We start from the raw sequence: 72,089 nt of genomic DNA on the forward strand, positions 1-72,089 counted from the left end.
CTTTTGCTAACTTTCAGTTTATCCTATTTTATTTTTCTAGTTCCTTGAGATGTAATATTAGGTCATTGATCTGAGATTTTTTTTTTAATGTAGGCGTTTACCACAAAAACTTCTTTTTCATTAATGCTTTTATTGTGACCCATAAATTTTGGTATCCTGTGGTTTCATTTACATTTATATTAAGACATTTTCTAATTTCTCTAATAGTTTCTTCTTTGACTCATCAATTGTTTAAGGATATTCCATTTAAGTTTCACATATTTGTAAATTTTCCAGCTTACTTCTTGTTATTTATTTCTAGTTTTATTTCATTGTAGTTGGAAAAAAATAGTTGGTATGAATTCAGTTTTCTTAAATGTATTAGAACTTGTTTGTGCCCTAGTATGTGATTTATCCTGGATAATGTTGCATGTGCATTAAGAACAATATGTACTCTGTGGCTCTTGGATGGAGTGTTCTGTTTATATCTGTTAGGTCTAATTATTTGATAGTATATTGTCCAAGTCCTTTATTTTCTTATTGGTCTTCTGTGTTATTGATTAATCCATTATTAAAAGGGTGGTATTGAAATCTATTGTTTTGCATTATTTTCTATTATTCTCTTCAATTCTGTCAATGTTGGCTTCATATATTAAGATGCTCTGCTTTTAGATGTATATTTATTTATAATTATTATATGTTCATGGTGAACATTTTATCATTATATAATGTCCTCCTTTATGTATTATAACTATTATTAAGGTATATTTTGTTTGATAAAAGTATGGCTATCCCTGCACTTTTTGTGATTTGCATTTGCTTGGAATATTTTTTGCCATCCTTTTTCTTTCAGTCTACATATGTCCTTACGGCTAAAATGAGTCGTAAGGTCAATATTTTCCAGTATTGCTGATCTAAAAACACCTTTTTAAAAAACTTTTATTCTGATTTATTTTGCCTACTATAAAATGCTACAATGGAAATAAATTTTATGGAGAATTTTGAAGGCATTTCTCCATTATCTTCTTGTTTCTAGTTTGTGGTTAACAAATGCAAATTCATTGTGATATCTGATATTTTATATGACCTCTCTTTCATGCTCTAACTTATAATAGGAACTTTTATATGTCCCCAGCTTATGAATTTCAAGGTAGCATGCACCCTACAGAATTCTTTATTCATTGTTTTGCTTACTTAGCAGGCTATTGAAATCTATAAACTTCTTTCTTTCAACCTAGGCTAGTCCTTTGATTTTTAATTTGATTTCTTTATGTATTTTCTCTATTGTTACCTTCTGGAATTCTTATTATTCAGAATTTGAACTTTCCAGGCAAATTCTTTTATTTTTCACCTTTTTGTTTGCTCTACTTTTTTGGGAGCTTTCCTCAATTTTGTTTCCTAGCATTTCTTTAATATTCTTAATTGTGTATCCATGGTTAATTTCTAATACTTTATTTAATTTATGTTCTTTGAATTTTCCTTTGAATGCAACAAAGGGCTTACTAATGGTCATGCATAAATCTAGAACAAACTTGTCTTGTGAATACTGACTCCAGATTTAAAATAAATCTCCATACCAACACCAGACACTTCAGCCTCGCTGGAAGGGACCTTACATCGTGATCCTCACCACTCCCACCACTCTCAATCTCAATCTCAATCTCGTCGGGACTATTCCCTGGGTCCACTACACCCAGGATGGGTCATCTGACCCACACGCCGTTCTCAAGGACTTTGTTCCAGAATGGAAAAGCCAACCGGACAAGGACAATCCCCTAAAGCTAAGACTGCACCCTTCTCACTTATTTCCCACCTCCAAGACTCCCTAGTCTGAGGTTGTCCTTCAAAATACAAAGGGATTAGATTTAGTCTTCTTACAACAAAGGGTGGGGGGCGGGTATGTGCTGCCTTAACGTAGGATGTTGCTCCTTCGCTGGAATGTAAATGGGAGTGAGAACAGCAACAAGGTTGGTTAGAATCCTGGTTTAATCATTCCCCCTGGCTCACTCTGAGAGCAACCTGGACCCATGATTGGGTCCTTCTTTAGATTCCTCTGAGAGGGGGAAATGTGGAGGCCGAGAAAATTAAGGCCATTCCACTTTAAGTTCAGCGTTATCACAAGTACAGCCATCCCAGGCCCCTGTGAATAAGAGCTTAACTTTACCTTACTTCAGTTACTGGAAGAAAACAGTTTACAGCTTAATGCCCTAGAAAGCCCCATATTAGAATAAAAACAGAGCCCAAGCCAAGGGCAGGAAGCCCCTATTAGAATAAGAACAGAGCTCAATGCCCTTGAAGTCCCCATATCAAAATATAAACAGAACTTGAGGAATTGCTCCACCCCTTCTGGAGGTCCCCTAGACCAGCCCTTAAAACTAAGCTGAAACCCACCTCAGGGTCCAAGTCCCTGCTCCGCTGTGTCGGGTATACTTGGACCCAAGCTCGAACTTGTAAATAAACCCTCGTGTGTTTGCAATAAATAAATAAATTAAAAAATAAATAAATCCCCCCAAAAATAAAATAAAATAAAATAAAATAAAATAAAATAAAATAAAATAAATCTTAAATAAATTCTACCTCATCATTAATCCAGGCTTTTCTCCCATTTGCATCATAAATAAATTATTTTTGAAACTCTGATGGATCCTAATTTTGTTGAATAAAGGGTGGCCACCTTTGCTCCAAAATTGCTAAATATTTTAGTCTGTTTCCTTCTTTCCTTCCTTCTTTCCTTCCTTCCTTCCTTCCTTCCTTCCTTCCTTCCTTCCTTCCTTTTCTTTCTTAGATAGAGCACAAGTAGTGGGGAGAGGCAGAGGGAGAGGGAGAGAATCCTAAGGAGGCTCCATGCTGAGCAGAGCCAAAATCAAGAGTCAGACACTTAACAGATGGAGCCACCCAGGCACCCCAAGCATAAATCTTGAATTGGCCAAGTTCCTGAAATAGTCAATAATCAGAGGATAAATGGAACCTCACAAATGGGTCTCAGATGCTAAACAGAAACTTTCTGGACTCTGACTCACCCAGGATAGAAAGACTCAGGACATAGGTAATAGCAAATATACACAAAATCAAGCCAAAGACAAGGCCAGTACTTTGGTTCATAATTTCCTATAGTCTGAATAGCTGCCTGGAGAAACTAGAATAATTGGAAATAAATTTGACAGGGAGCTTGTGAGACAAGCCTTTTTAGTCAGGTGTGTTAAAGAATCCCTTGCGAGAAGAAACTACCTCTATACTTAGTGGATTTCAGAATTTAACCGACACCTCTGACAGGTTCTGTGACATGCAAAATCCATCTGGGCCCAGAAAAGTTGCTGGACTTTTTCCTTAATTATACATTTTTATATTTTACTCTTTTTAAAGGATAGTAAAAGTTTTATGAAATCCAACCAAATATCCTAGAACTCTAGAAAAATTATAAAAAAAAACAAAAAAGATCATCTCTTAAAATATAAAAATACTATTAATTATTATTTGTCCAGAACAATACAATTTACAAAGCACTTTACATACTTGGAATCTATTTCTTGGAAAGTATAAAATAGCCCCATTAAGTAAGTGTCATTATTATAAGTGAGGAGACTTAGAGAAACTGAGAAAATTGCCAAACTCATAAGTGATAGGACTAGGATTCAAATAAAATCTAATTCAGACTTTGTGCTCTTTTATCTGTCTATTGATTCAAGAAATATTCATTGAGATTCTACTATGCACCAGATTCAGTGCTGGGTGCTTGGTAAATAAAAATCAAAACAACGTAGTCCTAGTTTTCAAGGAACTCATATTTTAATATGAAGTTAGAACTGTAAAGAAGTAATTCTAATAATACATGATAAATAAGAGATTAGATCATTGAGAAATGAGATGAACTAAAAGAAAGAAAATGATCAACTTTTCTTGGAATATCAGCCAAAACCAATAATGATCATGTAATAGATGTTTTATTTTGGTGTTGAATCTCTTTTAGGCATTTTCTCATGTACTCCTAAATATATCTTATAAATTAGGGCTTTTCTCCCATTTTTCTAAATGATTTAACTAAGGTACAGAGCAGCAATAGCAAGCTCATATTTGAACAACTAGGAAGTAATGGAAATCATATTTTATTACCTCCAAAGATCCAGCACAAACCGTTATATACATTATCTCTGAAATAGTCTCCCAGGAAGAGATGTTTCATCTTGGTGCTGAAGACTATAGGTGTTCATCCATTAGGTAGTTTGGAGAAAGTATTTCAGGAGAAGAAAGTAGCAAGTCCAAAAACCCAGAGATAGATCAGATAGTGGGCCCAGGGAACTGTAGGTAGTTCAGTCTTAGTAGTACAGTGTCGCCTCTGGAAAATACTAAGCTGTGAGGTGAAGAAAAAGTCCACAGAGAAGATCACAGGCTGTCCTGGAGACCATGCAAGGAGAATGGGAGTGATTCATACTCACTAAAGAAGTTTTAGCCACAGAATTGCATGATTCTCATGTAATCATTGTATCAGTTTGGAGAAATGAAACTATAACTCTGTGATATATTTTACCGCTCTGTAGCTAACCAGCAATTCATCTAATTAAATAAACATTCCTATGTTTCTTAAAACATGTCCTTGGGCAGTAGAGTGATGAGCAGAACAAAACTTTAGTGTAAGGAGAACAAGCCAGGCTTGGGTTTCACATAGGCAGGCCTTTTTACCTCCTCTAATCGGTTTTCTCCAATGTGCAGTGTGGGTGATGAATACAACCTGTACTGCTTACAAGCATCTGTGAGGATGACGCGTAGCTTCCTGTCAAACTGTGTAGTATAGTATGAAATGCAAAACATGTGCAAGTTATTATTACTAGTAGGCCCCCCCAAGCATTCCTTGAGACCTTATGGTGTATTGGCACAGGGCTAGTGGTTGTTTTTGCAGCTCAGACTTCAGTCTGACATTGATTTGTTTTCCACAGTAATTTAGGAGGCCTAGGACTAGACCTGATCACCGCAAACAGGACAGGCACTGGGGTATCTGACTGACCTGCACTTCTTGAATGTCATGAAGTAAAGCTAAATCTGACTAAGGGTTATGATCATAGCAAGGTGTGGTCCAGGCAAACACTGTGTATTGAAGATGAAATGGCAACCAGTTACCACAGGTAAAGGAACACAGAGGCCTGAGGAGAAAAGAAAACAGTAGGTATCCAAGTGTTCAAGTAGTCAACCAGAAAAAGGCGAGTCACATCAGGGCTAAACTTTCCTTCCTTAATATTGCTCTCTGCCTCCACCCTAATTTCTGATATTTTTGATGATAGGAAGTAATCATTTTCCACTTGCAGTGAGAAGGTAGTTATTCTAATAAAATAAGGCCTTTTGTTTATTTATATGCCTGAATAAAAAAGGTCTCACATAAGATCTACATTGTTCTTTAATTTTTTCTCCAATCCAGGTTTCCCATATGCCTTTGCTACATTAATTTTCCTAAAGAAGTTCTAAGCATCACTCCTCTGCTCAAAATCTTCCCTAGTATTCACTGCCCTCTACAGTATTGATGCAATTTTAGACTAATCTCCATTTTTTTTTTTTGCCACAAAAAATCAAATAGCCTGGTATTGTATCATCAAAACTTATTTTCCCCCATCATGTTTGTCTCAAGTCCTATTCTTCCTGTGATTTTGCTCACATTTTCTCTATTTCTGGATGTGCAAATTATACCTAGTCATTCTTCAAAGTTCTCTTCTTCATGAAGCATCTTCTAATCTGTCTCTAGTTGATCATGTCTTATTTTCAACTTTTAAAATTTGCACTTGCTATCTTCTGCAGAACCAAAATTTCTCATAGCAGTAATCAAGAAAAGTTTAAGGAAGAAAAAAAATGAGTAAAGGTTCTTTGTTGAATGAAAGACATTTTGTTTTTGATATTATCTAAAGATTTAATACTTTAAGATGATTTGGTAGAGAAAACACAGTCTATTTTTTTTAACACAGTTTATTTTTTAACCAACTATTTTTAGAGCAACTTAAAGTATACAGTAAAAGTGACAGGAATGTACAGAGATTATAGATATGCTCTCTGCATACAGTAGTAGAGGGTTGAGAGGACTGACTGAACTGTTATTATTATTATTACTATTATTATTTCTGAGTGAATTATTCAAAAGGAAGGGTGGCTTTTCTTGGATTTAAATTAAAATAATTCAGGGCTCAAAACTTTTTGTGCTGTTATTCCATTGCTTTCCAAGTAACTGGCTAAAAAAGAGTTCCAACTCAATAATTCTGTTATTTTTTTTTTTAGTTTGATGCCAGTATAGTTAACTATTCTTAGCCACTTTCAAATATACAATGCAGTATTGTTAATTACAGTCACCATGCTATTCATTAGATTCCCTATAACATTCATTTTATATTTGGAAGTTTATATCATTTGACCATCTCCCAATTTCTCCCAACCTCTGCCCTGGCAATCATCAATCTACTCTGTGTTTCTATGAGTTGAACTTTTTCAGATTCTACACATAAGTGACATCATACAGTTATTTGTTTTCTCTGATTTATTTCACTTAGCATAGTACCCTCCAGATTCATTCATATTATCACAAGTGGCAGGATTTCCTTCTTTCTTAAGACTGAATAATATTCCACTGTGTGTGGGGTGGGTGTGACGTTTTCTTTATTCATTCATCTGTCAAAGGACACTTTGTTGCTATGCCTTCCTTGGCTAATGTAAATAGTACTGCAATGAATTGCAGATAACTCTTCTAGGTAATGTTCTATATATGTCTGTTTGGTTCATTTGGTCTATAGTGTTGCTCAAATCCAGTTTCCTTATCAATTTTCTGTCTAGATATTTATCCATTCTTGAGAGAAGGATATAAAGTCCTCTACTAGTATTGCTACTTAATTCTCATTTTAGTTCTGAGAGTATTTGCTTTATATATTTAGGTATTCTAGTACTCGGTTCACAATTATATATGACCCCTATATTTCCTTGATGATAATGACTCTCCTTATCACTAGTGACCATTTTTATCTTAATGTGTATTATTTTAAATATAAGCAGAGCTAACCTACACTCGTTTAGTTACCATTTGTTTGGAATATTCTTTCCTTGCCATCTCTTTCAGCTCACATGTACCCTTAAAGCTAAAGTGGGTTTCTTCTAAGCCACATATTTTTGGATCTGTTTTTATCCATTCAGCCACTCTATATGTCTTTTGATTGGAAACATTAATCCATTTATGCATAATTGCTGATAGGTAAGGATTTATTACTGCCATTTTGTTCATTGTTTTCTGACTGTTTTGTAGTTTCTTATTCCCTTCATCCTCTCTTGCTGCCTTCCATTGTGATTTGATGACTTTTGTTGTGGTATACTTTAATTCCTTTCTCTTAATCTTTTGTATATTTACTACAGGTTTTTCTTTTGTGGTTACCATGAAACTTACATAAAATAGCTTGACGATCTCTATTCATAATTCATTCTCTGATAATGGGGAAAATTGAATCACCTCTTTTCTGAGTCTGTAGAATGAAAAAGTTCCATCCAATGATTTCTAAAATACTTTCTTCTAGCTATAAACATGATTTGAGGTCCCCTTCCTAATTAGTGTGTTCAGTGACAGATCTACTGACAATCATTGTTTGTTTCTAAATGTCAGACCATTTATTGGACTGTCATTGTCTGAACAGATCAAAAGCATTGCAAATCTCAATAATCTCAATTGCAGTATATATCACCTCTTATAAAGGACTATAAAATGTCAATACTGTATTTCTATTAGTAGGGGTGATTATGTGAGAAAGTCCATTATTCTCAGAGTCAGAAACACACACACACACACACACACACTTGCAATTTAATTGCTTATGAGAGATGACTTGATATAAACTATGTCAACCCCAAATTTTTCAAACAGATTGGCAAGACCAAAAACATTATGATTTAGAGGCAACAACATTAGACTAGTATTTCAGGCTTATTATTTGAAAAGTATTATAATAGTCATGATAAGAGACTTAAAGGAGAAGACTGATTCCCAAAAGCTAACAGTCTAATTAAACAGACATTAAAATTTTATGAAATACTATTCACTAAAAAAAAAAAAAAAAAAATCACAAAAATACTGTATTTCAAGTATTGTATAAGCCTTTCAAGATACTGTAGTAAAGGAGGTAAATGTTGTTTCTTCACTCAAGCAGAATAGAAGTATAAAGGTCATTAAAAAACAATAATTTAAAATTTTAAAAATGAAAAAAATGAAATGCAGAAAGATTTGATGACCTTCCTAAGATCAAAATGGTAGTTAAGCTACAGAGTCAAGTTGATAAATTATGTCAAAATTTCTTGTCTAGTGCTTTCTCTATGGTCCTCATGGTAACATGATTATTTTATTTAAATTGAAATATATCCTATGTACAGTAAAATGTATAGATCATAGTGTGATATTTACGGAGTTTTTAAAAATGTATATGCTAGTATAGCTAGCAACCCAGTCATTTCATCACTTTAGAAGGTTTCCTCATGTCCTTTTTTCAGTCAATCTCCAACCTTCCCAAAGGCAACCACCATTCTGATTTGTATCACTAATAGATTATCTTTGCTGCTTTATGAACTTCTTATAAATGGGATCATATACAAGTAAATATATCTATCACAATTTACTTATGGATTCTTCTATGGACATTTGGATAACTCAGGTTTTTTGTTATTGTTGTTTTTTGATAATAGATATAAAGCTGCTTTAAACTTTTTTAATACTGTTGTTTTATGGACACATATTTTCATTTCTCCTTGGCAAATAATTAGTGGTGCAATTTGGGTGAGTGAAATATGCTTATGCTTAACTTTATAAAAACAGGCAAAAAAATTCCCAAGTGTCTATTCATTTTTTTTAAAGATCTTATTTATTTATTCATGAGAGACACAGAGAGAGAGAGAGGCAGAGGCAGAAGTAGGCTCCATGCAGGGAGCCTGGTGCAAGACTCGATCCTGGGACTCCAGGATCAAGCTCTAGGTGGAAGGCAGGCGCTAAACCACTGAGCCACCCAGGGATCACCCAAGTGTCTATTCATTTTTGACATTCCTATCATCAGTATATGAGATTTACAGTTGTTCTTACCAATGTTTGTTTCCAGTCAAATCTTAGGGCACATGCTTTGGGGTATGGGTTCAAACATGGAATGTCAAAAAGGGCCAGTACTTAATATGAAATCTGCCTCATAGGATGGGAGAAACATGGCTAGAATTGACATGGCTCAAAGCAGATTGCTATGGAAAATACAGTGAGTGAAGCAGTAATCTAAAGACATTTTGCAAAATATAGATAAAGATCTCATTGGGAATTCAAGATGGTGACCCATGCTCCCAATCACACCATCTACTAGCTGATTTCTCAACCATGGAGTAGAGAATTCTTATACTCTTCTATTAATAAAAGAAAATTGATAGGGGTAAAACAGGAAACCAAACATCCTAGAGAGAGGCAGTGGCATTTAAGGTAGAGACTTTATTCTTCAGGTTTGTTGACATATCAAACATAGTCAATGAAGACATAATCTGAATTCAGTGTTTTCAAAGAATGGAAAGAGAGCTCTTCAGCCCTGAGGCAGTATGATAACCTGGACCATACCTGAAGGCAACATCATCTACAGAGTGGTATCACTTAAAATCAAACAAGAAATCAGCAACTACACTAGTAGGTATTTACTCAAAGAATATAAAAATACTAATTTGAAGGGATACAAGCACCCTGATATTTATAGCAACATTATCAACCACAGCCAAATTATGGAAAGAGCCCAGATGTCCATTAACTGATGAGGAAATAAAGAAGATGTAGAAGATGTAGTAGATAGGTAGGTAGATAGGCAGGTAGGCAGGTAGGTAGATGATAGATAGATAGATAGATGATAGATAGATAGATAGATAGATAGATAGATAGATAGATAGATTCGATAGATGATAGATAATAGATACACATACACAGTGGAGTATTATTCAGTCATAAAAAGAATGAAATCTTGCCATTTACACAATGGCATGGATGGAGCTAGATAGTATTATGCTAAGCAAAATAAGTCAGTCAGAGAAAGACAAATATCGTACGATTTTACCCATATGTGGAGTTTAAGAAACAAAACAAATGAACATGGGTGGGGGAAAGGATAACCAAGAAACAGACTTTTAACAATAGAGTACAAACTGAAGGTTACCAGAGGGGAGAATGGGTTAAGTAGATAAGTAGATGATGAGGATTAAGAAGGACAGATTTTTTAAAAAAGATTTTATGTATTTATATGACAGAGAACAAGCATAAGCAGGGGGAGCAGCAGAGAGAGAGGGAGAAGCGGCCTTCCCCCAGAGCAGGGAGCCCAACGTGGGGCTTGATCCTAGGACCTTGGGATCATGACCTGAGCCAAAGGCAGATGCTTAATCTTAACAACTGAGCCTCTTAGGTGCCCCATAAGGAAGATACTTGTGATGAGCACCAGTGTTGTATGAAGTGTTAATCACAATATTGGATATCTAAAACTAATATTACACTGCATGTTAGCTAACTGGAATTTAAATAAAGACTTGAAAAAAAAAAAGAAATTCAAAGACATAGCTACAATTGTGTCACTCTTAGAATCTGGGAATTGCTAGGGTTCTCTAGCACCATGGATTGGCCAGTAAGAATTGGATCAGAAGCTCAGAAGCAAACTGGAGCATTCATGGGACAGTTTCTTTTTCTTCTTTCTTCTCTTTCTTTTTCTTTCTTTCTTTCTTTTTTTCTTTCTTTCTTTCTTTCTCTCTGCTATGAGGTGTTGAGCTAAAAAGAGAAAGGAAAATAAGTCAGACTAACCTATTATCATAGAGAAAATAAGTTTTCACAGAGCAAATGTGTGCTCAAGAACTTTAGAAGAGAAAGAGAACTTTTGGAAGTAGGAACTATCCAGAAACGAATCAGATGGTTTGGGTATAATTGATGGATACTATTTGTTCAGTCTTGGACATAGTAGAGCCTTAATAAGTAAATACATGTGGAAGGGTGATAGGCAGAAAGCACATTTTATTCTAATCTACTTCCTTCTTACTACCTCTCAGAAAGATAAGCTAACAAAGACAGACATAAGTAGAATATTAAATTATTTCAATTAAGTGAGATCTGCTTTTGTTTGCTCAACTATTGTGTGCTTGTTTTGTTTTTATATAATGTCAAATGAGTGGACTGTTTTAATTTTTTAGTTTATCTTATTTTTTATATCAACCTTATTGAAATACAGTTCACATACCATATAATCTGCCCATTTAAAATATATAACTCAGTGGTGTTTAATATATTTACAGAGTTGTGCAACCATCACTACAATCAGTTTTAGAACATTTCCATCACCTCAAAAAGAAATGCCATACCAGTTTAGCTATCACTCTCCATTCCCTCTTCCCCAATCCACCCCTGACAACCACTAATCTATTTTCTGTCTCTGTAGTTTTGTCTATTCTAGAAACTTCATATATTTGGAATACACCATACGCAGTCTTTGGGACTTAGCCTATTTTATTAAATGAAATTGACCATTACCTGTTTGAACCACTACCTGGCCATTTGGCAATATAGATAGCATCACTAATCAACATAAAAAATAATATCTACAGTAAATCTTTTCAATGACAGAAGATACTGAGCAAACTTTGTGTCCTCAGAGTTTAGCCCTATTCTGGAAATATACTAATTAGTCACTCCTTTGTTGACTGATGAATTAATAAAAATAATGATCATACATTTGCAAAATGCTCTAAGTTTCCAAAACTTTTTATTTATTTTTTAATTTTTTATATTTTATTTTTTTAATAAATTAATTTTTTAATGGTGTTCAATTTACCAACATACAGAATAACACCCAGTGCCCATCCCGTCAAGTGCCCCCCTCAGTGCCCATCACACATTCACCCCCACCCCCGGCCCTCCTCCCCTTCCACCACCCCTAGTTTGTTTCCCAGAGTTAGGAGTCTTTATGTTCTGTCTCCCTTTCTGATATTTCCCACACATTTCTTCTCCCTTCCCTTATATTCCCTTTCACTATTATTTATATTCCCCAAATGAATGAGAACATACACTGTTTGTCCTTCTCCGATTGACTTACTTCACTCAGCATAATACTCTCCAGTTCCATCCACGTTGAAGCAAATGGTGGGTATTTGTCGTTTCTAATGGCTGAGTAATATTCCATTGTATACATAAACCACATCTTCTTTATCCATTCATCTTTCGATGGACACCAAGGCTCCTTCCACAGTTTGGCTATTGTGGACATTGCTGCTAGAAACATCGAGGTGCAGGTGTCCCGGCGTTTCATTGCATCTGAATCTTTGAGGTAAATCCCCAACAGTGCAATTGCTGGGTCGTAGGGCAGGTCTATTTTTAACTCTTTGAGGAACCTCCACACAGTTTTCCAGAGTGGCTGTACCAGTTCACATTCCCACCAACAGTGTAAAAGGGTTCCCTTTTCTCCGCATCCTCTCCAACATTTGTGGTTTCCTGCCTTGTTAATTTGCCCCATTCTCACTGGTGTGAGGTGGTATCTCATTGTGGTTTTGATTTGTATTTCCCTGATGGCAAGTGATGCAGAGCATTTTCTCATGTGCATGTTGGCCATGTCTATGTCTTCCTCTGTGAGATTTTTGTTCATGTCTTTTGCCCATTTCATGATTGGATTGTTTGTTTCTTTGGTGTTGAGTTTAAGAAGTTCTTTATAGATCTTGGAAACTAGCCCTTTATCTGATACGTCATTTGCAAATATCTTCTCCCATTCTGTAGGTTGTCTTTTAGTTTTGTTGACTGTATCCTTTGCTGTGCAAAAGCTTCTTATCTTGATGAAGTCCCAATAGTTCATTTTTGCTTTTGTTTCTTTTGCCTTCCTGGATGTATCTTGCAAGAAGTTACTGTGGCCAAGTTCAAAAAGGGTGTTGCCTGTGTTCTCCTCTAGGATTTTGATGGAATCTTGTCTCACATTTAGATCTTTCATCCATTTTGAGTTTATCTTTGTGTATGGTGAAAGAGAGTGGTCTTCCAAAACTTTTTTTATTTGACCTCACAAAATACTACAGAATGACTATTATTATTATAATTATTATTTTACCAAGCAAGCAGAGTTCAAAAAGGTTAAGTGATTTACATAAGAACAGAAGCTACTCAGTAGCAGAGCCAGAACTTAATTACAGTCATCATGTCTCAAAGCTTTGTCTTGTGGACCAAAAATTCTGAATGTGATTGACTTGGGGACTCACAAGAGGGAAATTACCTTAAGATCTTGCCCAGACTATTTTTCAAAGGGATATACTATTTATACTATTTATAACGACTCATAATGGCATATCCATTTTATCACACATAGAGATCTTATTGACTGGTGGTGAATCACTAAGTTCTGGGCTGTGATGGAGTCAGTGGCTATATATGGTTTTGGTGGAAATGAGTATCTGACTTAGTGATGGTGTTTGTGGCTATGAGAGTAAAAAGTGAGTGTGGATTCTGCTGTACTTTCCATTACTATGATAAGGTGGTGTCCTTTGAAGAAGACACATATAAAGGATAGTCTAGTTTTAAGTTAGCTATGTAGTACATTATTACCTATGCCCATGTGAGTGTGGTATTTGTTGGAGGATTAAAAGATCATAGCATAATAGTTGTTGGTTTTTTAGGAAGACAAAACACTATAAACAATTCTCAAGGAGGAACTTCTATGTTATAAAACCTACTCATTCAAAAATGTTGATTGACCACAGATTCTCCAATAATGTTACATTTCCAGCTTTAATGATAATTAATAGCATTTTATTGAACACTTTTGTATATAAAACTTTGTTGGCATTTTAGAATTTTCCTTTTGGTTAGATTATTTTGTAAAAGCAACTAGATATATATAATAAAATACTTTTCGAAAGCCTTTAATGTTAAAGTACAATATCATTAGAAGATGATGATATAATTAAAAAGAACTAAATTAACAGAATAAGCTAAAAATATAAAGCTTGTTTGTGGCAAATATATGAAAACATATTTGTATAGAGAGGGCTGTTCACTGTGGGAAGCAGTAAAATATGTCTTGAATGGAGGAGGTTTATGCTGTGCATGTGTTTTGCATAACTCAAAATTCATATGTTGAAACCTAACCACAAGCTCATGTTATCTGGGTGTGGGGCCTTTGGTAAATCTATAAAAAAGACTCCAGAGGGCTCCCTTGCCCTCCCTACCATTTGGGGATCTTGAAATTACAGGCATCTATGAACCAGAAAATGAGTTCTCATCAGACACAGAATTTGCTGATTCCTTGAAATGGACTTCCCAGCCTCCAGAACTGTGAGAAATAAATTTCTGTCATTTATAGGCCACCCAGTATGTGGTATTTTTGTTACAGCAGCCTGAATGTACTGTATGTCTGTCTACCTAAAGATTCAGCCACGAATGAGAAGCTCAGATCCACTTTCTCAGATTTCTCTCTGCTCAGCTGTTTTGGATTGCCTATGAACCTGCTATACTGCTTACAGGGTTTAAGTAAGGGGTGCAGATTCCTGAATTATCTGTGAGAATGGGTGAATTAAAGTTCACCCAAGATCCATTTCTAAACTACACTTGTGCTACTTTAAAGCTATGACATAACACACACATACAAATCACTTTTAAATGATACACGGTTAGTTGTTTGATGACTTGCAGTTGCACTTGATTCAAATAGACAAGTGCAACAGATACAGAAGGGCAAGTCAGAGAGAGGCTTAATTCTAGAATGTTACAACTGGATAATTCATTGTAACAAAGATGGGAACAATAGAAGTAAAATCCATTTAAATACAGAAAACTATAAGATCTAGAATAACTGTTTCTAAATCTCAAAAGCCTACAAAGGGCAAACATAGGAATAGGAATAGTAAAGTGGTGGTGGTACTAGGACTTAGCACCAGATGATCTGAGAAATTTTCATGGGTTAGAAAAATTTTAACTATATAAAGTTGAGTACCTCTCCTGAAATTGAGCAACAATTGCTTCACCTAACAGATAAAACGATTCTCTATCTTTCCCTAAGCCTGGGAGTTCTGTTAGAAGTTTAAGGTTGGTGGGGATCCCTGGGTGGCTCGGCGGTTTGGCGCCTGCCTTTGGCCCAGGGCGCGATCCTGGAGTCCCGGGATCGAGCTCCGCATTGAGCCTGCTTCTCCCTCCTTCTCTCTCTCTCTCTCTCCCCCTCTGTGTGTATCATAAAAAAATAAAAATAAAAATAAATAAATAAATAAATAAATAAATAAATAAATAAATAGATAAAATCTATAAAAAAAAGTTTAAGGTTGGTGAAATTGCTCTATCAACTATGAATTGAACGCTGCAAATATTTAGGACTGTCATATGGTTTTACAGTCTATATCACTGGAAAATTTTGAAATTCGGATGACTTTAAACCATTAGTGGACTTTGTTAGGCCTCCAAGCCCCTATCCCTATCTTCCGCTCCAGCTTTGTCTCCATATCATTTCTATACACACAGAATTGCCCACCCATATCACATGACTTATATACACTCAACATTACCCTAGTTGTTTCATCTCTGGAATTCTCTTCCCTTTTTGCCATACCAGCTAACTTCTAATTTTCTTTGAAGATACAATTCAAATATCTAATACTCTGTGAAATCTCTGACTCATTGAACAAATCATAATGACTCCTTGTTTGTGCCTCTATCCTCTTATATATGCATATATCTATTATCTATTCTATAAAGGGGTGTTCATCTTTAAATGATAATTTATCCTTCCTAGTTTGTGAGATTATTAAAGAAATTCCCCATGTCTTATTTATACAAGTGAATAAATGCCAATGAACAAATGAAAAAAAGAATAATTAATTAATTATTAAATAAGTAAAAGCAATGTGAACTGATCTATTTTTCTGATCATAGGTTAGCAACCCTTTACACTTTCCGGTTTCTATCTCTGAATTTTGCGGTTGTGATAACTAAATTCATCTTAAATGAAAAATAAAAAAGAAATTAAATGATTGGACTTTGTAACAAATAAGACTTGTTGTTATTCTCTCTGCATAAAGTCTGGTGACACTCATGCAGCCAAATGTAATAAACTCCAGGATATTTAAGAGTCTATTCACATGTGTCCTTCCTAGAACAAGAACCTCTCTTCATGATACAATCAATACTGCAAACTAATTTAAGGATTTTTTGCCTAAGTGCTGAGATAAGACTGTTACTTGTATTGGAGCCAGATTGTAGAATTGTTAAATCACATTTGCCTTCCTGTCTGTCTGTTTATTTACACTGTTATACTTTTTTTTTTCTTTTTGCAAATTTCTCATTATTGATTCAAGCTTATACCAGCTCTTCTTAGCTATTGAATCCCAATACCTCTCCTAATTTTGGCAGAGCCCATTCTAGAAATGTCTAAAAGATTGTAGTCTTATGCCCATGCACTTGTCTGTAATAGTTCTATTGGCAAAATCAACTCCTCTGTGCATATAGATTCATGTATGTAGTCCAGCCTGAAAGATTTTTCTAATATAACTATGCTCATTTTGATTCCATGATCAACAAACAGCTTTCTGGTTTTGAATTGTCTTCCATTCTTATGTCTTCCTGCATGGGAGAGTGCTGTAGATATGCAAATATGAATAGTGTCATCCATATGATCTATTTTGATTTTTTGTGTTAGAATTATAGATTAGTGACTTAGAAAAAGTGGAAGTGGATTCAAAAAGGTAATGGATATAGACTGTTTAACTTGAACAAGGTGAGATACATTCATGTGGAATCCCTTGAGCAAAAACGCAGGTTTCAGGTCTCAGAAATTGAATATACAGAAAACCAATACACAATGATCTGTGCCCATCCCATGGGCACAAAATGGCTATTAATATTTTCTTTTTAAAGATGAGAAAATTTGGGGATCCCTGGGTGGCTCAATGGTTTAGTGCCTGCCTTCGGCCCAGGGCATAATCCTGGAGACCCGGGATCCAGTCCTGTGTCGGGCTCCTTGCATGAAGCCTGCTTCTCCCTCTGCCTGTGTCTCTGCCTCTCTCTCTCTATGTCTCTCATGAATAAATAAATATAACCTTTTAAAAAAAAAAGATGAGAAAATTTGGGCATGGAGAGACCCAATTCCCATAGTAGGTTCTTTTTTGCCCTTTGCAATTTTCGATGTTTATTCAATTGTCTATATTAAATTCTCTCTGCTAAAATAACTAGTGTGGTTTCTATAGCCTGTCTGCACCCTAAGTGATATATACAGTGTCTGAAATATTGGGTGGAACCAATAAACATGTTCTCCCAAACTTGTCAACTTCATGGGACCTCATGATTTGTGGTGTCAACTCTTAAGTTAAATGTTAAAATTTTAAAAATATCTTCCTTGGATGCACATAGACTCCATCTGAAAATAGTTTCTTGTATGCTTTTATTATTTCTCAGGACTTTTATAGTTAAAGTTACCAGAATTAAGTTTATAAGGACAGCCCAAGACTGAAGTAACACATACCAGAGACATGCCTGGTATTATGAATGACTGTGATCTGGCCATGCTTACTCTCTCAAGGAACCAAGCAACATTCTTACATGTAGCCATCCAAAAATCTTGCAGTGCCAAGTGATTCAGATGTGGAAGGAAGAAACTCACAATCAAACAATCTTATGCTAAGATTAACCTTGGGTACATTGTCACACTTGTGTATATTTTCATTTGGCCATGTTTCTATCAGTACTAATATGTAATTTTACATACATGTGCAGGCTAGACAATTTTAATACATTTTCTCATTAAATGGTTAAAAACTCTTGCAAGCTAAGTATTATTAGCAAAACTTCAGTTAGTAAGTACAAAACCAGAAATCCAACCAAGTTCTGCCTTATTTCCAATACTTCACATTGCAGTGTTCTGATGAATCACAGGCTTCAGAAAGTCCATCTTGCAGATGTCTACAGCCATACCACCCTGAATGTGCCTGATCTCAGAAAGTCCATCTTTCCACTATATATGTCTTATTTTAGACAAGGCACTTAATCTATTAGGCCTTTTTCTTTTTCTTTTCTTTTCTTTTCTTTTCTTTTCTTTTCTTTTCTTTTCTTTTCTTTCTTTCTTTCTTTCTTTTCTTTTCTTTTCTTTTCTTTTCTTTCCTTTTTTTCCTTAGGCTCTTTTCAACACTATCTCACAGGATTATTTTAAGGGGTAAATTAAGGAACAATATGGTAAATGCTCAATAAATGTTAAATCTCTTCTGACTTTATAAACACCTTTATAACCATTATTTTATTCATTTATCACCATCTGTATCCCCACGATGACAAAAAATTAATCTCTAAATTTATTTTGCTTTGCACTACACTCTGTAGATCTATCCATTTTGTTGCAAATGACAAGGTTTTATTATTTTTAATGGCTGAATTTTATATATATATAAAATCATCAAGTGGATTATATATATATATATGTATATATGTAATCACTTCATCTGTACTATTCATCTCTTGGTGGACACTTGGGCTGTGTCCATAATTTGGTCATTGTAAATAATGCTGCAATGAATATAGGAGTGCATATACCATATGATTTCACTCTTTTTAAAATGATTTATTTATTCATTCATAAGAGACACAGGGAGAGAGAGAGAGGCGGAGACATAGGTAGAGGGGAAGCAGGCTCCATGCAGGAAACCTGATGTGGGACTCGATCTCGGATCCTGGGATCACACCCTGAGCCAAAAGCAGATGCTCAACTGCTGAGCCACCCAGGTGTCCGTGATTTCACTCTTATGTGGAATTTAAGAGATAAAGAAATGAACAAAGGGTAAAAAGAGACAAACCAAAAAAACAAACTCAAGTATAGAGAACAAATTCATAGTTACCAGGAGGGAGGTGGATGTGGAGAATGGGTGAAATAGGTGAGTGTACACTTACCATGATGAGTACTGAGTAATATATGGAATGATTAAATCACTATATGGTACATCTGAGATTAATATAACACCGTATATTAACTATGCTGGAATTGAAATTTAAAAATTAATATCTCTAAAATTAAATGAACTTGCCTAAACCAAACTAAAAAGAGGGGATTTGAACATACTTTATAACACTTTCTGAATAACTTGTGCGAAAAATTAGAAAACTAGACACATTCAAAATTGTAATAGATGTAGACTGATAATCTAAGCCTTTCTAAATGAAGAGATGTTCTTAGGCTCCCCTGAGCCTAAAGACTGGGCTTAGAGTTTTAAAACATAAGAAACAATGAATAATGATCTGGCAACCCTTTCATTGGGTACACAGAGACTACCAGTATTCTCTTTTTCTCATTGGTGAGGAAGCAGGCTCCAGCAGTCCTGAGTTTCCCATGGCTAATAAAGGTTAGAAAGCTAATTTGAACCTAGTTTTCTGATTCTAAGTAAAACATTGTTTCCAAGATGGTGTAACTTTATAAATCAATTAAATTCCCTATATTTCTACTTCTACATGGCAGTTTTAAGTTTTCCCATTTTAATAAGAGGAAACTAGCCATCCTTTATTATAGAAATTAAGAAGCAGTATGGAGACACGTATACAACTCTGCCTTCTGCACAACCTCTTGTAGATATTTGCCAGTTAAAAATCAAATGGTCAGAGCATTATTGCTTGCCTAGAGTGCAAGTGATCTCCAAATGCGAACTCTATCTAATAGGCATTTTGAATGCTCTTTGTCAAGCAATCTTGTTTCCAGAACATAATTGCTTTGTTCAATCAAAGTGTCTCTAGCAGCTGAGGATTGGAGACCTCATAATTTAGTTTCTATCAAAGCAATTCTGCCCCAAGTGGAGAAACTTGCCTGATTTAAATGAATATCAACAAAAATGATGATTTTACACTTTTCAGGAAAACAATAGTCCCAAAAGCTCTGTGTGTTTCCAGGGACCTTACCAGAGGCTAACAGATTTATGGTCTCATTATTGCCTGAAGCAATAGCTCTTCCAATAGGTAATTTTTATGCTGTGGGACCACAAAACATATGGGGATAAATGTTCTTGAATAAAGGAACTGGCTGTCAGGGTTTTTCAAATACAGCAGTTACTAAAACAATAGATTTTCACAAAGAAATGAGTTTCTTTTCTCCTTGGTTTCTCACCCATGTTCCACTATTAACCTCATCAGAAACATTTGCCTTTTTAAGTAGCGAAAAATGTCATAAGAGGAATTAGGAAACATTAATAAAAACCTGTGATACCATATCCAATTAGTATTTTAATAATAATATTATATAATATTTTTATTATAATATGATACATTATTTTAATAATATGTATTAATGTTAATGATCTATATTACTTCATGGGGCACTTGGGTGGCTCAGTGGTTGAGTATCTGCCTTTGGCTCAGGTTGTGATCCTGGGGTCCTATGATCGAGTACTGTATCGAGTACCGCTTCTGCCTCTGCCTAGGTCTCTGCCTCTCTCTCTGTGTCTGTCCTGAATAAATAAGATCTTTAAAAAAATTCTATGTTACTTCAGTTAAAGATAATTCCCAACCATTTGATGCCTTTTCTATTCCTGGTCTCAAACAAAACTCAATGGACCATTGAAGAGAAGTTATAGGAAATGGGTTTTCTTTTATTAGTGGATTTATTTATTTATTTGAGAGAATGAGAGAGAGCAAAAGCAATGGGGAGGGAAAGAGGGAGAAGTAGACTCCCCCATGAGCAGGAAGCCTGACAGGGGGCTCTATCCCAGGACCCTGGGATCTTGACCTGAGCCAAAGGCAGATACTTAACTGATTGAACCACCTAGGCCCCTATCAGTGGATATATTTAAACAGAGATTTGAATGGTCATAAGTGAGCCTAGTTTTAGAATTCCAATATTGAAGATTTTAAAATGAATTCATGTATTAGATAGGAGATGGTACTATATATCATAGAATGTTAGTGACCCATGAAAACTAATAAATAAAAAGATTTTAGGGACCCATGAAAATTAAGGACATAAAATGAAGGAAACAAACCTTTGTCAAATGTCTGTTTCATTCTGGTCATTTCTCCAGTTGTTTAAATTTTCCCCCAATGTATAAATAAGAAATCTGAGAATTTGAATAGGAATAGGTCAGAACTGAGGGTGGTAACAAAATCTACCCAATTTTAAAGAATCTTTTGACAGTTTAAGCACAGTGTATTTTCCAAGAAGTGAAATACATGTTACATTCCTATATGCTTCTACATGTTAGTTTCAAAGCACTTATATCTTAATGACAGGAATGTGTTACTTGAAGGAAAGTACAGTTTGTACTTTCTTGTTTTTTAAGTTTATTTAAACTCCAGTTAGTTAACATACAGTGAGATATTAGTTTCAGGTGTACAATGTAATGATTGTACAATGTACACTGTACATTCCATATAACACCCAGTGCTCATCACAAGTGTGATCCTTAATCCCCATCACCTATATAACCCATACTCCACCCAATCCATTCTGGCAACTATCAGTTTGTTCTCTACTTCTAAGTTGATTTCTTAGTTTGCCTCTTTCTCTTTTTTGGTCCTTTGCTCATTTGTTTTGTTTCTTAAATTTTATCTATGAGTGAATTATATGGTATTTGTCTCTCTGACTAATAACTTATTTCTCAATTTTTATATCTTTATGTTGAATGCATTCTTTGTGATTACATAATGCACTTATTTGTCTCTTGTTAGTCTTTGTTTTAAAGTGTCTGATATAAGTTGCTACTCTAGCTTTCCATTCAGATCCATTTGTGTGATCAATGTTTCACCACCTCCTCACCTTGAATCTGCACGTCTTTAAGTCTAAAAGTAATCTCTTGTAGGCAGCATATTGATGGATCTTGATTATTGTTTGTTTGTTTTTGTTGTTTGTTTTTTTATCCATTCTGATATCCTATGCCTTTTGATTGAAGCATTTAGTCTATTTATATTCAAAGTAATTATTGATAAGCACTTTTTATTGCTATTTTATTAATTGCTTTGTCATTGTTTTCAGAGATTTTCTCTCACCCTATCTTGTCTTTGTTGCTTTTGCTCTTTCTTTTCCACTCAAAGAATCCCCTTTAATATTTCTACAGGGCCATTTTAGTGGTCATGAACTCCTTTAGTTTTTGTCTGGAAAACTCTTCATCTTTCCTCTGTTTGGAATGATAGCCCTGCTGAATAGAGTATTCTTAGATGCAGATTCTTCCCATTCAGCATTTTTAATATGTCATGTCACTTTTCTCTGGCTAGCCAAGTTTCTGTTGAGAAATCTCAACTAGTTTTATGAATTTTCCCTTTCATGTTAAGGACTTCTTTTGTCTTGCTGCTTTTAAGATTTTTTTCTTTATCACTATATTTTGCAGATTTAATGACATTATGTGTTGGGATTGGTCTGCTTTTGTTGGTTCTGATGGTAGTTCTCTGTGCCTCCTGGATGTAGATGTCTGTTTCCTCTCCTAGATTAGGGATATTTTCAGCTATTATTTCTTCAAAGAAATTTTCTGGCCCCTTTCTCTCTCTCCTTCTGGGAGTCCTGAAACACAAATATTATTACATTTTATGGAGTCACTGAGTCTCCTAAGTCTAGTCTCATTTTGCTTTATTCTTTCTCTCTTTTGTTCAGCTTCATTATTTTCTATTATTTTGCCTTCTAGATCACTAAGTAATTCCTCTGCTTCTGATGGCCTGCTGTTCATTCATCAAGCTTATTTCCAATTTGATCTATTGCACTCTTCATATCTGATTTATTCTTTATCTCTTTTATCTCTGTAATAAAGGTCTCCTTGATGTCTTCTATTCTTTTCTCAAGCCCAAGGAGCATCTTTATGATTGTTACTTTAAATTCTCCATCAGACATGTTACTTATATTTATTTTGCATAGATCTCTGGCTATGGCCTTATCTTGTTCTTTCATTTGGGATAAATTCCTTCGTTTCTGCATTTTGTCTAAGTCTCTGCCTGGTGTGTCAGAAATGCAAGTAATGTCACCTGCTTCTGAAATTAATGGCCTTAGGAAGAAGAGGTCATGTAATGACCAGGTCCTGGCACTTCAGGGAGTGTCTCCAATGTGTGCTGCATGTGCCCTACTGTGGTGTTATGGCTCTTCTATCCTTCAGGCCAGTTGTCTGCAGAGGTTTTCCTTGTTTGCTGTGGGCAGTGGTTAGTGCCTGGCTTGAATGTGGCGTTTTAACTAAGTGGGCTCTGGTCTGCTTATAAAATGAGACCTGACATGAACTCCACCAGAACTGCAGCCCTGAAGAACACTCTGGTCAGGAGACATGGTGTGGGGAGCGGTCTGTGCTAGTCATCTTGAGGAGGGGCCTGCAGCACTGGGATTGCAGCAAGCTTGACAGAGAAGGGCAGTCCTGCCAGAGCACTGAGGATTGGTGTAAGCAAGTTAGGCAGCTAGTGTTCATGTTGCCCTGCTTTCCCTGATGCCTCTGTGTTTATGCCATGGGTGGGCGGGGTGTGTGTGTGTGTGTGTGTGTGTGTGTGTGTGTGTGTGTGAAATGCCCTTGCCAGATCCTTTTTCCCAGAGAGTTATCTGCTGAAAGTTACCTCTCAGGGAAGTGCTCCAGGAAGAGTGAATAATCTCCCTCCCCACTGTGTGCCCTGGACATTCTTCAGATCACTGTTCCAAGCTGTCTGCCCCTAGGTTGTTTGCCTGCCTTCTTTCCAAGAGCAGTGCAGTGCCCTCCTGGCCCTACCCTAGTCAAGTCTGCTGACCTTTAAAACTCCAGGCTTTAAGTCGAACTGGTTCCAAGAACTCACAAAATGCAGCCCCTCTTCTTTTCTAAGGCAATGGCTTCAGGAAAACCTTCTCCTTATGGGTTCCTCTGTATGTTCCTCTCTCGTTTGCTCTTCTCAGTGACAACAGCTCTCTCCTCTGCAGTACACATGGTCTATTTCTCCCTTAAACCATGTCTCTGAATTCCAACATTCTGCAATGTGGCCTCTTTTCTCCCTTCAGTTGTAGAGTTTGTTCTGCCAGTCTTCAGATCAATTTCTGGGGTATTTAGAATGATTTGATAGTTAGCAAGTTGTGTTCATGGGATGAGATGAGCCTAGGGTCCTCCTACTCTGTTTCTACTTTCCTCTCTAATTTAAAAGAATTTTTAAGTGCACTTACCTAACCTTGAATAATTTCAATAATTAAGAACAAAAAAATTCAAAAACAAAACACCTTACACTTTGCCTACATTTTATTTCATTTTATTTTTTAGATTGATTGATTGATTGATTCGACATAGAGATAGAGAGAGCCAGAGAGCCCAGGCAGGGGAAATGGCAAAGGGAGAGGGAGAAGCAGGCTTCCCACAGAGCAAGGAGCTTGATCCCGGGCTCAATCTCAGGACCCTGGGATCACAGCCTGAGCCAAAAGCAGATGCTAAATGGACTGAGCCACCCAGGCAACACCTTACATTTGATTTTAATAAGAGAAAGGGAATGGAAGATTTAGTTGCCAAATGCAAATTTAACCATAAATCCACTTTAGTTTATACTACATAATCGTCAATATCTAAAAGTAGTTTTCCCAGCATTACTTCTTTGCAATCCTTCTCTATCACATCACCCTGTTTCAGTGACCTCACAGCACTTACTACCAAATAAAATTATCTTTTTCTTTACATTGCTAAACAATCACTGTTGTACCGCCCACCTATACCTAGTTGCTCCAGGAAAAGAGTTAGACATGAAAACAGGTCCCAAAATGAAATAGTTTTTGCAAAGCTACACATCACCTAAACCAAGACTTAATTACAGTTTCAGATCTCCCCAAAATGGAATCTTAAACCAATCAAGAATAACCTGATCAGCATTAGTTAGGTAATCTGACTGACAAACTCCTGTCATCACCGATAAGAAAAGTAACCTTGTAATAACCAATTTGTTCTACACACAGTGCAAGTGATTTTTTCCTGTTCTCTCCTACTTATAAAATCTCTTGCCTGTACGGTTCTTTGGAGTTCCTTCCTATTTGATTAGATGCTCCCAGAATGTGAATTGCTAAATAAAGCCAACAAGATTTTTAAAATGTACTCTGTTGAATTTTTTTTTTTAGAACAAGTAATCTTTTTTGTTCACTACAATATCTGCAACACCTAAAATAATGCCTTGCACAGAGTGGCACCCCTATGAATATCTGCTGAATTGAAGGTAGTCTTACCATAACAAAAATAATACAGGTTTTCCATGTAAATACATGAGTCTATAAAAGAGGCAGTATTTCACAGTGGAAAAAAGAAGGCCTGTTTGAAGTCAAATAGTTCACTCAGCATCTCTAAACACATTGCCTAATTTAATCTTCACAACTACAGTGTAAGGTGGGCAGTTGTCATTCTGAGTTTATGGAAGACAGTAAGATACCTAGAGAATCAGAATGCATTTTATAAAAATACATAGGAAGCAGAGATGAAACTAAGACTTTTGAGTTTGAAGGATAAGATGGTCATTTTATTTTATTGTTTTCTACACTGAACAAAATAAATTTGCATGGGAAAGGGACTAAAAATACAAGCAGACATACAAACAAAAAAATCTAAAGGAAATCTTGAGAGTAGTCAAACTATACTGAAGAGCACATTTTAGGGAGTATTAAAAGTGAGAGAAAAAGAATGAGAAGCAAAGTATTGATGGCTAATGGAGGACTATATATGTTATGTATATAAGGATAAAGTAATTAAATTTGATATTTTATATAAATAGATAGATGATAGATAGATAGATAGATAGATAGATAGATAGATAGATAGATAGATAGAATGATTTCCAGTAGGACTTTCTGAGTTGGAAATGTTGTTGTCTGTCTTACCTTGTATCTTTGTAAGGCAAATCTAATCTGCTAAATAATCAGAACTGAACCAAACACCTTTTTTTCTTTATTAAATTTGGTGTGTTGTGGTATTGTGTGTGTGTGTGTACACACGTATTGAAATGCACTGATAGGGCATCTGGGAGTCTCAACCAATTAAGCGTCTATCTTCAGCTCAGGTCATGATCTTAGGGTTCTGGGATGGAGCCCTGTGTCTGGCTCCCTGCTCATCAGGAATTCCACTTCCTCCTCTCCCTCTCCCTTGGCTGCTCCCCTACTTAAGCTCTCTCTCTCTCAGTCTTTCTCTCTCGCTCTCTTGCTCTGTCAATAAGTTAATAAAATCTTGAAAGAAAGAAAGAAAGAAAGAAAGAAAGAAAGAAAGAAAGAAAGAACTGATAAATTCCTTGAGGTTTTTGAATATTTAGCCTGAAATTACAAATTTCCAAATGTAGGTCATACTTTTGAAAGTCCTCTGTACAGTATTTAATTAAAAAGTTGGATGATTAAATTAAAAATAGAGTGAATGGAAAAGAAAAAATAAGATAACAAGGATATTAATCAAAAACTATTTGGAAAAATACAGAATTATTTTCAATAAAGAAAAAAGCCTTCTAGTATTTTCAACTTACATATATTATCATGTTTATATATGCTCACATGTGTATACATATGCTTACATACACATACATATATATGTACACATATATACACATACATATAATTATATATATACTAATATATATAAATATAATAATACATATAACTTACATATATGTATGTGGAGATAGAGAAATCTACAACATGGCCAGGAGGCTATACAATAGGGTGCTATATATTGAGATAAACCACCCTATAGGACATTGCAGATTTCCTAACAGGAAATTGGTCTATAAAATCAGAGATGAAATAAAGTGTTGAAATTTCTATGACAGAAAACTGTACAAAAAAGAGTAGTGGCACAAAAGCAGGAGTGATTTATGTTGTCTGTTTTGCCAGTACATAAATAGTTAGCACAATCATTATATCAGCTTAGAATAAGATAATAATTTACTTTTATTCTCCTAAAATTCATTAATTCTTATTCTTTTTTACTTTTGAATGACCAAAAGGCTCCATCTTTTTTTTTTTTTTTTTTGGTCAGTTTTAGTAAGATACAATTCACATACAATAAAATTCACTGATTTTAAGTGTATAATTCAAGTTTTGACAAATAAGTACAGTGGTGGTATACAACACAAGATATAGAACATTTCTACTGACCCCCTCAAATTCCTTCATTCTCTACCTTTTTATTGAGATATAATTAACATTTAATATTATATTAGTTTCAGGTGTGCAGCATAAGAATTCAATAGGGCAATTATACATTAATACTATCTATTTATAAAATATATATGAATGTGGTCCAGATCAGAGTTTATCAGCTTTGGGCCAGGTGCAGAATGTTGTGTTCTCCAATAGAGCAATTCAAACAACAGAATTCCTAAACCTGTAGTATCAGTAACTTTCTGGAGGCAAAAATTAAATTATAATGCTGATAGAATCTATGAGAAAGCTAATTGCTAAAAATTAACTCTAAAATACACACACACACTTTTGAAATTGCATCACTATAATCTAATTATTTTAATAGAAGCTAAGGCAATTATACATAATTACTTACAACCTTGAGGTTAAAAATATTGATGCAAAAACTCTGCAGCTGTATAAATGCACTAGTATAATGTTTTAATTATATCCACATATCCATTTAAATTAGATAATTCCATTTAACTCACAACACAGTTACTTTTATAGTTTAGCCCAAATTATATGATCCTATTATTAAAAATTTTTAAAACAAAAGCAACTATTGACAAAATAAGGTTGTGATTGAAAACCACTCCAATATATTCAAATTTATTTAAATTCAATTTAATCAATTCAGTGGGGAAAAATGTCAAGCTGGTAGTTTGACACCTTGTAGAAAAACAAAAACAAAACCTTGCTGACTGACAGAATTATTTTAGAGGTAAAAATAGCTATATTTTGGTGAAAACATTTAAAGATTCTGATTTTCATATTTAATGGCTTGTTTAGCATGTAGAAAGACCATAGACTGTGTTAAGCATCTATGTTAGAGTCAACCAATAAATATACTATTTTTTCCAAAAATATGAATATTGATCTAATAATCCCAGCATTTGACAACTATTGAAAAATAATAGATCTTGCATTCTATATTGTAAAGCACTTCTAACTGTATATTGTAATAACTAGGTTTTGCCATGTGTCAATGTCTGGAGTGAAGCACACCACCTCCAAATTATCCTCCTTCAAATGTACTCAGTCTTGATTTCCTCACCTAAATGTTCAGGCATTCCAGAGACTTTTCCACATCTCTCAGGGACTTAGCACTTGTTTGATTCACCTGTTTCAGGGAGACTGAACAAGGTGGTACAGGGGATTCCAGGATGTACTCTTTGCCTTCCAGCTTTATGCTTTTTCTTTGTCAGTATCTCAAAGGGCCTTTTTGCCACTGGCCCCAAGTTAGAAATGACTCCAAACATTTGAAAACAAGATTGAGCAGAAGATTGGAAACAGAGCCAAAAAAATTAATATATCCAAAATCTCATTCTTGTATAAGGGCATATTATGTTATTGTTTGAAATATAATGCTGCTTCTTCCTTTCTCCTTTGATTTCTATCAATGAGCATAAAATTAGAGAGCAGATTCCATATGAAACAATAATTCTAGATTACTATAAAAGAGGGTCAGTCTAGGCTATCTAAATAGGGTTCCTTCTGTGAGAACCACAACAAATGTTTAGTGATAAAGATTTCTATGAAATATGAGTGAGAAAAAAATTAAAAAACAAACATGTTTTTCTCAATAAAAAATCCCCAAGTTTTAAGTACTAAATTTCAACTCAAATACACATGAAGCTATCATAAAATATACCAGAATATGCTGAAATCTCCTTTGCTTCAACTCCTAACCATTTCCTGTTTTCTACCCCTAGCATAACCATTTAATTTATCTCTCTAACCAGGATATTTTATAAATTGCAAGTATGATAAAGTTTGTATTTTAATTAATAAGCTATTTTCGCAATTATTTTTTTCTAAAGTTAGAATATATTCATAATTAAAGTAGAGTATATGTTTATAAACCACTTATATTGATTATCTAAATAATAGCAGTAACATAAAAAATAACTATTTAGAAATATACTCACATAATGTAATCGTTATCTTAGATCTGTGTTTATTATTCAATAGATATTTTCTATAGGATATTTTCCAGGATAGATTGTATGTTAAGCCACAAAACAAGTCTCAATCAATTTAAGAAGATTGAAATCATATCATACATCTTTTCTGACCACAACAGTATGAAGCTAGAAATCAATTACAAAAAAAGAATTGGAAGAAGCACAAAACACATGGAGGCTAAACAACGTGTTACTGCGAAATCAATGACTCAATAAAGTGATCAAAGAAGATCACAAAAAATACATAGAGACAAATGAATATGAAAACACAACATTCCAAAATCTTTGAGGCATAGGAGAAGCAATTCTAAGGGGGAAATTTATGGTGATACAGGCCTACCTCAAGAAACAAGAAAATATCAAATAAACAATGTAACCTTACACCAGAAGTAACTACTTAAAAAAAAAAGCAAACAAAGGTAAAGTTAGTAGATGGAAAGAAATAACTAAGATCAGAGTGAAAGTGAATGGAGAATTAAAAAAATAAAATAGGGCTGCCTGGGTGGCTCAGCTATTTAGCGCCACCTTCAGCCCAGGGTGTGATCCTGGAGACCTGGGATCGAGTTCCACATCAGGCTCCCTGCATGGAGCCTGCTTCTCTCTATGCTTGTGTCTCTGCCTCTCTCTCTCTGTATCTCTCATGAATAAATAAAAATCTTAAAAAAATAAAAAATAAAATAAAATAAAACCAAGACCCGATTCTGTGAAAAGATAAATTTGATAAACTTTTAGCCATACTCATCAAGAAAAAAAGACAGAAGTACAAAATAAATAAAATCAGATGTTAAAGAGAAGTAATAAAAAATAATAATAAATAAAAAACCACAGAAATACAAAGGATTATAAAAATCCACTATGATATGCCAATAAATTGGACAACCTAGAAGAAATAGGCAAATTCCTAGAAATACACAATCTTCCAAAATGGAATCAGGAAAAAATAGAAAGTCTGAACAGACAAGTTACTGATAATGAAATTGAATGAATAATAAAATACTCCCAAAAATAAAACTCCAGGGCAAGGAGGTAAAGTCTACCAAATATTTTTAAAAGATATAATACTTATTCTCAAACTATTCCAAAACATAGAAGAGGAAAGCAATGTTCTAAATTCATTCTATGAGGCCAGCATTACCCCGATACTGAAACCAGATAAAGACACTACAAAAAAAACCAAACCAAACCAAACCAAACAAACAAAAAAACCAAAAACCACTGGCCAGTATCCCTGATGAGCAAACAGGCAAAAATTCTCCACAAAATATTAGCAGCCTGCATTCAACAATACACTGAAATCATAATTCACCATGATCAAGTGGGATTTATTCCAGGGATACAAGGATGGTTCAATATCCACAAATTAATAAAGTGATAAACAATATTAATAAAATGAAGGAATAAAATCACTTAGTCATCTCAACAGATACAAGAAAAGCATGTGACAAAATCTAACATCTCTTTATGATAAAAACTCTGAACAAAGAGGATTTAGATGGAGCATACTACAACATTAAAAAAGAATATTTTTAGTAACAATTTTATTAATTGAAATTGTCACAAAATTCCCTGCAATTATCTTTAACATTGCTCACAGCTATTGTCTTTTTGTACTCATTTAAAAACTCTTTTTGTACCATTATGCTTATGAGAAAAAATCACCATATACAGATTCCTTGTTTATAACTGTTTTTAATGTTTTTCCAACTTTTTCCTTTTCTTTCTTTCTTTCTTTCTTTCTTTCTTTCTTTCTTTCTTTCTTTCTTTCTTTCTTCTTTCTTTCTTTCTTTCTTTCTTTCTTTCTTTCTTTCTTTCTTTCTTTCTTTCTTTCTTCTTTCTCTTTCTTTCTCTTTCTTTCTTTCTTTCTTTCTTTCTTTCTTTCTTTCTTTTCTTTCCTTTTTTTAGATAGAGAGGGAAAAAGGTGGGAGCAGGGAGTCTCAAAAGAGAGGGGGAGAGAAAATCTTAAGCAGGTTCCACACCCAGTGCAGAGTCTGATGCTAGGCTCAATCTCACAACTGAGATCATGACCTGAGTAGAAATCAAGAGTCAGACATTTAACTGACTGAGCCACCCAGGTACCCCAATGTATTGCCAAATTTAAAAGGTATGAAATTGTAGACTTTTCATCTTTATTCCATTCTGGTAAAAACAAATACAACTAAAATAGGATCTCCAATTAAATAAACATTTTTCCCTCAAGTTTATATGTTCCAAACCCCATTATAAAATTGTAATTTTATATATACCATCAGCAACTAGGTCAAAATTTTCAGTTCCTCTCTTACCTTTATACAGATCAACTTCATGTTTTTCCCTTTGCAATCTGTCTTCAATAAATGCAATTTGCCAAAGGGTTTCAAAGCTGAAGTTTGGGATCTCCATTAATTGAATATTTAATTAAAGTTCCTCAACAAATTTTGTTCAAATACAAACAAAATGAAGACCTCTAATTATTTTTATGTATTGGTTAAGAGTAGCAAAGAGATATCTTGTACATCCAGACAATGTTCTAAGTTTTTTATTTTTTTCCTAGTCCACATCAGTTTTGTCATTAAAATTTTCAAGTTACCACTTCAGTATAAATATATTTTTAACTTGACTTCCCCAATTTACACTTTTTAAAATATGGCAGCTTAATTAGATAAATTAATGAATTATTTGTGTGCCAGTTATGAACACATATCTATTCCTTAAGTTTCTTTACTTAATAATTTAGTGGTCTACAGAATCTAGTCTCCAGATTTTCTAATTTAGTAGTTCAATGGTGTTCAAATGATTTTATATATGAAACAGAACTGCAAAAATAATTTATCTTCATGTTTAACTGTTTAGCCAAAATTTTAGAACATTCAAAATAATTATCAGCTGTTTTACTTTTAATGGAATGAACTTTCAAAACTTTATCTTAATTCTACAATTGGATGAAAATTTGAACCAGTACTAAAAACAAATTAATTGATTTTCTATTTGAAGCCTTGGCTGTGACGGATATAAAACTGACCTCATTTTTAGTCATGTGTGAAGTTCTTCTGTAAATAGATTCAATGCATTACCAGCTATTTCTGTACTTTACACATATCTACAAGAATATTGGAAACAAAAGTGAGCAAAATTAATTTACCAAAACAATCATCTAAGGTCATTGAAAGCCATGCTTCAGAAAATGATGTATAAAGGGACCTTTTGCTGCTGCCCAGGTTAAACTTCAAGCTTATATCTTGAAGCTATATCTTCAAGCTTAATCTTCTAAAGTAAAAACAAACTGCTAAAGTAGATGTTAATGTTAATGTTAACAGTGATATGTATTCTGGCTCTTATGTGGTTGTTGATATTTCAAGCCCTATGGTAGACATTCAGAACTCAAAACTACTTAGTTCAAGTTATACTTCATTATCAGCTTTCTTGAGAACTTTTGGGTTTTATAAATCCTTATACATATTATTTTGCCATTTTTAAGAACTCATTACTACTAAAACAATTTAATTTAAAATGCAACAGTATTAAATAATAAAATAGGTAGATATGCTGTTCAATAAATGACAAAACCACTGTGACAAGAACATCTAGAAAAACCTCTATTCTCTCTATGGCAGCAGTGCTCAGACTCAATTTTCTGCACATATTTAACATTTATTAACCTGAATTTCCCCACATTCCTCACTTAAGCTACCAACTGGCAGCCTGGCAGCCTTGTGACTTTGACAATCCATGGCCCAAGCCATTATATGTTCATTAAAGGCAACACTATCAAATACCACTAACTGAAGCCATAGACACTTGGCTGGCTCTGGTGGCTACCTTCTCCGTGTGCACCATTTATCACTCAGCTCTGCATACTGTCCTTTATAGTGACCCTGTGTCTGAAAAGGCTCAGGGAAAGAAAGTTTTTTTTTTAGATTTAATCCTGTGTTAGGGTGAGAACTCTGCATTCTGCCTACATATCTCATACATCATTATATGAGATCATGGCAGAGCCCTGAACTCTCAAGTGGAAGACTACTGAATCCATCTTGGGTCATCTTAATGCAGTCATTATGGTGACACTTTATTGAAATAAATTAAGAATTCGGGAAAAATGCTAAACTAAACAGAATATCCACTAACAGGACTAAAATGAGGCTGTCCTATGTAATTATGACTTTTATCACTCTACCTGAACAACAGTAGTCAGTCCTAAGTGTTTACAATGATTTTATGTGTGTTAGTACTATATTAACCAGAGTTGAAGTTTTGGGATGTAAATTGGAGGTCAGGAGATTCTCAGTGTGTTGGGGGATTAAGTTGGGGCAGGGATTCCCCAGCAGCTGAGGGCCTCTCTTCCTCTTGTTCTCACTGGGGCTGGTGATCCAGGAGGCTCTTACTCCTTGGAGGCCATGTGGACTATGAGGTCCACCACTCAGTTGCTGTAGCTGAATTCATTGTCACACCAGGAAATGAGCCTGACAAAGTGGTCATTGAGGGCAATGCCAGCCCCAGCTTCGAAGGTAGAAGAGTGGGTATCACTGTTGAAGTCGCAGGAGACAACCTGGTCCTCAGTGTAGCCCAGGATGCCCTTGAGGGGGCCCTCTGGTGCCTGCTACACCACCTTCTTGATGTCATCATATTTGCCAGCTTTCTCCAGGGGGCAGGTCAGATCCACAACTGACACGGAAGGCCATGCCATTGAACTTCCCATTCAACTCAGGGATGACCTTGCCCACAGCCTTGGTGGCACTAGTGGAAGCAGGGATGATGTTCTGGGCAGCCCCTCGGCCATCATGCCACAGCTTCCCAGAGGGGCTGTCCATGGTCTTCTGGGTGGCAGTGATGGCCTGGACGGTGGTCTTGAGGCCCTCCACAATGCCAAAGTGGTCATGGATGACTGGCCAGAGGAGCCAAGCTGTTGGTGTAGGAGGCACAGCTGACAATCTTGAGGGAGTGTCATATTTCTCATGGTTCACGCCCATCACAAACATGGGGCATCAGCAGAAGGAGCAGAGATGATGACTCTCTTGGCCCCACCCTTCAAGTGAGCCCCAGCCTTCTCTATGATGGTGAAGACCCCAGTGAACTCCACAACATTTCAGCATCAGCAACACCCCATTTGATGTTGGCGGGATCTCACTCCTGAAAGATGGAGATGGACTTCCCATTGATGACAAGTTTCCCGTTCTCAGCCTTGACCGTTCTGTAGAATTTGCCGTGGGTCGAATCATACTAGAACATGTACACCATGAAGTTGAGGTCAATGAAGGGGTCATTGATGGTGACACTATCCACTTTGCCAGAGTTAAAAGCAGCCCTGGTGACCAGGTGCCCAATATGGCCAAATCCCTTCACTCTGACTTTCACCATCGTGTCTCAGGAACGCGGCTGGCACTGTGCCAGAAGATGCGGCTGTCTGTAGAAGGGGGAGGAACAGAGGCCTCTAAGGTTTTAAAGGCAGTTTGGCGTATAATTAATAGTAGAGGCTCTAGAGTCAGATCCTTGCATTCAAATGACTTTCTAGCTGGGTAACCATGACCTTCTAGCTGGGTAACCTAAGACCAGTTATTTTAACCACTTTCTGCTCCATTAACCACATTTATACTCAGTATTGACCTTAAGCTTTGTTATGAGGATTGAATAATATATGCAAAGTACTTAGAATAATACCTAATAAGTAGTAAGCACTGAAAAAATGTTAGCTATTATCATTACCATACCATACTGAAATGATCAGTTCATATTAATGGCCTCCTCCATTATATCATAAATACCTCAAGGATAGAATTTATCTTATTAAATTTTGTTAGGATAATATCTAGCTGAGGTAAGGTGGATAGTAGGCATTTAGCAAATATGTGCTGAACAAATTTGAATAGTCATGTGCTACTTCTCTTGCAGCATTTGCAGTAAGTGGTTGATTGTTTAATTTTTTGAACCCCACTACACAGTGAGCATCATTACAAAAGTATTCATGTTTAATTCATCTTATATAACTGTATTATATATCACTATCTATCTATATCTACATTTATACTTGTATATGTATCAGGGCCTCAATTAATGCTGAGTGAAAGATGAAAGAGTTCTAGCTTGTCTCATTCCAGATGCATGATATTTGGAAAGTCATTTCTTTTTTTGCAACCCAGTTTCTGCATTTTCAAAACATTAGTTCTGTGAGGGATGGTTTGGGTTAGAGAGAGAAGGGAGGAAAAAGGAATGCTCTAGCATACTTACTGCTCTAGCATACATACTGGTCTAACATAGGGCAGCATGTTCTTAAGTGGGCTCCACAGACCAGTGACTCCTTTTCAGGAAGCCACAGGCTTTCTAGAATAATGAAAAGTTGAAATTAGAGATATTGGTCAGACACTTGTCCTTGACATTGCTTTATTCCCTTGGAGAAAAGTGTGATCTTGTTGAACCTAGGTTGTTTATGAACCAGAACAGCCTGAGGTTTGTACATATTTACATAACCTGAAATTCATAATTAATTGGTTAATTTCTTCAAGAAAGGTAACACCGATTCAGAGAATTAAAAATTATGGCCCAGGGATCCCTGGGTGGCGCAGCGGTTTGGCGCCTGCCTTTGGCCCAGGGCGCGATCCTGGAGACCCAGGATCGAATTCCATGTCAGGCTCCCGGTGCATGGAGCCTGCTTCTCCCTCTGCCTATGTCTCTGCCTCTCTCTCTCCCTGAGTGACTATCATAAATAAATTTTAAAAAAAATTTAAAAAAATTATGGCCCAGAACAAAGTCAGTTTTCAGACCTGAGAAGACTGTATCATGTTTAGACAACGTCACAGGCAGCACCTCTACCACCCCAGGCCTCCTCTTTCCCCCTCTCCTCAACCTGCTTTCTTGGTCCCTTATATGGGCACATCACTCTTCTGATAAATTTCTGTATTTTTGGTAAAATTCAGGAAGCTAAGAATTCATAATGTCTGCATATAATATATTCTTTAAAAGTTTCTTTTGTTAAATACATTTTGGAAGTCCAAATTGTAGCAAGGGTAAAAAAGTGCATGTATATGTTTAACTGCAGGAAAATGCAAAACCTTTCTTATACTGGTATGTGTTGTGAATGTCTAATAAGGAAATAGAATTTGCAGCATCTGCCAAACTTATCTGATCACAGAAAATTTTGTGGCCTGGTGTAATATGAAATGTAGTGTAGGAAAACTGAACTAATCGAGAGATAATCAGAGCCTGAACCATAGGATTTGTAGCATTTAAATAATGTCAGGAAAATTTAGAGCTAAATTTCCTCCCTACACTGTAGGATTTAGTTTTGTCAAGTTAGATTTAGATCTTTTATTATTATTTTTTTTTATGTATGATAGTCACAGAGAGAGAGAGAGAGAGGCAGAGACACAGGCAGAGGGAGAAGCAGGCTCCATGCACCGGGAGCCTGACATGGAATTCGATCCTGGGTCTCCAGGATCGCGCCCTGGGCCAAAGGCAGGCGCCAAACCGCTGCGCCACCCAGGGATCCCAGATTTAGATCTTTTAAAATCTATTTAGATACTTCCTATGCAGTTTCTTTCTTGACAAATACCCACAGAAACATACATATACATATGCACACATATATATTCATATAAATGATTATAAGAAATTTAGAAAAATAACAGAGGTGATTGGGAAAAAAGTATTTCATGTTCTTCCTTTTAAATATAATTCTAGTTACACATCTTTGTACTTCTTAAGAATAAGAATAAAAAAAAATTAAATATTTGATTTTAATGGTGGTATAGTATCCTAATTATGCAATTAACATTTTGAGCAAAAAGCTCCTAGATATGTCACATTATTTCTTTGGGGTATATTTCAGTGAGGGAATTGCTGAAAATAAAATATTTGAAAATATTATGGCTTCTGATACATGTAATTTTGTGATTTTATGTGAGGAAAGAAGGGTGCAAGTACTGAAAAGTACTTGCAAAGGAAATGAACTGGGAACATTCATAGTCACAAAGCTTGTTGTGCAGTATTACTACATTAATTATTATCATTATATATAATGTGCTACACATTATTATCATAATAATTATCATTAATATAGTAACACTGAGTTAACATATTTGCAACTCTTTTATACATTTTACATTTATTATCTTCATGAAACTCTGAGATGATTACTATTATTATTCTCATTTTAAAGATTAGGATTTGAGGCACAGAGATATTAAATAATTTTCTCAAAGTCAATCAACTAGCCAGGAGTAGAGTTCAGATACAAATTCAGGCAGTCAAACAGTAGAACTCTTTTTCTAAATCATTGCTAATTAGCAACTAACATAAAAATATATAGATATACAGCTCAACCAATATGCAGGAACCTATAATACAGTTCTGGATTTAACCATCCACCTTACCTTACCAGAATATCAAGGAAACTCAGAATTGTTGGGGGAGAGACAGAGACATAGGCAGAGAGAGAGGCAGGCTCCCCATGGGGAGCCCGATGTAGAACTCGATCCCAGGACATGGGGATCATACCCTGAGCCGAAGGCAGATGTTCAACCCCTGAGCTACCCAAGTGCCCCTGGGGGATCATTATTAAATGCCTTTGTCTATTTCTTTCTTTTTTTTTTTTTAATTTATTCTGAATACCCAGTCTCCACTTGGCATCACTTACTTTTTTTTTTTTTTTTGCATCACTTTAGCATTAAATCCTTGGTTAGGTAGATATTCTTCCCTGACACCTGTGTCAACATTGTCAAATTTAAAGGCAATATTATACCTATATATATGAGATTTCAGGGGAGATGTCTTAAGTCAATTATCATGGGGGAGTTAATCTTTCAATGGAGATATTAATTACAAAGCACACTCAGAGGCACATGAGGATATGTACATGCATTCCTGTTCACAGTGCTTATGGTCCAATCAAAATGGCAAGGAACACTCCCAAAGAAGCCAAGATTTTCATGGTTGTTTGGACAGAAAATCCCTCAAAAGTTCTAACTCTCTGTCTCTTTCATCAAACAGTCTAGCCATTTGCCTAGCTGACAATTATATTTCGTAGATCTAGAATATTCATTTTCCCAATCAATGTTTGGCTACGATTGGGTATATTTCATCTTAGTGAGAAGAAGCCACTTCCTAATTGTAATTTGGACTTAACCAAATTTCCTGTTTCCATCACATTTATTTTCTAGTAAACATACAAATTTAAATTTGCCTATATTCTAGTTGTAAAACATTTATTCCTTTTTAAAAGGAATATATTTCCATTTTGATATACTGGAACCGGTTCAGCACTCTATTAAGCACCAAATAAGTACTACTAATATTTTTCTTGGAAAATAAGCTAATATAGTTAGTTTTACTTGCCTTAAGAACTGACCAATGTGGGACAGGACGTGGCATATTGTAGGTGTTCTTATTTATGGACTGAAGTCCATTTATTGCACTTATACCATAATGACTTCATAATTCATAAACTAGAGTTCTCACTTCCTAAAACGACTCCCATAAGCTCTTGCCTCAACTATACAAGACTTCCCTATTGCTTTGTGTTTTATTTTGCCTAAATCTTCATGATTAAAAGACATTAAGAAATAAACTTTTTCAAGACTTAGATATTTGTAGAATGTATTCTAATTTAGGTACTAAGAACATTTGCTAGTTCAATATGAATATAAATTTAAAAAACCTATATAATGGTGTAGATTTCTTAAATGTTTTTTTCTACTCTAATCGTGTTAAGATGTGTTTCTTTTAACAACAATTATGAGAATGATTTTAATGATAATAATAATAATAACTATTAGCAATCAGATGCACAAGGTTTCTAGTGGAAATGTCATTTCAATATGGATCAGGGAAGCTGGACCTTCAAGGTTTCATTCTTGAGTAGTAAACAAAAACTTCTCTTTGAGGATTTTATTTAACTATTATTGTTTCTATTATGTTGTCCTTAGAAAAAACAGAAACTTATTTAAAGTAGTTTCCTTTCTTTTTTTCTACTACGTGGAACTTGTTCTTGTGATTTTGTGATGGAATCTCAGGAAGCCCATAAACAATGAAACATTTTCTGCCAATAAAGAACCAAACTACCTAAAGGAATTCATGGATTTTCATCTATATTGTATAGGGGATAGCATATAAGATTTTGTATTAATAAGAATAAATCTATTGTCTAAAAACTTCTAACACATACCAAAGGATATTGGTATCTGAGAGAGGCATGTGAAATGTATTTACAATTCCTTATAACATTTTTTTCAATTCCTTATAACATTTAGTGTAGTAACACAGTGTCTTGCACATAGTGGTATTTTAATAATTTTGTACTGAAATACAGAATCAATGAAAGGAGTTCTATACTATTCCATAAGGAGTTATTTATGGGCATGAAAACTATATCAACTTGACTTTTTGTATCATACTTGTTACATCCCCAAATTTGTTCCTCCCCGATTTCACTTCTGGTTAGTCACTGGAGTCACAACTCTATGATCAATAAGATCCCCCCACTTTTGTCTACTTACTTATTCAAAAGGCTAGCAGGGCAAAACTCATTTACAGTAAGATGAGTTGTTTGAGACTTAGAACACTCAAGTTTTCGTCCCAGTTTATTACCTACTTTAGAGAGTTCATTTAACCTCTTAGAGTGCTGGTTTCTTCATCTATCCAATTAGAAGAACAATATATTCTTAATAAATAAAAGAGTCTATCAAACATTGTATTTTTTAAGTCAAAGATTGCTTTGAGATACCCAATGAAATAAGTTAAAGTGTTTTAAAATGTGTAAGGTTCAGGGAAAATGTAAATAATTATTTTGACAAAAACCTGAAACTGATTGCTCAGCACTTTTCCTGGATCTTTTCTATTTTCCTCTGTTCTCCAGCTGTTTTATTTTTATGTGTGTGTGACATCTAAAACTAATAATCTAAATATCTAACAGCCATGTAATGACAATAACTGTCATGAGTTGACTAACAGATTGCTTATCATTTAAAAGGTTCCGGTCTAGGATTCCATTCAAGTCTTGTTATAAGAATTGTGCATAATACAGAGAGGGAAGTTGAAGCCTAGAGAGGCTCAGCAACTTGTCCAAAGACAAAGAGTTACTGTATGTGGAGCTCATATTCAAAATGGAATATGTCAATTTGATTGAACAATTTGCTACCACACCCTCTTCTAGCACATCTGAATGCATAGCTTTCTTTATCCTTCTTTCTGCAACTGCCAACATAAAAATGCTGGGTGTGAAAGCTTCTAAGACCTCTTCATATGAGAAAATGAGAACCCAGAGAAAAATGAAAATTAGGTCACAAATTTAATATAAAACAGAGGTCAGATTTGAGAGGCCTTATCTATTGAATAGCAGCAGTTTAAATAGCTTGGAAGTCCCTTCGCACACAGAATAATCTCTGCAAATTCAATTCAGTTACATCAATGTGATTATGAACTATGTAATGACTTATGGAAATTTGAATTTAAGAGCAAACAGATTGATTTGTGCTCTGTTGACCAGAGCCTATTCTGTAGAGACAGGCACAAATTTTATTTTTATGTAAATTACCTCAAATGCAGTTCTTTCTCCTAAATTATATAAAACTGGCATTTGCCCATGTGCATTATTTCCTGGGCAGTAGGAACCTTGGCTGGCACCTGAAAGCCCAATGCAAATCCAAATGTGGATGTGAGGTAAAAAGTATTAGGGACAGAAGTGGTTTCCATTTTCAATACTAGAAATTGACAAATGCAATGAGGTGATGTCCATTTAGTGTAATTTAATAGAAAAGTTTGGAATTAGAATCAGAAAGAGCTGGGTTCAAATTCAATGTGGATGATTTTTACCCTTGGGGAAGTTGGCCTCTCTTACTTTCAGTGCCCATATCTTTTTCATTCTTTCAATATTTACTGATAACCACATATAAGCCAGTCACTTGGATAGGACTCTGGGAGATGAGCAATCCCTTGTTAAAGTCATTCACAATGTAAAGACAGGATAGACATAAACCTAAATAGAGGTCATAATTTCTCTAATACTGAAGTAAGATAATGATGGAGGGTGAAGGAAGATAGACTATTTTAAAGTTATCAGGTTTACTTCAGTAGGATTGGCTTTTGAGGAAAGGTAATCCTTGAGAAATATACCTTTTTTGGATGGTAAATTGTGTAATTATATCCACTTAGCAGGGCCATTATATACAATAAATAAATTAAATAAATAAATGCATATAAATACAATAATATATATATATATATATATAAGGACTGAACCTATTGATATACATCTAATGGCTAGTTTTTTATAAGTGTAAAACCAGGAGTTAGGTCTTACTTTCCAAAATCTATTTTTCTGCTGTGTTTAAATAAAATTTTGCTAAGATTATAACCTTATTTTGTGCCTTATAAGTGATGTTCACCAGCCTAAAACCCTCATAAATAGCACAGGAGCATTCAGGACACTATATTTCAAATCAAAACATGCTTTTCATCCCTACTGATATAAATACAGTCAAGACAGTCATATTCTATCTCACACATACACACACACACACACACACACACACACACGCAACTACTTGAGTTAAATAAGGTTATAAGAACTCTTGTCTTGATTACACTTACCTTTGCTCCCCTTGCTCCCAATTGATCCACAGGTTCTTTACCTCACTGCTCAGTTTTGTTTTGTTTTCATTCTGGTCTCTGTTTTGTAACATGTCTGGATCATTACATCTAAAGCCTTTTATGTTGAATTCCAAGACATGAAGAGTTTATGAAAAGTAGTTTTATTTCAAAAGACATGTAAATGTTACTGTACTTTAAGAGAAGTACCCCCAGACTATGTTTTTGACTTTGGACATCTTCCCAGCCATTTCACATAAATGTATGACTGCATGAAATGTTCACAAATGAACATACCTGTGTAACCAGCCCAGATCAAGACATAGAACCTTCCCAGAAACCCCCCTGTGTCATTCCTGGTCATTCCCACCCCTCCAAATAAAACCATTGCCTTACTTCTAACACCAGAGATCCTAACCTGAAGTTTCTAAAAAATTGTTTCTGATATTTAAGTCAGGATATGGCCACTTCAAAATATTTTAATATAGGAAAATAAAAGTCACCTAAATTTGTTCTTCTCCAAGACTATATGATTGTTTTTCACCCTTTGAATTTCCATATACATTTTGGAATAAACTTCTATGCTTACACACACACACACACACACACACACACACGTCAGAATTTTAATTAGGATTTCATCAAATATATAAATCAATTTGGGCAGAATCATCAAGTTTAGGATATTGTGTCTATCAGTTTATGAATATGGAATACCATTCCCTTTATTTAGGTCTTTATTTTCTCTTAATAATATGTTGTAGTTCTCTGAAAAATTTTCAGACATTATTCATTAGATGTATTACTGTGCATTTGATGTTTTATATTATTTAAAATTCTATCTTTTATACTTTATTTTTAATTATTGATTGCATATAGAAATTGATATTTCAAGTAAATCCTGAAGGTAGAGAACTTTCTAAGTCACTTAATTCTAATAATTTGTCTATAAATTATATTGCATTTTCTATATATACATTAATGGCATTTTTGATGATAAGATTTTTAAAATTTTTTCCTTTACAATTATTTTGTCTCTTAGTTATTTCTCATGTCCTAATAATTTTTATTACGAATGGGAGTTAAATTTTAGCAGCTCCTTTTCCTTTAGCTACTGAGGTAATTTTAGTCTTTTTCTGCTTTATTCTGGTAATGTGGTAAATTATATTAATTGATTTTCAATTGTAAAACCAATCTTGTACTCCTGGGGGGAAAAACATTATGATTTTTGGGCAATATCCTTTAACTTACTGATGGATATGGCTAATATTAGTTTATTGAGAATTTGTAGATATATACTAATAAACAGATTAGGCACCCAATAATACAGCTTTAAAATACATGGAACAGATAGAACTGTAAAAAGAAATAATATGATCATCTTAGTAGATGTAAAAAAAAGTATTTGCATTTTCTATCATCTATTCTTGATAAAACCCCATCAAACTCTGAATAAAAGGAAATTCTTCATTCTCTAAAGGAATTGTATAAAAAAATTATAGCCAATTTTATACTTGATGGTCAAAGACTTGAAATACTTCCTTCCCCCAAGGTCATTGATGTTTGCCCTCACCATTTCATTCAACTTTGTGCTAAAGGTTAGAGGGTGTTAATATGCAAAGAAATAAGAAATAAATAGCATTCATATTCTAAAGAATATATAGAACTTCCCTTATTCACAGACGACATAATCATCTATGTAGATAATCATGAAATTTACAGAAAAAGCTTCTAAAAGCTTTTACAGAGCTTTGAAATATAAGAACAATATCTAGCTATTATATTTCTGTATACTAGCAATGAACAATCCAAAATTACATTAAAAACAATACCATTTATAATATCATCAAATTATGAAGTATTTAGGGATAATTCTACCAAAAATATGTGAAAGTTTATATGCTGGGTGGTAATGTATCTTACTGTTTCCTATCTATTAGACTTTGGATAAAAAAAGTCTGCATGTGCTTGTTTCTACATCCATAAACATGGAGACAATTTTTCTCACTCTCAGTGAGAATGTAAGGATTGAGGTATTTCATATTGGAGTCATTAGCATGATATCACATCGTAAGAACTCAAAAAAAGATAAGTGTTATTTCAGACTTTGTCCCAGCAGGAAACAGAATTTCACTCAAAATAATGTCTTTGGAGAAAATTTTATGGAAAAATGATTTAGTAAAGTCAATCTGGTAGTGAAAAGGGGAAGTGTGACTTTAATGGACAAGGGAAGGAAACAGTGTTTCTAGGCCTCAGCAAATGCTATTACCACAGAGCAGGAGATGGCTAACAAGACCAGCAGTTATGGAGTGATTTAGCCACTGCTAAAACTGTGGCACTGATCCAGGTCAGGAGTAGGGTAAGATATGCTCTACTTCTGTTTTCTCTTGTCCTCTGTTAATGATTCCCACTGGTAGATGCCAGAAGACAGAGAAATAGGGCTGGATGCGGTTTTAGAGGTCAGCCCCTCTACATACAGCAGGAAAGAAAAGGACAGAGAGGACAGAGGATGAATCTAGTGTTATCAAATGGAGGTTAACCTGTACAACTCCTTTCTTCTCTTTCCAGAAACTTTTTCTTTTCAGAAAATCTGTTTTTTTAAAAAAAGAGATACTATGGGTGCCAATGGTTTTCAGCTTCACTTGTCTTCAAGCCACCTGTCTCTGGAAGTTTAGTACCCTTTAACAATTTGGCCATGTCTGTTAGAAAAATGAGACTGCAAGTTGACTTAATGATACCAGTGGTATGTTACCACCTATAATGCATACTCATTTTTCAACATTTGACACAAAGTAATTAAAATACTATAGAGTAACAGGATCTGTCCTAATTTTCTCATTTATTATGAAATATTGTTGGACAAAAGCAAGTATATCATAGCAACTCATCAATACAAGCAAGTGGTTTAATAGAAGATTCCAGATGAACAAAACAATTCATTTTGCATGATGGAATGTGACTGGCACACTTACTTGGCTGAGGTGACCAAACAGTGGTCCAAATTACACTTTACTACATATGCATCTTCAAATTGGTGCCTTTGCACATACAGAGTCCTTCTATTTAAAGCATATTTGACCCTATTAGTGCCTATTAAAACCTTACTCATCCATCCCTCTTAGGCTGACTGAAATGAGATCTCAATATAGACTTTTCTAATTTCCCACCTAAAAGGAAACTTTGTCTTTAGGGATGCCTATAATATTGTGTTCCTTTTTTATTTTTAAAGATATTGTTTATTTATTTATTTGAGACAGAGAGAGAAAGCATGAGTGGGGTGTGTGGGGGAGGGCAGAAGGAGAAGCAGACTTCCCCCTAAGCAGGGAGTCTGATGCAAGGCTCAATCCTGGGATCCTGAGAACTCCACCTGAATGGAAAGCAGACACTTAACAGTTAGCCATCAGGACCCAAGACTGACTTTTCTAAAAACAACAAATCCTTTCATTAGTCACTCCCACATTCCCAGCCTCATCTCCTCCAATGTCTCAGAAGTTCTCGGGCTCTACTACTGAAGCTACTTAATCTTAATTGGTCAGGCTTTTTCATAGCCCCACACTTTTGTTTCTCCTGACACCTTTACCTGGAACTCTCAGCCCACAACCACTCCCATAGACAGCTTGCTATCTTTGTCGATTCCACTGCAGCCTTCTAATTCAGTTCAAATATCATCTGCCTAATAAATCTTCTTGAATGCTGTCTTCTCCCTCCACATTTTCCCAATCTGTGCATAATTTGAATATATGATTTCCTATCCTAAATTATAAAAAGCTGATAGACATTTAGTTCTCTGAAGTCAGAATCCTGTCCATTTTTTTGGATCTGAAACATTATCACATTGTCTGGCATATATATATGCTTACTGGAAAAAAAAAAAAAGAAATCAAATTCTTTAGTGAAATAAGTCAATCGGAAAAGGACAAACATTATATGGTCTCATTCATTTGGGGAATATAAATAACAGTGAAAGGGAATAGAGGGGAAGGGAGAAGAAATGGGTAGGAAATATCAGAAAAGGAGACAGAACATGGAAGACTCCTAACTCTGGGAAACGAACTAGGGGTGGTGGAAGGGGGAGGAGGCCAGGGGGTGGGGGTGACTGGGTGGCGGGCACTGAGGGGGGCACTTGACGGGATGAGCACTGGGTGTTATTCTCTATGTTGGCAAATTGAACACCAATAAAAAATAAATTTATTATTAAAAAATATTTTTTAAAGACTTTATTCATGAGAGACACAGAGAGGCAGAGACATAGGCAGAGAGAGAAGCAGTCTCCCTGCAAAGAGCCTGATGTGGAACTCAATCCCAGGACTCTGGGATCACTCTCTGAGCTGAAGGCAGACAACCACTGAGCCACCCAAGCATCTCAAGAAATCAAATTCGAATTGAATTTTATTTTCTCTGTTACTTTTGTGATTTACACTGTTATTTTTTAAAAAGATTTATTTATTTATTCATGAGAGACACAGGGAGAGAGGCAGAGACACAGACAGAGGGAGAAGCAGGCTCCCCACAAGGAAGCCTGTTACGGGACTGGATCCTGGATCCCAGGATAACGCCCTGAGCCAAAAGCAGACCTCAACCACTGAACCACTCAGGTGTCCCTGTGACTTACACTGCTAATTCTCTAAAAATGATGATATTTTTCAGTTATATATCTTCAATGTGGCTTAACCCATTGCACGTTATACTCTATGGTCATTAAAAAAATAAGTGCAAAAATTATTCTAGTTCATTGGTATATGTACATAACAAATATGGCACTTTTATAACAAAACTTTTATTAATATTTTCTCTTCCTGAATCATCTAAACATTATTTTGGCCCATAAGTTTACTCCAAAAGCCAGTTTACTATGGCAGTAAGGAAAGCCCAAGTTGCCTGAGACTTACTCACAAAATTATACTTTTAGGTTACTTCCTGACCTCCCATGTGCTTATAGGGCGTCTAGTTAGGTAATGAGGATACAATACCAAATGTGGCAAACTAAGCTAAAAGCCTCAATGGTACAAATGTGGAAACTGATAATAGTATAAGAAAACCACACACACAAAATAACTTCAGAGTGCAATATGTCTAAGAAAATAAGCAGAGTGATATAGAAAATAATGGAGGGAACTACTTTAGTGGGGCTTAATAAAATAGTTGGTGAATGTACTCAAGTGCAATAACAAAAGGATTGCTGCTTGTCCTGAAATTATGGTGTGTGAAGTTGAAATATTTTATAGATGAACTAACACTGCCCTGTACAGTGTGCTAAAAAGAATGAATGAACTCTAAGATGGAAATTCAAGTGGAATTCCTTGATTCATTCAAATATTTTTAAAAATGCTCTGAGTAATTTAGGCATGGTTCTTGTCTATGGAAACTGTAACCTACTGAAAAAGAGAGGATAAAGAGAATTTCATAAATAATCATTATTTGCAATTGGAGTTTTATTATACTTCCATGTTTAAATTCAGTGACATTTTTATTACTATCTCCAATTTGAAAATTATGAATAAAGTAAAAGGTCTAAATCATAGCCATCCTAAAACAAAGGGAAAAAATGGCAGATAAAGTGAAATGCATCCTACACCACATGCAAGTGCTTTACCCCATGGTACTCCATTTGTTTTCACAATAATGCACTGTATTGGCAGTGGTATCCAAATACTTTTTTTAAAGGAATGATACTCACAGAGGATGAGGGCCCTGCTGTGGATGACACAGCTATGTATCAGAGGCAGGATTCAAATTCAACTCTGTCTAATTCAGGACCCTTCTTATTTAGCCAATATATTCTACCTCAAATGGAAAAATCCCTAATTAAAAATAATAATTTATTCGTGGAATAAATAAAATATTTGAATTCAAAATGTTCATTTTAGTTTCATCTAACTTCTATTAAGAGATTCAAGTATATTAGAATGTAAGGCTCCTTAGATATAAAAAACCTATAAAATAAACATTATATATATGTACCTAAATTGTTCTTATAACAGCCAAGTAGATATTATTATTTAATGGAAAAAAAATAAACAACCCCAGATGAGATGAAATGAATGGCCCAGAGTCACACTGCCAGTATATGGCACAAGCCTTTACACTCTAAAGGAACTGTTCCTTCTTTAATATGTTCTATTATAGGTCTTGTTATTGTGTAATATTTAAATTCATATCCATTCCAATTCATATTTTCAGCAACATACGTTTTTAAAAAATACATCCTTCATTTATGTAATTAGGTTATAAAATAATTCTCTTTTTTATTTCTAGTGCAAAGGAAGAGATCTTCAGGCTCAAATAACAGTTGTTAGCCCTAAAATATGCAATGACTTCCAAATTATGTCACTAAATGAGTTCAGCAACAAACGCCCTGATGGTCATAACATTAATATAATCATAAAAGTACCATTACATTAATTAGAACTTTGTAAATGCTGTAATTAAGATATTCTGTGACAGCTGTCTTTCCTGTCCCTGAGCGTTTGCAAGAAATCTCCCAACACCACTTATTTCTGAACCATCATCTGCCTAGAGCTGGGAGAAGCCATCTGTTAGTGGATTTGAAATGTTAAATGACAAAGGGATTTCAAAACCATTATAGCTCTTAAAATACTTTTTTGAGGAGAGAAAAAAGAAGCACTCAACAACCATTTCTAAGTGATTTTTAGCTTGACCCAGAATGGAGAATAACTTGGCTTATTTTTTTTTTATCTTTCATTAAATAGTAGAAACAGGCTGGAATTTGGCATCAGGTAAGTCTGACCTGATTGCTAGCTGTGGGGCCAAGCAAAAGTTAGTTAAGCTCTCCAAGCCCCCGTTTCCTCATGTTTGTAATAGGGAAACATCATGAATGAGAACAGTCATGCCCATTTTTCATTACTGTTGAGAAAATAAAAGGATAAATTTATGTGTAATACCTTATAAAATTTCTACTGAAGCTAATTTTATTTCAAAGTATCATTACTCTAAAGATGATATGCTACTTGTCTTTTTCTAGCTATTTTAATGCAGCTTTGGGAAATGTGTTTATTTCAATCTTCTAAACTACCTTACAGGTCAGTTTATTTTATTTATAGTTATTTTTATTCAACCTAAGAGGTAGCAGACAGGGTCTTAATATCTGATAAAGAGGGTTTGGGGCACCTGGGTGGCTCAGTCCGTTAAGCATCCAACTCTTGATTTCAGCTCAGGTCATGATCTGAGGGTTATGAGATGGGGCCCTACATCTGGCTCATGTGCTGGGCATGGAACCTACTTAAGATTTTCTCTCTCATCCTTTGCCCCTTTCTCTTACTTTCTCTAAAACTAGTAATAATAATAATAATAATAATAATAATAATTTAAATTAAATATTTAAAAAAGGGGTTCAATTTCAACTATAATCTGCTACTCATTTGATTATAAGAAAATCATTTCACTGGACCTTAGGTCGAAAATGATGGAAAAATTAGTGATAACATAGTTTAATTGTTAGGAAAATAAATTAAAGTAGCAATAATAATAGATCAAAATTTCTCTTTTTTAACTCTCATCCCTTATGCCCTTTTCATTATTATTACTCTTGTTATTATGAGTTTGGATGAGGCAGCACTGACCATACCAGGTTAACTTCTCTGTATGCTTTTTTTTTTTTTTAAGATTTTATTTATTTATTCATGAGAACACACAGAGAGGATTGAGAGAGAGAGGCAGAGACACAGGCAGAGGGAGAAGCAGGCTCCATGCAGGGAGCCCGACGTGGGACTCCATCGCGGGTCTCCAGGATCATGACCTGGGCTGAAGGCGGCGCTAAACCGCTGAGCCACCCGGGCTGCCCTCTGTATGCTTTATCTTGACAGCAATTCTATGGAGGATGTATTGTCATTGAGATCATTTGTGGACATATAAGGACTATGTCTTAAGTGATTTAGGTTAAGCTCAATGTCATACAGTTAGTAAGTGACAGAGCATTGAGAAAATTCAAAAACTAACTCAAACTTAAGTGCATACTTTTAATTTTTTCTTTGCAACCTGCAAAATATTACCAATTTGGAAAACACTAGTCTTACAAGATAAAGAACCCATAATCTGATTAGCGCTTTTATCTCCATCTGGTACACAAAGGTATTTCCCATTGATATGAAAAGTAGTAAAAAATTAAGTAAAACTTATTTTGTGTTTTACAAAAATTAACTAACTTAACCTTCCCCAAACAATGAAGTATTGTTATTTTCTTAATTTTACAGAAGAGATAACTGAGACAGAAAGGGTATTTTGCCTAAGACCACACAGCCATTAAATGGCAAATAGGATTTATATTCAAGTCGTCTGAACTACTACTCTACATTGCCTTAAGAATCACAGAAAAAGATTTGTGTGTATGTGTGTGTTGCTTTGAAAGACTAATAATTGCTTTAATAAAATAACAGCATACTATGTGTCAGTCTCTCTACACACCATTTCCAGTACTAACTTTCCTGAAGTTTGAATTCTTTCTCTTTCTCCCTCCCTCCTACATCCTCCTGTTTATTGTCTTCTTTCTTCTCCTTATTCTCTCTTTTTTTCCTCTCCTTGTCCTTCTTTTTCTTTAAGACAAAGTAATTGAGCCTCAGAGATGTTCCATGGTTTGACCAAGACTTCAGAGGTAATGAACTACAGAAGTGTTATTTGAACCTCTTTTAAAATGGTCTGATTGTTTCCAAAGTCTGAATTCTTTCTGCTAAAAACTGCTTATAACTCAGAGATCTCCAATATTTTTACAGAGCTGGCAAAGGTAGCAACTTCTCAAAATTGTAACTGATTAAGTTATAATTAACAAAATGTAAATGCTTTATGACTATTTTAGGAATTGATGACTGTTGAAACCTACTTTTAGAGAGATCCAAAAAATTATCTAGATCTGCATTTTCTTTCGCACAAGAGAGCATAATCGATTGGAACTATAGGACATACATGTAGGTTTAATATCAAGGGATTCTTGTCAAGCATCTCTCTTCAGGGTCTTAAGAGAATACATACTATAGCTTAAGGTGCATTAATTATATAACTCAGCCATTAAAAATGACAAATACCCACCATTTGCTTCAATGTGGATGGAACTGGAGGGTACTATGCTGAGTGAAATAAGTCAATCGGAGAAGGACAAACATTATATGTTCTCATTCATTTGGGGAATATAAATAATAGTGAAAGGGAATAGAAGGGAAGGGAGAAGAAATGGGTAGGAAATATCAGAAAAGGAGACAGAACATAAAGACTCCTAACTCTGGGAAACGAACTAAGGGTGGTGCAAGGGGAGGAGGGTGGGGGGTGGGGGTGAATGGGTGACGGGCACTGAAGGGGGCACTTGATGGGATGAGCACTGGGTGTTATTCTGTATGTTGGCAAATTGAACACCAATAAAAAATAAATTTATTATTAAATAAATAAATAAATAAATAAATAAATAAATAAATAGAATAAGTTTAGGAATAACTGAGAGGTATGCCTCATCTGTATGTCTGCAACTGAATCAGGAGGGCAAAGGCTATATCCAACTAAATTGTGTACATTTTGATTGCTATTATCTCTGAAACATATGTACAGTGTTCTACTTGAGGGAAAACAATCTTACATAAGTCTTATAACATTATTTGCAATATTTTCGAAGGGCAACCAACTTGTTGGTAATGACTACAGATGAAAACAATTACAATTTTGAAAAGCAACAAAGGTATCAATGAAAGTTTAAGTATTTACTATTTATGTATTCATAAAAGGGTTGACATTCCAGACCTGCCTCTCAAAGAGATAATTTGTTGTGATATCTTTTCTACATCTCTGCCCTTGATATACAAACACCATATTAACAGTTAATGCTAATGTTATTACACTAGAGGTTATTGCTAATTGTTTCTTTCAGTTCATACTACTTGACTACTTAAAGCTCTTCCATGGAGAAAACTTTAAATCTGGCCCAGAAACTCTACATTTTAACCTATCTTTCACTTGTATACTTGAAAATGGGATTTGTCAGTGCAAATATGGCAGGCAACCTACAAGCTTCATGTTTTGACAGACTCAGGTCTACCAGGATATCTAATTGGATTGTACAAACTTGCTTGTTTTTGAGTAATATGTGACCAATGGGGAAAAGTGGGGAAATAAAAAGAAAGCAAATATTCCATAAGCTGAGAAGGACAAATCATTAAAAGTTATGAATTATAACTAGAAAACACGTAAAAGTTTCTAAGAAAGTAAGAGGCTGAGGGAAAATGTCATCAGCTTTAAGCAAAAAAGTAATATGAAGAAGAGATGAAAGGAGGAAGAGAATTTTTTTAAATTCATAATAAAATATCAAAATATAAGCTGCATTCAAGGTAATAATATCAAAGGTAATTGGAATTCAATTAGAATTCAGTTAGAAATTGAATTCAAGGGATCCCTGGGTGGCACAGCAGTTTGGCGCCTGCCTTTGGCCCAGGGCGCGATCCTGAAGACCCGGGATCGAATCCCACATCGGGCTCCCGGTGCATGGAGCCTGCTTCTCCCTCTGCCTGTGTCTCTGCCTCTCTCTCTCTCTCTGTGACTATCATAAATAAATTTAAAAAAATTAAAAAAAAAAGAAATTGAATTCAAATGTGAACACAAATTTCATCCATTTCTGAATTTATTATAAATATCATAATATAAAAATAAGAAGAAAACAATGTAAAATTAGGACATAGAAATCCGAGATAAAATTTATTAGTTTTGCTCAGGTAGAAACCAAAATTAGAAATGACAACTACCCACCATTTGCTTCAATGTGGATGGAACTGGAGGGTACTATGCTGAGTGAAATAAGTCAATCGGAGAAGGACAAACATTATATGTTCTCATTCATTTGGGGAATATAAATAATAGTGAAAGGGAATAGAAGGGAAGGGAGAAGAAATGGGTAGGAAATATCAGAAAGGGAGACAGAACATGAGAGACTCCTAACTCTGGGAAACGAACCAGGGGTGATGGAAGGGGAGGAGGGCGGGGGGGGGGGGGGGGGGGGAATGGGTGATGGGCACTGAGGGGGGCACTTGACGGGATGAGCACTGGGTGTTATTCTGTATGTTGGCAAATTGAACATCAATAAAAAATAAATTTATCATTAAAAAAATAAAAAAAATTAAAAAATAAAGGGGGGGAGAAACTAAAATAAATATAATAGAAACAATAGTTATAAGCATAATGAAATAAAACTTTCATAACAAAAATCGAAGCATATAAAATGAAAGGGCTCTCCAAAATCCAAATAAATCTAATACATATTCTTTTGAAGTCACACAGGACATTATCCAGAACAGATCATATATTGGGCTACAAAACAAGTCACAACAAATTTAAAAAGATCAAAGTCATAGCATGCATCTTTTCTGACCACAAAACTAAAAATAAACCACAAGAAAAAAATCTGGAAAAAGCACAAATACATGGAGGCTAAATAACATGCTAGTAAGCAATGAATGAGTCAACCAAGAAATCAAAACAAGAAAAATATTAGGAGGCCAATGCTTTATCCATCAGGCCACCAAGGCAAAAAAGAAAAAAAAATATAGAAACAAATGAAAATGAAAACACAACTGTTCAAAATTGTGGGGCACAGCAAAAGATGTTCTAAGAGGGAAGTTTAGAGCAATACAGGCTTACCTCAAGAAGCAAGAAAAATATCAAATAAATAATCTGACTTTACACCTAAGGGAGCTAGAAATAGAAAAACATCCAAAACCAGTAAAAAGAAGGAAATAATAAAAATTAGAGTAGAAATATATGTTATAGAAACTAAAAAACAAATCAAACAAAAACAAGAACAAGAGATTGATGATACCAGGAGCTGATTCTTTGAAAAGATCAAGAAAATTGATAAACTTCAAGCCAGACCCTTCAAAAAGAGAGAGAACGAACTCAAATAAACAAAATCACAAATGAAAGGAAGAAATAACAACCAACACCACAAAAATGCAAACAATTGTAAAAGAACGTTATGAAAACCATTATGCCAACAAACTACACATCTTAAAAGGAATGACTAAATTCCTTGCCACATACAGACTACCAAAATTGGAACAGGAAGAGTTAGAACATTTGAAGAGACCAATTACCAGTAAAGATATTGAATCAGTAATCACAAAATTCCCAGAAAATGAAAGTCCAGGACCAAACAGCTTCACAGGCAAACTCTACCAAACCTTTCAAGAAGAGGTAACGCCCATTCTTCTCAAATTGTTCTAAAAAATAGAAGAGGAAGGGAAACTTCCAAATTCATTCTATCAGTATTACTTCGATACTGAAACCAGATACACTACCAACAAAGTAAACTAAAGGCCAATATCGCTCATGAGTAGATGCAAAAATCCTCAACAAGATATCAGCAAACCAAATCCAACAACACATTAAAAAAATCATACACAATGTTCAAGTGGGCTTTATTCTTGGGATGCAAATGTGGTTCAATATCTACTAAACAATCAATGTAATACGTAACACCAATAAGAGAAAGGATAGAAAACAGGATCATTTCAAAAGATGCAGAAAAAGCATTTGACAAAGCACAATATCCATCGGTAAAAACTCTGCAAAATAGGTCTAAGAGAGAACATACTGCAACATAATAAAGGCTAACTATGAAAAACCCACAGCTAACATCATCTTCAATGGTGAAAAACTAAGTGTTCTTCCCTTAAGATCAGAAATAAGACAAGGATGTCTACTCTTAACCACTTTTATTCAACATAGTACTGGAAGTCCTGGTCACAGCATCTGGATAAGATAGAGAAATAAAGGCATCTGAATTGGTAAGAAGTAAAACTCTGCAGATGACATGACACTAAATATGGAAAACCCTAAAGACTCCAACTAAAAAGCTACTAGAACTGATAAGAGATTTCAGTAAAGTTGCAGGATACAATATCAATGTACAGAACTCTGTTGCATTTCTATACACTAATATTGAAGCATCAGAAAGAGAAATTAAGAAAATAATCCCACCTACAATTGTCTCAAAAATAATAAACTATCTAGGAATAAACTTAACCAAAAAATGTGAAAGACCTGTATTCTGAAAATTCTAAAACACTGATGAAAAAAATTCAAGACAACACAAAGAAATGGAAACACATTTCATGCTTTTGGATTGGAAGAACAGATATTGTTAAAATCTCTATACTATACTACCTAAAGCAATATACAGATTTAATGCAATCTTTATTAAAATACCAGAAGTATTTTTCACAGAACTGAAACAAACAATCCTAAAATTTGCATGGAACCACAAAAGACCTTAAATAGCCATAGCAATCTTGAACAAGAAAAAGAAAACTGGAGGTATCACAATTCCAGATTTCAAGTTATTTAACAAAATGGTAGTAATTAAAACAGTATAGTACTAACAGTAAAATCCTAAGAATAAACTCACAAGTTATATGGTCAGTAATCTTTGACAAAGAAAGAATGAATGAATGGGTAAAAGACAGTCTTTTCAACAAATGGGTCTGGGAAAACTGGGCAGCCGCATGCAAAACAATGAAACTGGACCACTTTCTTTTACCATACACAAAACGAACTCAAAATGGTTAGAGACCTAACTATGAGACTTGAAACCATAAAAATCCTTGAAGAAAGCACAGGCATTAGCACATCAGCTATAGTAATATTTTTCTAGGTATGTCTCCTGAGAGAAGAGAAATAAAAGCAAAAATAAACTACTGAGACTATATCAAAATAAAAACTTTCTGTACATTGAAGGAAGGAAACAACAAAGCAAAAAGGCAACTATTGAATGGGAGAAGATATTTGTAAATGGAATATCCAATAAAGGGTTAGTATTTAAATGCATAAAGAACTTATACAACTCAAAACCCAAAAAACAATAATCCAATTTTAAAAATGGGCAGAAGACATGAAATGATATTTTCCCAAATAAGATATCCAGATGGCCAACAGACACAAAGAAATGCTAAACATCACTCATCATCAGGGAAATGCAAATCAAAACCACAATGAGATGCCAGTTCACACTGTCAGAATGGCTAAAAAAAAAAAAAAAAAAAAAAAAAAACAACAAAAAAAAACAATAAATGTTGGCAAGGATATGGAGAAAAGGGAACCCTCTTGTATTGTTGGTGGGAAGGCAAAGTGGTACAGCCACTGTGAGAGTATGAAGATTCCTCAAGAATTTAAAAATAGAACTATCCTTTGATCCAGTAATTGCACTACTACGTATTTAAACAAAGGATACAAAAACACTAATTCAAAAGAATACATGTACCCCTAGGTTCATTGCAGCATTATTTACAATAGCCAAATTATGGAAGCAGCCCAGGTGTCCATCAGGAGATGAATGGGTAAAGAAGTGAAATAGATGATGATGATGAAGAAGATAGATAGATAGATAGATAGATAGATAGATAGATGATAGATAGATAGATGATAGAATGCAATGTTATTCAGCCATAAAAAAAGAATGAAATCTTGCCATTTGCAACATTGAGCAAGAGAGTATAATGATAAGCAAAATAAGGGAGTCAGAAAAAGACAAATGCCACATGATTTCATTCATACATGGAATTTAAGAAACAAAACAAAAGAGAAAGAGAGAGAAAAATCAAGAAACAAACTCTTACCTAAAAAGAACAAATTGATGGTAACCAGAGGGGAGGAGGGTGGGCAGATGGGTGAAGTAGCTGATGGGGATTAAAGAGTACACTTATCATGATAAAAAAATAAAAGAAAATAAAATAATAAAAAATAATGGCATAACTGGGAGCCTCATATGTGTAGGTATGCTATATTTACTATCATTTTTAATCATTACAATTGTCCATTACATAGTAATCACTCTAATATTTTGGATGAATCAGCTGAGTCTCAGTGAGCTTAATGATATTAGTACATGCAAAGACTGCTTTATTTAATGCACACAATACCCATTCTTATGTAGATATTTTCCCCTACATTTTACAAATAGGTGGTAAAGTGGTGTTTTCAAGATTATCAAACTAGGGTGTTAGACCTATACTCACAGTTTATAACATTTAATTACATATTGTGCCAAGACCAGAATTTAAATTGCAATTCATCTAACTTTAAGAATGTTAACGTTTTTCAATAAACTACTCAGGAAGTGAGTAAGATACCTTGGGAAGTTTGGGTAAATATGCATAGCTCAAAAAAGACAGTGGTTAACATTACCATGTGCCAAAAACTGAGTTTACAGACTGTTTTATGAGTTTCGTTTTTATTTGTTTATAGATATAGAAACCATACATTATCCCTGAGTCCTCAAAGTTCAAGTCACTTTCTATAATTTTCTCTGATTTATTTATTATCTCCTCAATGAATACTAGAGAAATAGATGTACCAAGTATTTTTGTTGTTAAGATTCTCAGATTACAAAGTAACTGTAAGGAATGACTTTATTAGTGTATTTCAGTGAACTAACAACAATTTTAATTCTAAAAGTGGTTAGGATATGCCAGGAAGCTCTTTAAATATTTAAAAGGTAATAGAAATGGTAGATAAAAGTACAGTATAACATATTGGAAAAGAGCACTTGATTTGGTTTCAGAAAACTGAGTCTTTGTCTCAAGACTTCCAAGCTGCAGAAATCTAGCTGAACCTCTGACCACCAGTTTCTTAATTTATAAAGTAGATTAATAAAATAAACCTCACATGGTTCATGTCACTTAAATTAAGAATGAAATATGGAACCATCCAATTGTTTCTCTCTTTCAATTGATTGTTCTGGGAATATCTAGTCTGAGTCAGAAAGTGATATAATTAACTAACTTCATTCAGTATTCATTTATTCAGTTCAATTTGTATTCATTATGTCTCCCCTGTCATAAAGAGGAACCCCGTTATGTACATAGTACCTTTGGCTAAACAGTTTATCTGTAAATTGTCCCTAGGTTTTAAAAAGTACTCCTCATTAAAAATACCTACTTAATATTGAGATCAGTTTTATTCTGGGTGTTATAGAATGTATATTTTCTGGAAACAAAGGGTGAGAATTCTTCTCCAGGATTTCTATCAGAGTTGAGGGAATTTCAGGTTTTGCAACTGAAAAAGGATATTGAAGATGACCCAGACAATGTCCTAATTCTTAAGAAAGGACTATCAGATCTAGAAAAGTGAAGTCACTCGTCCAAAGTCATGTACTTATTGGTAGATCATGAAATTAAACTAATATCTCCTCTCTCTTAGTCTAGTACCTATTATCCATGCTGCTAGAGTTGAATTCAATCAGTAAAAAATGACAAACCATGATGCAACTTGTTTGAAAGTCCTGATCTTCTTGACTTTCAAAACTGTTTTTACAGTTTCTAAATTACTCAACTACAAAAATGCAAACTTCTTGAAAATTCTCCGAAATGTCTCTGAGGCCCTCAAGCCCACTTTATAGGCTTACCCTTATCTTAAATCCTATCCTTTAGCAATCCTCTTGGGGCTTAGGGAATTGTGCCAAGTCAATACAATTGAATTTATAATTTAGATATCTTGAGTGTAAATTGTATTTGCTCCTGCTGCCACCAATCATTGCTCAATTTTTAATAACCCATTGGACATTGATCAATTTCAAGGTCATCCACCCTGAATAATCAAGCAAGTGCCATCAGTTCTCTGAATTCTGTAAACAAAAATAGCTTATATTTTAGCATGTAAAATGTGGTTGAAAGGAAGGGTAAATGGTTTTGTGCCTCAAAACATCCAAACACAAATAGTCTGAAACCAAAGAACTACAAGTCTCAACATACAGTGTCTTCTGCTTTGAGATTTGGACTTTGAGCCAATGAAATCAAGAATACAGGTATTTTTGGCAGAGTCAGTCTAAAACCCTGTAACCTCTGATTTCAGTTCAATGCTTTTATAATGACAGCATTCTTTATCCATGAATCTCACCAAGTGATGATGAAAGTTCATAAAAAATGGAGGACTTTTTTCTAAAAATCTGTAAGTAGTGGATTATGGCTGAAAGGAAAGCCAGATGGTGCCTTTATTTCCTACTCAGCAACTGTAAATGTATAATCATAACATTGGTCATCATTTATGGAGAGTCTGCAATATAGTTTACCCATATGACAGGTTGATCAGGGCTATTGTCTATGAAGCCACACAGCCTTAAACTCTCATCCTGATCTGTCACTTGCTTGCTGTTCACATTTGGATAAGTCACTAAACTATTCTGAATCTCTGTTTATCTATCTTTAAAAAGTGAATAATGCCAAATTCAAATCAGGATGTGGTGAAAATTAAATTGAATCATATGTGTAAGAAACATTGCCAAGAGGACACCTGGGTGTCAGCTCAGTGATTTAGTGCCTGCCTTTGGCCCAGTGTGTGATCCTGGAGACCCAGGATGGAGTCCCACGTCGGGCTCCCTGAATGGAGCCTGCTTCTCCCTCCGCCTGTGTTTCTGCCTCTCTCGGTGTCTCTCATGAATAAGTAAATAAAATCTTTAAAAAAAAAAAAAAGAAAGAAACATTGCCAGGGCTGACAAATTACAAGAGCAAAATGAATATTAGATATTGTTATTTATTCATATCTGAAAACCTGGTCTGAATATTATCATCTTCATCCCTTCAGAACCATTAATTATCCTTCCTGTATTGCTCAGTGAGTGAGTAGCAGAATTATGATTTGAAAGCAAGGATCTCATTTTACAAGCTATGGTTCAGATCTGTAAGACTATAACCTACACTCTCGCTTTTTTTATTCTTTTAATTCTCTATTTAAATTCAATTCAGTTAGCATATACTGTATTATTAGTTTCAGGGGTAGAATTTAGTGGTTTATCATTTGCATATAACACCAGAAGAATGAAACTGGGTCACTTTTCTATAACATACACAGTAAACTCAAAATGGATAAAGAAATAAATGTGAGCCAGGAATTCATCAAAATCCTAGAGAACACAGGTAGGATCAACTTCTTTGATCCAGGCCTCAGCAACATTTTGCTAGACACTTCCCACATTCCTTCTAATACATGATGTCTCCCTACTTTCTGTATTAAATGATTGTGTCAAAATGAATTCTGATTTATGCCTTAACTTTTAATTCAATTTACAGACAAATCCAGTGGTATTGTGGGAACTCACTATGTATTGGAAAAGAAAAAAACTTGGTGTATTTTTCTATTGATATTTTATTGACAAAAAAGCAATATACCACAAAATGTAAATATAATCTTCTTCAAAGTATAAGCATCAATTTGGGAAGATAATTAACTCTGATGTGAGTCTATTTTTATAATCCATGCATCAATTATTTCTCAAATAAAGTTGACATGACAGTTTTTTTTTTTAGTTCTATTTTGATTTTGTAGACTTTTCTATTGATAATCTGTTTCTGTATCACTTCTCATGCCCCAAATCTCATAAGAACTTTCATTAAGCTACATCTCAAATTTATTATATATAAATAAACTTAGAATAATGATACATTGTCTACTCTCATTATAATGATAAAGAATGGTAGCACATAAATAATTCCAGTAAATGCAGTAAGTCTTCTGGTAACAGAATGCATAGGGTAAGTGAAAGGACAAAGTCTCCAATGCCAGTCTTAGGTGGAAAAGTTACAAGTGAGAGGAAACTACCAAGGAAGGATCCCAAGAAGAGGTATTAACTTTAAAAAGTAGAGAAAAGGGAAGGAAAACACTAAAGATCCTCTCATATGTATTGCCCTTGTTAAGCAAAAGGAATGCTTAAACATTTGGAATGATTTTAAATCACTGAGTGCCAAACAGTTCTGGACACTGAAAATAGCTGCAGCTTATTTAATACCAGCACAATAAGTTTACTAATATAGTTTTTGTGTATTTCAGCAGTTTAATAATTTTGCTCAATTTTCTTAACTTTATCTTTATTGGCATGAGGCAGCTGGTTTAGCATGTGGTGGTAGATGCTGTAAATTTGTAAAATACATTACCCAGCAATAGCTTAAAAGAATCAATAAAGTTATTGTATGTGCTGACTCAACATGTCCTTGTTTAGATTAGCAATGCATATTTTTACATATATTAGAGGAATATTGGGGAACTTAATATCATCAGAACAAAGAGATAGTGTCAACAAATAGTATAAAATCAACAGCAATTAACTAGATGAATATACTCTATGGATCACAATTTATATTTCTATTTCTAACATATATCACATGACTGAAGTATATAATAATAAATAATTATTTTATTTTATTTTATTTTTATTATTTTTTTTAAAGATTTTATTTATTTATTCATGATAGTTACACAGAGAGAGACAGAGAGGCAGAGACACAGGCAGAGGGAGAAGCAGGCTCCATGCAGGGAGCCCGACGTGGGATTCGATCCCAGGCCTCCAGGATCGCACCCCGGGCCAAAGGCAGGCGCCAAACCGCTGCGCCACCCAGGGATCCCTAAATAATAATTTTAATAATGCTTTAATATATTAGAGCTCTTGAATTTTAATGTACTTTCGCAAATTAATCTTCTTTAAGCTTCCCACTATCGTGTGAGACATAAAATATATAAAACATGTCTGCTTTCCTGTTGGTATAACAATGTACAGGTTATGCTCCTCAAAGTATCAAGTCATTTAAAATAACTTATTATTGAAATCTATTACTCTTTCCATGGCTTGAATCCAAATCATCAGTAGAGACAGAAAAACGTGGCAGCAGCTCAGGAAATCACTTGAGTTCAACACAGTTTAGGAACAGTTCTGCAAAAAAACTGGAAGAAAACCCATCTGTCCAACAAAGATTTATTGAGTAGCTACCACAGGACAAAAACCAGGCTAGTTGTTAGGAATACAACAATAAAAAATACAAGGATGATCCCTCAAAGACATTACACAGTATTTGGGAGAAGAGTAGTGAAAATGGTGAGAAAATATTGAGTTCCTTGACAGCAGATAGAAAACAGCTATGAAAAAGATTTCAATTCCTGTTAAGGAGCTCAGATTTTATTCTCCAGATAAAATAAAGCTCTTTATTTGAAAGATTTTTGCAGGGGAGTGACAAAAACATGTTTGTTTGTTTGTTTTTCTAGAAAGATCATCCAAGTTTCACAAAAAGAATGGAATAGTGGGAATAAACAGCAGATAGGTCAGGTAAGAGAACTTTGTAGCAATCTAGGGGAGAGCACTAGTATTATAGAAATGGGATAGAGATAAACAGATTTTAAAATAATTAAGGAGGGAGAGTCAACAGGATTTCCTTATTTGATGGTGTGGATGATTATGAAGAAGTCGGAAGAGTCAGATAACCTTCAAGTTTTCAGCCTGTAGGATTGAATGAATGGTAGTCTCACTTCTTAAGAAAGGAGAGGTGACTTAAATTTCTTTGTCTGTTAAATTTAGAATTGCCCAAACTGTTATTATATTATTGATGTTTGTTTTTTTTTTCTCCCCCACTTTGAGATCAGGGGCATTTTATAGATTTTAGTAGCCCTAGCTCAATAAATGTGTATGGGATGAATGAAAGAATGAATAAATGAGTGAAAAATAAATGAATTACTGGATACTACTTCATTTGATTCATCGGCTTTGAAGGGATGGAAAAGTAGATGTTTTTAAGTCCATTTTACAGATGAGAGCTCTAATATATGATTCTGTGCTTACCTACTGGGTAACCATGACCAAGTAGGTTATAGCATTTGATCAATGCTATCAAACAGGTAAGCATGAAAACAGAGCCTGGAACACAGTTCCTTTCATTTACACTGTAGGTCTCTTTCACTGCATCAGCCTACTTCTTACTTATTACATGTTTCTCCATTGTCTCAGTTCTAATGAGGAAGTGCACATGAGTTATGTTGTCTCCATTTTCAAATTAGCCAAGAAGATGTGCACAGATTTTCCCTGTAATAAATCACTAGATATCATGGGGCATCTAATAATCTACAAAATTACCATAATTAATGAGGGCATGTAGTTGGTGAGTGGATCCATCAAGCTGTTCCTAAGTTTGCACAGTAGGTAAAAGATCATACACAAAGAGTGATTATCAGCATCCCATGGTCAGTTTGAGAGAAAACACACACACATACTGCAGAGAGCAAAAAATGCTCTCTTTCAAACTGAAAAAACAAAGCACTTATGATTCTGATGTTGGGTAAACGTGACTGGCAGAGAGAATTGCTCCCATAGAATCAAACCCAGACATCAGATTCAGAGTTATAGAAACTTTGTATAGCGTTCCTAAAATCTAAGTAGTTTTCACATGGTATTTGAAAAATTTAACAAAAGAAAAACAAACTCTCCAATGTAAAAATGTCACACTAAAGAGGAAAACAATAATTTCTAAAACTAACTGTTGGTAGAAGTTTCATCCTCTTACACACCTTAGCTTTTCAGAAGTCTCAGAAACACTGTTTAGTTTGAAAAGTTATTAAATACAAATAAGGCTTTGAGTACCTAGGAGCTCATAGAATAATACATGAGATGGAACTAAAATCACATAATTGAAATACAATATGGTTCATGCATAAATAGAGGTGTCCTGATTGGTGTGATACAAAGCATCAAAAATGTGAAGTCAAAAAGGGAAAGTATGAATACTAGCCAAGTCATTACATAGTTTTGTTGACTAAAGAAATAAACATTTTTGAGTCATACTGCCCACATCTGTTAAAAGATGACAGTAATATATTTTATTTGATATGTTATTATTATTTTTTAAAGGTTTTATTTATTTATTCATAAGAGACACACAGAGAAGGCACAGACATAGGTAGAGAGAGAAGCAGGCTCCTCACAGGGAGGCTGATGCAGGCGGGACTCAATCCCAGAACTCTGAGATCACACCCTGAGCCAAAGGCAGACGCTCAACCGCTGAGCCACCCAGTCCCTATTTAACATATTATTGAAGAAAGATTTATTTACTGTTTTAAATAAACCTAGGACTGTTTCAGATTGTAGATGAGGTCTTATCAAGTTTTGGGGAGATACATCACAGTTTTTCAGGCAGCTACAGGAAAGGAACATTCTGGATAGCAGGAAATGTACGTACAAATTGGTGACAGTTAAAAGAACTTGGTGTTCATGTAATACAGCAGATGCTTTGTCAATACTTCTCTTCAGTTCCATCCTAGCTTCTTTTTTCCTGCTCTAGGAAACTAGATTAAATGGCTTAGGAGGGAATCTGAAATATCTGTCCTCTCCCTTCTTTTTACTTTATACCCCACCATTCATGTCATTCATGCAGTCCAAAGTGAAAGGCAACTGGTAAACAAAAACATCAGAGACAAAATTTTCCACCTCTCTGAGCCTCATTTTACTTATTTTAAAAACCCACATAACGTTTTAAACACTCATGGGATACAAACTCTGGTCAAAAAGGTTAAATCTCTGTCAGTTGTTAGTTCATTTTACTTCCATTCTTACTGCCTCCTAAGTAGGAGGCATTTTACAGAAAACAATCAAAGCCAGACATCAGGGACATTTGCAAAGACTATCTCTTCCTAAATTTTGTACATTTTCTAGATAAGTGCAATTCCAGATAAGAACAGAAAAAACTGAGGAAAAAAAAAAAAAGCCAGTCTCTCTGATTGAGGTAGGTATCTTCTAAACTAGACATAGATATAGATGCAAATATGTAGATATAGATGCAGGTATAGTGTGTATATATATATATATATGTATATATATATATATATATATATATATATATACTCTATCAGTCACTTGTGAAGCAAAAGCAAACAAAGCAGTTTAGAAAATAATGCAGAAAGAATACAATAAATGAAAGAAAGCATACAGATAACTAAGAGTAATCATGACCTTAGCCATTAGATGATATACATATATAGAGTTTGCTAACTTATGCATTAATTCTATATTAAATAAAAGCTTAAGATATCTCAAGAACAACATATATAAATCATAGTGAATTCACACAAGGAAAAATATACTAATTCTATAGAGTCATATGTTCTTAAAGAAGAAGGACATGTAAATAAAAATACTAAATGCATACCCAAAATGACATCTCCATGTAGCTGAGCATTTTTGCAAAAATAAATATAGAAACTATAAACCAAAACTAATGGGATTGATTACTTACAGGACCTCATATTAAGAACAGGATGAGGAGGGTAAGGAATATAGGGTAAGAGAGTGACAGGGCTCTAAGTATATACCTCATTGTACACTTACAACTTATGGAACCATGCTAAAGTTTCACATACTCAGAAAAACAGATGAAAGATAGATAGATGATAGATAGATGATAGATAGATAGATGATAGATAGATAGATAGATAGATAGATAGATAGATGATAGAGAAAGAAAGAAAGAAAGAAGAAAGAAAGAAAGAAAGAAAGAAAGAAAGAAAGAAAGAAAGAAAGAAAGAGACAGGCCACAAAGATAGGGTAAATTTTAAAATAACATACAAACATAAATAACTGAATCTAACTGAAATGAATAACCAAAGCCTGGGTGGCTAGGTTGGTTAAGCAACCAACTCTTGATTTTGGCTTAGGTCATTTCAGGTCATGAGATCAAGCCCCCTGTTGGGCTCCATGCTGGACGTACAGCCTGCTTGGGATTTTCTCTTTCCCTCTCCCTCTACCCCTTATCTCTCTCTTTCTCTCCCTCTCTCAAAAAGAAAAAAATGACAGAGAGGGAGATACACCATATGAGACTCTTAACTCTGGAGTACAAATTAGAAGAGAGATAGGTGAGAGAATGGGGTAATTGGGTGATTTAGCATTAAGGAAGGCACTTAATGCAATGAGCACTGGGTGTTATATGCAACTGATGAATCACAAAGTTTTATCATTGAAATTAATAATATACTATATTGTAACTAACTTGAATTTAAATACCCCCAAAATCACAGTTATCCTAATATTAATATTTTAAAAATGAAATGAATAACTAAGTTTAAAAAAAAGAAAGAAAAGTGATTATTTTTCTTTGACCCAGTATTTTGACATATCCTTAGGCTGAAGGCAAAAAAAAAAAAAAAAAAACCTGTAAATGAGCATTAAACTCTTGTTAGTGGAGATGTTTTTCTCAGTGGTATGTATAAGCAATTCTGAAACTACCTTAGGTATATTCAGGACTCAGGAAATAATAATTATCTTGTATTAAGTATATTTTAAGTTTCTCACTGCTGGGGAAAAGTTAGACTATATAAGAGAGAACAGCAGAATGAATTATGTGATATTGAACTGGAACTGGTGGTAACAAAATAGACATATTATTTTTTGTTGAAGTAAAGTTGACTTGCAATATTATGTTAGTTTCAGGTATACAACATAATAATGTGGCAATTATATACATTATAAAATGCTTACTATGATAAGTGGATAGTTAAAAATCCATCGCCAGGGGCACCTGGATGGCTCAGTGGTTGAGCATCGTGTCTTTGGCTCAGGTTGTGATCCCAGGGTGGGACCAAGTCCCACATTAGGCTCCCTACAGGGAGCCTACTTCTCCCTCTGTCTATGTCTCTGACTCTCTCTGTGTATCTTTCATTAATAAATAAATAAAATATTTAAAAAAAATCCATCACCATATAAAGTTATTACAATCTTAATGACTATATTCCCCATGCTGTACTTTTCATCCCTGTGACTTATTTGTCTCATAACTGAAGTTATTTTAAAATACAGATAGAAAAAATAAATAAATAAAATAAAATAAAATAAAATACAGATAGATATATAAGTATATATACAGACAGATGCATAGAAACATGTGTCTGTATATATACTTACATGCCCTATCTGTTTGTTGAGAGAAACTGTGAACAGGCACAATGTGGTAACAAAGAGTTCCCTGTGCACAAAATCATCATTTCTAATCTAAAATCTCTTGGACAGCCCGGGTGGCTCAGCGGTTTAGCGCCGCCTTCAGCCCAGGGCGTGATCCCAGAGACCCGGGATCGAGTCCCACATCGGGCTCCCTGCATGGAGCCTGCTTCTACCTCTGCCTGTGTCTCTGCCTCTCGCTCTCTCTCTCTCTCTCATGAATAAATACATAAATGAATTTAAAAAATAAAATCCCTATAAAAATAATTAATTAAAAACAAAAGCAAGGTTTTTAGAGAAATAGCTAATTCTAGAACTGAGGTTGAAGAGTGTGATTCTGGATCATCTTATGGGTAAAAAAATAAAGAATCTTTAAAGAATACAAAGACATATCTGAAAGAATCAGGAGCCAAAATGAAGAAGCTTCCACTGGCCAAATCTGTGACATGTTCAGTATCTCAAATAAAAGACTGTAATCTATGGAATAAAATAAGAACATAAGATCAAAAAAAGGAAATAAACAAATGAATAAATACATTTAAGAAAAAGGAAAGCTGTTGTGTGTGTGTGCATGTGTGCGCGGGTAAAAATGCCAACTGATAATTGATGAAATAATGATGGAGTTAGAAAATGACCAATTAGTAATCATCACAGTAATAATGGGATTCCACTGTAAATCATCACTGGATGCTAACACTAGAGAAATAGCATTAGAACAGTAACAGGATATGGAGAGTCTCAAAGGATCACTGTCCACATGAGGTATAAATTACTTTCAAAAAGAAAAAATATAAAGTTACAATGGAGAAATATAACAGACTCCATATTAAGTGATTAATGTTAATTTCAACCAAAATCACACAAATCAATACAGTGTTCTTGCTATTACAATGAATTGGAAAAAAAAGAAAACACTTATGTGGTATTTCTAACAGAAAATGTAAAATCAACAGTTAATCATGAGAAACATCAACCAACCCAAACTGAGGGCCATCCTACAAAATAAGTGTCATACACTATTCAAAGATTTCAAAGTCATAAAAGACAAAAAGAACAACTCTAGATTGAAGAAGACTAAATATATATGATGACCAATTACATTTGTAATCAGATTAGATCTCAAACAGGATAAAAACAGGGACACAACCACATTTTCATGCACAAACAGATATAGAGGACAGTATTGGATTAAGATCTTAGGTAATGATTTTATTTTATGAGATGATTGTACTATGGTTATATAAGATAATATTCTTGTTTTTAAGAAACATATTGAAGAATTCAGGGGTAGAGTGGCATCATGTATGTAAGTTGCACTCAAAAAGCTCAGAAAATACCTTGTGTGTGTGTGTATATATATATATATATATATATACACATATACATGTATAATCATATACATACATGATTATAAACACGTGTGGTAAAATGTTAATGGCAGAATCTGGATAATGAATGTATGTTTGTTCTTTTATATGACTCTTGCAAGTTTTGTCTTATTATTTTATTTTATTTTATTTTTGTCTTATTATTTTAAAATTAAAAGTTAAATCCTACAACTTTTCTAAATTCCTGTATCAGTTCTACCAATTTTTGATGGTATATATATATACATATATATATACACATACATTAAATATAATTTAATATATATAATCTATATAATTAAAATATAAAATGTATAGTTTAATAATACATATAGAATTTAAGAAATAAAACTGATAAACATTGGGAAAGAGAATGGAAAAATAAAATAAGATAAAAACAGAAAGGGAGGCAAATTAAATGAGACTTAACTATCAAGAACAAAATGAGCATTGCTGGAGGGGAGGTTGGTAGGGGAAGGGATAATTGGGTGCGATGACAATTAAGGAAGGCACTTAATATAATGAGCACTGGCTGTTATATGTATGCAAATGATAAAAAACTAAATACTACCCCTGAAACTAATAATACAGTATATGTAAATTAAATTGAATTTAATAAAGAATAAAAAATTAAAAGTTAAAGATCATGAAAAGATGCTCAATATCCTTAGTCATTAGGAAATTGCAAAATGAAAACACAGACACTACAAACATATACTAGAACAACTAAAATTTAGTTTTGAAAATTTTTATTTAAATGCCAGTTATTTAATATACTGTGTAAAACTGATATACAAAATAGTGATTCAACATTTCCATATACCATACAGTACATATCACAAGTGCATTCCTTAATCCACACCACCTATGTAGCCCCTCCAACCTATTCACACCTCCCTTCCAGTAACCATCAGTTTGTTCTCTATAGTGAAGAGTCTGTTTCTTGATTCACCTCTGTCTCTTTTATCTCCCTTTGTTCATTTGTTTTGTTTCTTAAACTGTACAGATGAGTGAAATCATATGGTATTTCTCTTTCTCTGACTGACTTATTTCATTTTGCATAATGCTCTCTAGCTCTATCCATGTCATTGTAAATGCAAGATTCCATTATTTTTAATGGCTTACTAATATTCCATTGTGTGTATGTATGTGTGTGTGTATCACTGTTGGTGGGAATGTAAACTGTTGAAGCTACTCTGGAAAATAGCTTAGAGTTTCCTCAAAAAGTTAAAAATAGAAATCTACCAAATCTACCATATGACCCAGCAATTACACTATGAAGAATTTACATATGATACAGAAATACTGATTCAAAGGGATGCATGCACCCTGATGTTTCTAACAGCATTATCAACCACAGCCATATTATGGAAGGAGCATAAATGTTCATATACTGATGAATGCATAAAGAAGATAAAAGATGTGATGTGCATACTCAGACGAATGACATCTTGGCATTTACAACATGGATGGAGCTAGAGAGTATTATGTTAAATGAAATAAGTCACAGAAAGACAAATACCATATGATTTCACTCATATGTGAAATTTAAGAAACAAAACAGATGATACAGGAAGGGAAAAAAAGAGAGGCAAACCAAGAAAGACACTCTTTTTTTTTTTTTAATTTTTTTATTTATTTATGATAGTCACAGAGAGAGAGAGAGAGAGAGAGAGAGGCAGAGACATAGGCAGAGGGAGAAGCAGGCTCCATGCACCGGGAGCCTGATGTGGGATTCGATCCCGGGTCTCCAGGATCGCACCCTGGGCCAAAGGCAGGCGCCAAACCACTGCGCCACCCAGGGATCCCCAAGAAAGACACTCTTAACTACAGAGAACAAACTGAGGATTAATGTAGTAGAAGTAGCTTGGGGAATGGGTTAAATAGGTAATGGGTATTAAGGAGGGCATTTGTGAAGAACACAGAGTGTTATAAGTGATGAATCACTGAATTCTACACCTGAAACTAATATTACACTTTATTTTAGCTAACTAGGGTTTAAATAAAAATTTGGAGAAAGAAAAAAAAAAGAAAACAAATGAGCAAAGGGAAAAAAGAGAGAGACAAATCAAGCAATAGACTCTTAAATATAGAGAACAAACTGATGGTTACCAATGTGGAGGTGGGTGGGGGGATGGGTTAAATAGGTGGTAAGGATTAACGAGTTCACTTGTTGTGATGAGCACCATATGTTGAATAAAAATATTGAATTGGTATATTGCATACTTAAAATTAATATTACACTGTATGTTAATTAACTGGAATTTAAATCGAGGAACTAAGATATTTTATTTTTTTTCTACAGATTTATTCATTTGTTTGAGAGAGAGTACACAGGGGGTAGAGAGGGGCAAAGACAATCTTCAGAATGGGAGAAAAATTTTCCAAACTATATATCAGGTAAGAGATTAATATCTAATTGAATTGTTTGCATACCTTGGCAATTGTAAGTGGTGTTGCAATGGACATAGGAATATTTCATTTCCTTTGAATATGTACCCTGGAGTGAAACTGCTGAATCACATGAAAGTTCTATTTTTAATTTTTAAAAATTTAAGCTTAATATTCCAAATATATAAAGAACTCATACAATTCAATAGCAACCACCTCCAAAATAATCTGATTAAAAAATTGGGCAGAACCAAATAGACATTTAAAAAAAAAAAAAAAAAAATATATATATATATATATATATATATATATATATATCCAATGTCAATAGATACCTACAAGATGCTCAGCACCACTAATCCTTATGTTAAGGCAAATCAAAGCCACAATGAGTTATCAACTCACATCTGTGAGAATGGCTATTATCAAAAAGACAAGATAACAAATGTTGGCAAGGACATGGAGAAAGACAGCATTCGTACACTGAAGGAATGTAAATTGTTTCAACTATGGAAACAATATAGAGTTCCTCAAAAAATTGAAAGTGGAGCTTCCACGTGATTCACCAGTTTCATTTCTGGGTGCATACCCAGGGCAAGTGAAAACATTCTCATGTTTGTTGCAGCATTGTTCATAGTAGCCAAGGTATGGAAACAATGTAAGTGCTAATTAATGATGGGTAGATAACAAAATATATTGCATATATAACCAAAGCAATATTATTCAGCCACGAAAGAAGGACCTCCTACCACTTGCAATAACATGAGTGGACCTTGAGCACACTATGCCAAGTAAATAAGTTGGACAGAGATAAAGAATTGCTAGCCTATCTTTCATATCTGTGAAGACTAAAAAAGTCAAACTCAGAAAAACAGAGTAAAATTGGTGGTTACGGGGTGGGGGGAAATGGGGATTACACAGATGTTATTTAAGGGTACAAACTTGCAATGGGTAGTCCTAGAAAGAAGTCCTAGAAATCTAATGCACAGTATAGTGAATATAGACACAAAATATTGTATTATTATAATCATCAAATTTGCAAAGAGACTAGAACTCATTTATTGTAACCACTAAAACAAAAAGATGATTATGTAATGTGATAGTGCTGCTAATTATTACTACAATGGGAATCATATTACACTATGTAAATATATCAAATTAACATGTTGTATGTGTTCAATTTACACAATGTTATATGTCACATATATTTCAATTAAAAAGGAATTAATGGGGAAAAATAAATGAATTAAAAGAAAATGACAATATTTCAAGGTGGTAAGCATGCAGAGCAACCAAAACTGTAGTGTGTGGCTAGTGGGAAAAAAGAGTAGTCCATCACTTGGGAAGAAAATTTGGCAGTTTCTTATAAAAGTAAACAGACATTTACCATATGTACCAGCAATTCCACTCTTACATATTTTTTCCAAATGAAATGGAAGCTGTTCACACAAAAATCGGTGTGTGGATGTTAAAAATACTTTATTTTTAATTGCCAAACTAGAAACATCTCAAATGTCACTGAACTGGGGAATGGATAAACAAACGGTGGTGCAAACTTATAATGGAGTACTACTTGTTAGTAAGAAAAGAATGAACAATGGATATATGCAACAAAATGGATCAAACAATTGTGCAAAAGAAGCCAGATCCGAAATGCAACATTGTATGTGCTTCCATTTTTATTACACCTTTGCAAAGTGAATACTGTAGGGAAAGAAAACATCAATGGTTGTCAGAGTCTGGAGTGAAGGAAGAAGCTGACTGCAAAGGGACACCAGGGAATTTGGGGGTTGATGAAGATATTCCATATCTTGATTGTAATGGTGATTACACAATCAGATATTGTTTTTGAAACTCGGAGAATTTTATAATAAAGAAGATAATTGTTTCTGTACACAAATTATACCTTACTAAAAAATGAGGGGAAAAAAAAAAGCACTGAAATTTTTAAAATGTAAATTATTAACTCAATGCATAAGCTGGGATTGTTTTTCTGAGGGCCCAATACTCATCTCTGAACTCTGAAACAAGAGATATTTCCATTTTCTACTAATATTGCCATTTTCTACTAATCATTTATCACCTA

This window comes from Canis lupus, chromosome 23 (genome assembly GCF_048164855.1).
Source record: "Canis lupus baileyi chromosome 23, mCanLup2.hap1, whole genome shotgun sequence".
Taxonomy (NCBI): domain Eukaryota; kingdom Metazoa; phylum Chordata; class Mammalia; order Carnivora; family Canidae; genus Canis; species Canis lupus.